The 55,184-nt window shown below is 46.2% G+C and overlaps 1 protein-coding gene and 1 long non-coding RNA gene across 3 annotated transcripts; one reads left to right on the top strand and one right to left on the bottom strand.

Moving 5' to 3' along the window:
• Positions 1–24,948: 24,948 nt before the first annotated feature.
• On the top strand, positions 24,949–36,074 carry LOC131908993 (uncharacterized). 2 transcript variants are annotated; one of them, XR_009378718.1, is made up of 4 exons: positions 24,949–25,049; positions 25,813–26,263; positions 26,503–26,634; positions 35,818–36,074. It is a non-coding gene; the product is annotated as an uncharacterized LOC131908993 (long non-coding RNA). The 2 variants fall into 2 exon arrangements; XR_009378719.1 differs by lacking the exon at positions 26,503–26,634.
• A 9,699-nt stretch (positions 36,075–45,773) lies between these two features.
• LOC131907670 (large ribosomal subunit protein P1-like) lies at positions 45,774–54,600 on the bottom strand. Its single transcript, XM_059258795.1, has 2 exons — positions 54,149–54,600; positions 45,774–45,851 (listed from the first exon to the last, which is right to left on the bottom strand). Exons 1-2 carry the CDS (start codon positions 54,521–54,523, stop codon positions 45,774–45,776), a joined length of 453 nt encoding a protein of 150 aa, XP_059114778.1. The 5' UTR covers positions 54,524–54,600.
• Between the last annotated feature and the right edge of the window lie 584 nt (positions 54,601–55,184).

Here is a 55,184-nt window from a genome sequence, read left to right as displayed (position 1 = left end):
TGGCAGACAACATTACTCAATCTTGGACTCTCAGAGAAACATTCCTCACAGCTTCCACAAAAACAACTTTGCTGTAGGATGTGGTTCTGTATGCTGTGAATATGTGTTGCTCTGATTTGGTTGATAAATAAAATGCTGATTGGCCAGTAGCCAGGCAGGAAGTATAGGCGGGGCAGGCAGATGAGGAGAATTCTGGGAAGAGGAAGGTTGAGTCAGGAATCACGGGCCAGACACAGAGGAAGCAAGATGACAAGGCAGAACTGAAAAAAAGGTACCAAGTCACGTAGCTAAACATAGATAAGAATTATGGGTTAATTTAAGTGTAAGAGCTAGTCAGTAATAAGCCTGAGCTAATGGCCATACAGTTTGTAAATAACATAAGCGTCTGTGTGCTTACTTGGGGGATGCAAGTGGGAGAGATTTGTCCCAACCACAGGAAAAGGACACAGGAAAACTTTCAGCTACACAACTTAAAGAAGGAAGGGTCACCAGGGTGATAGCACATACCTTTAGTCCCAGAATTTGGGAGGCAGAGGCAAGAGAATCTCTATGAGTTTAAGGCCAGGCTGGTCTGCATATCAAGTTCCAAGCCAGCTAAGGCTACATAGAGACCCTGTCCAAAAACTAAAACAAAAGGCAAAGAAGTTTAGTTTGGCTTAAATTTGGCTTACCATCTGTCCTAGTGGGGATGCTGTGAAGGCAGGAGCTTGAGGGGAGCTGATCACAAGTCTGCAAATCAGAGAGAGATGGGTGTCGGTGCTCAGCTGGGACACCCACATGCCATGGAATGAACATGGTCAGAGAACAATTTGCAGGAGTTTGTTCTCGCTTTCCACTATGTGGTTTCTGGACATCAATCTCAGATCTTCAAGCTTGTTGAGCCATCTTTCCAGGCCCAGGACCCCAGATCATAGAATGGTACTGCGTTTTCAGGGGAGGTGAATTTAGAAACTGCCTCATAAAAGTCCTCCTTGAATGTCTCCTTGAGGTTCCTAAATCTCCATGAAGTTAAAAATCAAGGTTAATCAGCACATTGGAATACATCATGAAGGTGTTCTCGTGCATGAGTATGTGGGCATGCATGTTTCCAGGTGTGTGTGTGGTGTGTGTGTGTGTGTGTGTGTGTGTGTGTGTGTGTGTGTGTGTAGGCTGGGATCAATCTCAGGTGTTGCTCATGGGGTGCCAACCACCTTGTGTTTTGTGTGTTTGGTTTTGGGTGGGTTTTTTAAATTTTGTTTTATTTTTTGTTTGTTCTGTTTTGTCTTCTTGTGATGGTTTTCTCGTTTTTGTTTTTGTTTGTTTGTTTTTGAGACAGAGATTTCTCTGTGTAGCCCTGGCTGTCCTGGAACTCACTCTGTAGTCTAGGCTGGCCATGAACTCAGAGATCTGCCTGCCTCTGCCTCCTGAGTGCTGGGATTAAAGATGTGCTCCACCACTGCCTGGCTTTGTTTCTTTTCTCTTTTGAGACAGGGTCCTCTCAGTTGTCAAGCGGGGCGGGCTGGCTTGCTGGCCATCCTTGGGGACCTCCTGTCTCCATTTGCCCAGCACTGGAACTACAAGCACCCCACAAACGCAGAGCTTTTCTGTTGTCTGAGGCAGGCTCTCACTATGTAACTTGGGCTGATGTTAATCCCTAAGACCACCACCACAATTTAAAGCCAAATTTGAAGCAAGCTTTAATTAAATACTGGCCAGGTGGATGGGCTCTGGCAAGGTCTATACCCAGGTTCCCAGGAAATGGCCCCAAGTCAAGTATGGCAAGGGCTGAAGAAGGAAAACCCATAATTCACCGCATTTCCCATCGGGGCAAGCGTACATCCTAACTTATTTCTTGCCTACGCACCTCCTGCCCACATGTGATCAAGCACATTCAGTGCAGATGGGTCAAACAAACTTGTTTAGAGGAGTGAAAGAAAACCTGTGGCTTGTTGTCTCCCATAAACAACAGCCTCCAGCATTTCAGGAACTGTCTGTCCTTGGGCAAGGGGCTTGCAGATCAGAGGCATTTTTGTTTCACAGATCTCTCAGGCATAGTAATTAAAACTTAAATGTAACCACACTTGGTCAAGAAAGCAGTTTTCTGAAGGCTCTCATGTCACAGGAAACAGATTTTTTTAAAGTGTTCTTTCCTTTTGCTAATTTACTTCATATTCCAGGGCTGCTGGTGTGTGAAGAAATGGATCAGAGCTCCTGTCCCTGCAGTACTTTCACATCTCAAGCTGTCACTTAACCTTGTGTCATTAGCTTCTTATTGTGTTAGGAATTATACATAAAAATCAAGCCAGGCACCATGGTACATCCCTGTAATCCCAGAACTTGAGGGGCAGAGGCAGAAGGGTCTCTGTGAGTTCAAGGCCAGCCTGATCTATGTAATGAGTTCCAGGCCAGTCAGGGCTACAATTGAGACCATCTCTCAAAACACAAACAACAAATCATCTTCACTGGTTCATGGCACAGCTCAGGGATGGTTGTAATATTATCTTTTGATTGTTCTCATTTTTATTTATGTTGCTTTAATTCTTTATCTTTATGAAATCAGAGCAAGGGAATAGATTTGAAAATATTCATGTCAATATTTCTGTCAGTTTTCTTAAGCTGTAAGAAACAGAGTCATGGTCAGATGGTGGTGGCACACGCCTTTAATCCCAGCACTCCAGGAAGGCAGAGGCAGGTGGATCTCTGAGTTCGAGGCCAGCCTGCCAACCTGGTATAGAGTGAATTCCAGGACAGCCAGGGCTACACAGAGAAACCCTGCCTTGAAAAAACAAATAAAAAACAAAGAAAGAGAGAAAGAAAAAGAGAAAGGAAGGAAGGAAGGAAGGAAGGAAGGAAGGAAGGAAGGAAGGAAGGAAGGAAGAGTTATGGAGTTAAGGGACCTGACCTCATCCAGTCTCCTTTGAGGACTATACCCTTTCCCCCTCTCTTCCACTAGAAGGCAGAGAGCTCCAGGCTAAGATGTGACAGCAGAGTCTAGAAAATGTCTACTGATGGCTGATAGAGAGAGGTAAAGGCCTTTCCTGAAGACAGCTCAGCACTGTGTCTCCTCTCTCTTCTCTCTCTCTCCTGGAGTGGTCTCCAAACTGTGACCAAAGAACTTCCAGACCCTCATTTGATTACATTCTGCAAGAAAGGGAAGGGAAAGGAGAGTGGGCAGACAATTTTGCCTAGGGCAAATGAGCTGAGTGTTAGCCCCTCTGGATACATGCTGCTCTTGGCTCATGGGGAGCTGACCTGGATGGATTTGCTTGCTTTCCATTCAGCTCAGCCCATCAATAAGAGACCAGAGAACAGAGGAAAGAATTCCAGTGTCCCATTTTCTGACTGGCCTTGCTTGAATGGTCTGGTTAATCCCACAGGGTGAGAATAAGACCACTACAATTTTTGAGCCAAATTTGAAGCAAGCTTTATTAAAATACTGGCCAGGATGATAAACACTGGCCAGGTCAATACCCAGGATTCCCAGAACATGGCATCAAATTACATTAGCTAGAGGCTTATAAGGGCAAAACCCACAAGGATGGTCTTCCCACCTTCGCCCAATCAGGGGCAAGTATACATCCTGTCTTACTTCCTGCCTACGTGTGATCAAGCACATTCTGTGCAGTTGGGGCAGCCAACCTTGTTTACAGAAGTGAATACACATGACTTGTTATCTCACATGAGCAACAGCCCCAGCATTCCAGGAAGTTATGTGTCCTTGGGCAAGTGGGGCTTACAGGCTAGAAGCATTTTTGTTTTCTAGATCTCTTAAGCACAGTGATTTAAACTTGAACATAACATTAGCCCCCACAGCCTGTGTCCCTCTTTTGAAGGCTCCTTCTCTGTTCTGATGGCTCACTCTGCATTTTCTGCATTCATACAGGTTTCTTTCTCCAGCCCAGAAGGAGAAGGAAGGAAGGACAGTGGCTGCCAGCAGGGGATTACGTAAAAACATTTTTATTACATTTATTTTCTTTTTGTAGGGGGTGATACAGTGTGTATGTGGAGGTCAAAGGACAAATTTGGGGAGTTAGATCTCTCCTACCACTCTGTGGGTCCCAGGAATCACACTTAGGACATCAAGTGTGGCAGCAGGTGCTTTTGTCCTCTAAGCTGTCTGGCCAAGCCAGCCCAGGCCTCTGCACCTTCCTTTATCCCTCTCCCCAGTCCCCGCTTGCAGGGATTTCTGGCTCCCAGCTACCCAGTGTCTGACAGTTTACAGGTTTAAGAACACAGCCACCACCCCCACCCCCACCCACATATAAGATTGCTCACTCTTCAGACAGCAACTGCAACTTTGGGGTTCCCTGGGCTGTCCTCACTTTTGACCAGCTGGTAACAAATCTGGGGATTTCCTCTTCTTCCTCACAGAGAACTCAGTGTAGCCTTGGATGTATGACAAGCAAGAAGATGCAAAACAGGACTGTCTAAAGAAGAGGCCAGGAGGATCCCAGACACAATGCTTCCTTTTACTGAAGGGACCTGTGGTTCCCCTACCACATGAGCCTGTGACAATAAGCGTGGTCCTGCCAACCGGGAAAGCTCATCTGTGCCACAGTGTCCTATGGTGATATATTGTGTACCCTAATACAATTTGTCTGAAGATCAGAGGACAGAACAAACCACTAGATTAAACACAGATGCCAGGCAGTGGTGGCACACACCTTTAATCCTAGCACTTGGGAGGCAGAGATCTGTCTGGATCTCTGTGAATTCAAAGCCACCCTGGACTAAATGAGATTGACTCAGTCTAGGAGAGAAACAGCAAGGCAGTGGTGGCCCACACCTTTAATCCCAGTACTTGGGAATCACACGTCTTTAATCCCAACACTTGAGATTTCATGCCTTTGCTTGGGAAGCACACATGTCTTTAATCCCAGCGCTAAGAAGGAAGTGATGGCTGGGCGGAGAAAGGAATATAATATAAGGCATGAGGAGACAGAAACTAGAGCCTTTTCAGGCTGAGGAGTCCTAGAGGTAAGACATGGCAGTGGCTTGTTCCTTTATCTCTCTGATCTTTCAGCACTTACCCCAATACCAGGCTCCAGGTTTTTTATTAAAGACCATTTAGAATTCGTGTCACAGTGCCCACATTTTATTCGGGGTTCATCACACAGCGCCACTGATGGACTGTCCATGCAGTTGAACTCAATCTTTAATCCCACATCTGTCCCCAGAGGTAGGGCATTTATCATATGGCTCAAAGTCCCAACTCTAATCCTCTGCTTAGACTTTCTGGCATGACTATTCCTCCTCCTGAGTCATTACCTAGCACACATGACCTAGAAGTCATGAGTCAGCTCCTTCTGCATAAACAATCCAATGTCGTTCAAGAAGCCTTTGCCTTAATAAAGACCCCATGGCCACTCAGAGAGTCCCAAGCTACTTGTGCTCAAAGGTCACGGTGTGATGTTGTTTGCCTGTAGCCTCAGGATTCAGGAGGTGGCGGGAGGAGCAGAGAGAGAGGGTTCCTCTTGTCAAGCCTGATGACCTGATTTTGACTGCCACAAGCCACATAGTAGAAGATGTAGAAGAAGAACCACGTAGCTTCCTGTCCTCTCTGACTTCCAAGGCATGGGAACATACACGCTAAGTAAATGTAATAAAAATACAGATAAATGAAACTTATGGGAGGAAAGAGGAAAGAACAAGGTGTGTGCCTTGTGTGCTTTCTGTAGTGATCCATGAGTCCTCCAGCACCCACATAAAAGCCAGGCATTGCAGCAGGTGACTGTGACCCCAGCACTGCGGAGCAGAGCTGGGCAGATCGCTGGGTCTCTCCAGATTCAGTGAAATCAATAAACAAGCAAACATCACAGATGCTATTGTTATCATTGTCCCCGTGTCACATGAGTGCCACCAATCTTTCCCTATTAGAATATAAGCCCTTTGAGGCAGAGATTGTACACAATTGTAGCCCTGTCCAAACTAAGGATGGAAGTCTTGGTGGCCCTTCACCCTCTCCACACATTCTGTGCCTTTAGGGCAGAGCAGGGAAATAGGTGCCTATGATCAGGGTGCCCCGACATTGGAAGACTCCCCTTGCGGGTACCGACCTGGCTCACAATGACTTCCTCCACACCCAGACTCAAGCTTTTTTCCCAGGACACAGTTGATGGAGGCACTGATCACAGACAGTCTAGTGTCAGCAGAGACCTATCTTCAAAGGCATGAAGGACGCCATCTATTAGTGGTTTCAAGTGAGTTCCAGCCTGAATTCAGACCTCACGATCACAGAAAGGGATCCAGGTTCGAATGCAGAATGACGTCTCCTCCGTCCTTCCTCAGTCTCCAATCCTTACTGCTTATTTCCAGTTCCTCACCCGGTAGATCACAACAGCCTCTCACTTCTGTCCCTGTTCCCTCTTTCAGCTCACGTCTATTCTTTCCTTTAAAAAATTATTTTTTATTTTCTTTTAGGTTATAATAGATTACATCATTTCCCCCCTTCTCTTTCTTCCCTCCAAGCCTCCCATATACTCCTCCCTGCTCTCTTTCAAGTTCATGGCCTCTCCTATCATTAGTTGTTGTTGTTGTTGTTGTTGTTGTTGTGTGTGTGTGTATATGTATTCCTAAATAAATACAACCTGCTCGATCTGTATAATGTCACGTGTTTGTATGTTTTCAGGGCTGACGGTTTGGTATCAGAAAACCAATCGGTGTGGTTGTCCCTGGGGAAGATTACACTTATAGCTCTTTCCCTTAGTCGCCCCCTATAGGTAGAAGATAAGTCTCTGCTGCTGAAGACACGCACTTCTAACACTGGGCCCAGAGTCCCCTGAGCTGGATCTGACCTGAAAACCTGCTCCCTGAGGACTAGCTTTCATGGTGCTAGAAGACTCCACGCAAGCTTCCAAAGGAGAGAGGCAACCAACAGTCCTACCCAGCTGTGACACCTGTAAACCACAACAATAACTAGTACACTAAAGGTTAGCACACATGCCTTGGCAGTCCTCAACAGCCCTCTAGTCAGACTTCAGACCCACTTAACAGGAGGGAAGCCATGCCGAGTACCGGAAACCTAGCCAACTGCCCAGGGCTAGTGAAGTCATGGATCTTTGAGAACCTACAACACCACTTTACTAAACCAGCGTAACTCTTAACTACACTCTAAATATCTGTCCTTGTGCCCACAGAGAAGTGTGGTCCTCATCGAAGAATCTTCTCTTCACAGCAGACTGAGACCACTACAGAAAACCACAACCAATTCAAATTCAGAGTTGTGGAGCCCAGTCCCAACTAGTACATCTACTTCTTAATTCATTACAGCTCATGATGGACAGGAATGATGGACAGAGAGCGGGTGGAGTAAGAAACATAGGCAACATTGAGTGACTGAATAAATACAGGCTGTGTGTATAGTAGGGACCTGGTATATCAGCACCAGACCTTCCTTTTTCTGTAGTATTATGTTACTCATGGTTTGCATATCATTACCATATTCATGCTTGGCTCTTGCAGAAATCCTGGAGACATGTGTGAAGTAGCACATATACCAAATAATACACCAGGGTAGATGATCACATTCAGACATGGCATTCCCAGCAGCACATGCCATGTGCCCTGCTTGAAGAGCTTCATTAAGACAGACAGGAGCAGAGAGCAGCCCAGTGCCCCCTCCGCCAGGTGGTCCTCCACAATCACTGACCAGACTCTAGGTCGCCCAGTGGATTGTCCTTGCCTGAGCCCCTTACCCCATCCTGAATGGTTTTTCTGGGTCCTTCCTGAACTCAGCTATGCCACCAAGCTCTGCCGAGACCTTATTATTTTCACAGCTGTAAGGGCAAACTCCCAGAGCAAAGGGAAGATTTGGTGAAGAGGTTATGTGCCTAATGCTCTTAGCTGCTTCCAGTCTGGCTCTCCAGAGGCAAAATCCCAGCCTCCACTGAGATGGCAACATTGGTCAGACGTGGCCAATCCTGGCTCCCACCAAAGGGACCTTCCTTGGCAAGCGGCTCCATGCCACTGCCAACTCTCTGTCCCCTTAGGTTAGGGAGCACCTTGGGCTGGCTTTGGGCTCTGTGCCAGGAAAGGTTCCTAAACCATCAGCTCCAGAAAGGGGATTCAGCCCCAGCAGCACTGTGGACAGATCTCTGAAATGCTCTTTATAACACTCCCCCTCCCCACCCTCAGGGCAGGGTTCTACCATCTGTGCTAATCACAAGGCACAGGATTTGTGAAAGGACTCAGGGAGCAGGGCTAGTCTTGGGATGTGTGCTGGAGGGGAGGGGAAAGAGACAGAGGAGGATGTAGGGATCTGAGACAAAGGGGAGAAGCAGTGAGTGAGTGTCTCTTGTGTCCTAGAGGCCTCATGACACCCTCTCCAAACCTTCCAAGAAAGCTGAGCGTGTCTCCGGTTCACACTACAAGCTCACTTCCACTCCTACAATCATCTCTGCCCACCTGACCTCTGACCTCAGTGTGACATCAGAGGTTCCCCTTCCAGGTCCCTCTCCAGCTTCCCCACCCTTCATGCCTGACCCCACTCTCCTACGCCTCTGGGTCTCTACCAAAAGCTCTAGACCAAACCACACCTCTAAGTCCTTGGCTGTGCAAGGAGTACCCCCAGAAGGCTAGAGGCACCTTCTGTGGCCCAGGGCTGAGAGAGCACCCTCAAGGACTCCCCCAGCACACCCACCCTCTCCGGGCCAAAGAGCTGGTATGCTGTTAATTTCCACATAAATAACTCATTATTTTATGCTCCAGACCAGAAAGCCCCACACGTGGAGTTAATTTCCATCCTGACAGAGGGCCAGTACCAGCCAGAATTGGGAGGCTTGCTCAATACCCCCTGGGCACTGCTGTTTCCATCACAGGGTTAATTAGTCCCCAAGAGCCCCTGGCCCGGGGAGGCTGCTCAGCCCGGGAGGCCGGAGAAGACTCAGATGACAAATCGGTTTCTGTCTATGATTGTGTGTCCACCAGACGAGGACTGTGCCCCCGCCCCAGTTTCCCCATCTGCAAAATGTGCAAGTGAACCCCTGTGATCTCCCAAGTATTTCCCAGGCTTGAGGTTCCCATGACATCCTGTGACTTCCCAGCAAGCAGCCTACTACAGACCAGGAGGACCTTCCAAGTCAGTTGTGACATTTATAGTCATCTGATCTGCAGCATTGCTTAGTAGCACTGGAAGGTAGTCCTTGACACCCGATGATCCTGATGAGCAACTATACATTCTAAGGCATCTTTTGACATTTACAAGAACTCATGATACCTTGTGACATTCTTTGACATTCCAAAGCATCTTATGACATTCCTCCACATTCACCTTCCCTTTGTGCCATTCTAGCCATGGTATTCCGTGGCATTCTGTAACATTCTACATTCCTACCATGTGGATTTGTTCTGCTTCCAAGGGGCCTCCATGACATACTGAAACAACTGTCTCTCTACCCCATGCACCCTGCATCTCACTCATCCAAGGCCCATGACTTCTGTGGGTAGACGGCCTTGAGCTTGGTTATGCAGGTTCAGTCTCTCCAGCAATAGTAATCTTCTGTTTTGCACCTGAAGAAACCCACCCTTTGCCCCTCATTGCCTCTAAAACAGTTCAATGAATGGTTCCTTCCTTTAGGATAAATGGGGACGGGGTGTCCTCCAGAGCAATAGTTTAAGCATACCAGATATTTTAAACTCTTTGGTCTAAGGGAATGGCAATCTTATGTGGTTTGACCAAGTATAAGACAAAGGAGCTGGGTCCAAAAGTCAGACAGCCCCAGGGACAAACAGATTGTGATCTGTTAGTTGTAAACCTGATACCTCCCTGGCTGCAGCCACAAACGCAGAGGGACTAAGATAAAGTCGGCAGAGGGTGCAGTGAGGCAGGTCACAAAGTTTCTCCAAGGCAGCGACTAGAACACGAGGAAGACTTCAAGGTTTTCCTCCCCTAGGGGAGCAGTGCAAAACAGCTCTGTGAAAAAGAGGAACTGGGTTTGGGGCTCAGGCCCACTACCTCCTCCCTGTGGCTCCTCGAGAACAGGATTCTCTTCTGTGGGCCTCAGCTCTTCCATCTATCAAATGGGTAGCAGATGGGTCACCTAGCTTTGCTATCCTGGGTTTCTCAGCTTAGGGCAACAGGTAATCTTGAAGTTTGAGTGTGCCATCATAGTGGGTAAAGCCCACTGGGGAATAGGTTAAAACTTCAGGTCCTGGGGACTAGTCAAACCTGACTAAATGCTGTGTTCTGAGTAGCCAAGTGAAACAGTGTAAGGATCTCTTCCATTGTGTTTCAGGAGAGCAGTACCAAGGTTCTCTACCCAGAGGTACAGATAGACAGGACCTACCTGTCTGCACCGTCTCTACTCCTCCCAACACCTACCCACCCCCACCCCCGTGGCCCTTGAATAGCAAGAAGGACCTGAGTCCTTGCAGAAACCTTAAGAGACTTCGCCCCCTAGTGACCAAGATCTGTCATTGCCGCTCAGGGCTCCCAGCCCTGGAAGGTGGCCAACTCTTCCTTGTTGACTTGCTGGTTGGCCTCTGCAGGGAAAACCCCAGAGACCAGAGTTTGGGAAGAAGGTGACTAATGATGAGGCAAGGTTTGAGGGCTGGAGGCTGTTAAGGATGCTTCATTAATCGCACATGAACAAATATTAAGCACCTACTGTGTGCCAGTGGGCTAGGCTTTGGGATCCAGTGTTAAACAAGACAGAGTCCTTTCTTACAAAGGAGGTCAAACAGTCCAAGGCTTGTTGGCTGGCTGAGGCCCTACTGTGTGCCATGGTTTTAACTCCTGATGCTCTTCACAACAACCATGAGAAGTGAAAATTATTTGCATTTTACAGGGAGGGAAACTGAGGCTCATGGTGGTTAAAAAGTGGGGCTTCAATTCTGACTTAGATCTAGATGATTTTAGAGTTGTGCATCTCATAAGCCTGTGGTAGTCACCTCCTTTGGAAAGGGGCAGTGAGGTACCTGGTGTGTTAAAGGTCAAGGTGCTGAGTCCCTGCCCTTCTCACAGCAGAGGGCCAGACGCTGTCTAGAGACAGGAGCTGAGATCCAGGATCACAGCATTACTCTCATTGTCGTGACCTTCCCTGGTCTAATGCTCCTACGCCGGGTTGTTCCAGGCTTGTCCTCCCCTAGCACGGCAGGGCCAGTTGCCTGGAGAGCCAGCCTTCCCTGGAGAATGCTGGGACCATTCCTGTGGGACCCCACCATCACTCCAGGTCTGGAAAGAGTTTGACACAACTCTAAGCATAGCTGCTGCTTGGTTGCTCTCCTCCTCCGTTACCTGCACAGCAGGAGCAGAGCCTTTTCTTCACATTTGCTATGCTTCCAGGCCAGGCCACACCACGGCTGGTGCCAGCTCTTAAATGGTGGCAGTGGCAGGCCATGTCCTGGAGGGCTGTGGGGACACAGTGGCAGTGAGCCTGAAGTCGGGACTCTGTGGGGAAGCATCATGTCACCTGGAAGGGCTGATGGGACATAGATGACTGCTAGTGACCCTGGAGGGGGGTTTCATGACTGAGCTGAGGACATTGTATACAGTGCTTCTGAGTGACCGTGTGTGTGTGAGTGTGTGTGTCAACAGGTGAGGTTGTGGGTGATTGACACGGAGTGCTACTTGGTGATTTGGAAGCTCACTGTGGGCATGTGACTTTGTATATGCTGGGCTGACACAGGATAACAGGGCTGGCTGTGCAGGGTGACATTCTCTATAACTTTGGCTATGCTGATAAGCTGGGAGGGGGCTAATTGCCCAAGTGGTCTTGGAAAATAAGAGGCCAGAAAACTTCACAACTCCCAGAGCCCACCAGGAGTACCCCTCCTTCCCCAGGTAGCTTGGGTCCCTCTTTCCTGATCTCCCTACCATACCTTCTAGTACTGCGTGCGCGCGCGCGTGTGTGTGTGTGTGTGTGTGTATGTGTGTGTGTGTGTGTGTGTGTGTGTGCGCGCGTGCGCGTGCGCGTGCGTGTGTGACTAGGGATGGACCCAGGGTTTTGCACACACTGCACTGGAGCTCTTCCCACTGGGCACCATTTCAACTCTCCAGTTTTAAAAGGGAGAACAAGTGGCTAGGGATGCAGCTCAGGCGGGGCCTTACCTAGCATGCATGAAGCCCTGGTTGGATCCCCAGCACCACATGGCATAGCGGCTCATGGCTGTAATCCCATCACTCTGGAGGGGGGAAGCAGGAGGATCAGAAGTTCAGTGTCAACGGGAGGCAGAAAGATTGTGAGAGCTGGAGGATAGAGACAAGTCCTGTGAAATGCTGTCTCCCAGACACGATGTGCCTGAAATAGTCACACAGCAGCTGTGGCTACTGCACACACAAAACAAACAAAAAACCCAGCCTGCAGGTAGGTTGGGGACTGGTTGGATTGAATATGTTCACAATACAATGTATAGATGTATGAGATTGCCAAAAATGAAAGAAAAATGAAGTTCAAGGTCATCCTTGGCTACAGATGAGTTCAAGGCCAAGTCCAGGATACATCTCAAAACATATAAAGTAACAATAATAAATAAGAGAACATGCACATATTATTTGTATCCTTTGGGAAAGAATTGAAGCAGTGCTGAAGCGACGCTCAGTGGTTAAAGTTGGCTGTTCTTGCAGAGGACCTGAGTTCAGTTCCCAGTGCACACATGGCAGCTCACAACCATCTAACTCCAGTTCCAGGGGAACTTACGCCCTCTTCTGGCGTCACAGGCACCAGGCAGACAAGTGTACACGTACGCACATTCAGGCAAACACTTACACATACAAATGAGTAAATCTAAATCAAGTTTTTAAAGACCTGAAACAAATGTGAGCAGTTATTTGTCCTAGTCTAAATGGTCCAACCATGTGTGACTCTTACACTCTTCCTTTGATAATCCTGATTTTTTTCTTTGCATTGCTGGGGATAAAAACCATAGCCATCAATCACATGCTGGACAGGCACTCTACCACTGAGTTCAATATCCAGCTGCCTTTCAAACTCTCAAAATTATTTCAGAAAGTAATACATGGCAGAATGTGTTATCTACCAAGCTAACGTTGTCTTGTCAGGTTCTGGGCTGGGGGCTTCCCACAGATTGGGCATTGGGTGTTCACTACCAGATAGACACTTTAGCCTCTTGCATTTTATAACTAGGACAATTGAGGCTCAGAATACTTTATTAACCTGTCTTCCAGTACCAGTTAGTGAGTGGTGGAAACAGGATTCGAATCCAGCTCTACCTACCTAAGGGATATTCTCAGAGATGTGCATAATACATGTCTTCTGTCTCTTCCACTTCTCCTAAATGTTTCTATTTTTTAAAAAAAAGATTGGTCAATAAAAATAATAGAGTAGATGGGCGGTGGTGGTGCACATCTTTAGTCTCAGCACTCAGGAGACAGAGGCAGGAGATCTCTGTGAGTTCAAGGCCAGTTTGGTCTACATAGTGAGTTCCTGAGGACAGCCAGGACTACACAGAGAAATCCTGTCTCAAAAAACAATAAATAAAATAATAGAGTATAAAAACCTCCCTAGAAGTAACTAGCATTTTTGGTTGATCCTGGACATTTCCAGACATTAAAAATAATTTAAATTATATTTGTGTGTTCATGCATATATGTGTGCATGTGTGTGCATGCACACATGTGTGTATTTATGTGTGCAAATGTGTGTGTGTGTGCGTGTGTGTGTGCTCTCAGAGGTCAGAGAACAGTTTGTAGGAGTTGGTTCTCTTTATGTACTCAGGCTTGGTGGCAAGCATCTTTACCCAATGAGCCATCTCAGTACCTGTGTACATAGTGTGTGTTTTACAGTATCACAGATGTTAACATATATCATGGCCTAGAAATGGGGATAGAGGTTGCTTGCTCATTCTGTCTTCCAGAGCCCACAGCCTCCAAGAAAACCAGACAGACAGAAGCTAGACTGCACCAAGACTTAGTCCTGGAATCACATGCTATCATTGCACCATATTCTACTGGCCATGGAGTCAGCTCTGACTCAATGTAGGAGTTGTCTGTAGAGCAGAGTATGAGGTTTTGGCTTACCAGAAGCTGACTAGTCAGCCGGCCACAGCAGCTTCCCACATGTGGAAACATACAGTGCCTATATCAGTCAATGGCAGCTCAGCAGTGCCTGCATTTCTTACTGGTTGGGGCCTGTTCCCACAAAGCACAGCTTCAGGGACGCCTACACTGGGGCCATGTTACTGCACAGGCACCCAGGCTTCAGGGAAGCCGGTGAGGGTGCCATGTGTGGAGGTCAGAGGACAACTTTTGGGAGTTGGTTCCCTCCTTCCACGGAGTGGGTCCCCGGGCTGGCGCTCAGTCATCAGGCTTGGTGGCAAGTGCAGCTTGACCCGCCTCACATCTCTTTCTGTGTCTATTTTGCTCACAATTGTGTCCCACTAGGAGATGACATTCCCCAGCCCACTACTTCAGAAATCATATTCAAAATTAAGAAAAAAACCCACATTAGTAATTTTCAAAATGCTAAGCCCATTTACACAAGAACTTTGCCGGCCGGCAGCACAGGTGGGAATATCCGGTACATAGTTTTTATTACATTTATTTCTCAGTGCTCTGGAAGCACACCCAGATCTACTACTGACAGTGTGGTGCAGCGCCCCCCTTTTAACTTTTTTTTTTGGTTTTTCGAGACAGGGTTTCTCTGTGTAGCTTTGCGCCTCTCCTGGAACTCACTTGGTAGCCCAGGCTGGCCTCGAACTCACAGAGATCTGCCTGGCTCTGCCTCCCGAGTGCTGGGATTAAAGGCGTGCGCCACCACTGCCCGGCAACTTTTTTTAATTGAATTTTTTCTATATATTTTGATTCTTCCCACCTCCCTCCCCAACCCTACTTTATTTTCATTTTTTTCTTCTCTGTTAAACACACACACACACTCCACAAACACACAAAAATAGAAATAAAAATAAACAAACAAAAGACTAATAAGACAAAAAAAAAGCCCAAGTAAAGCAAAATGAGACAAGAAGTCTACAAAATGCCAGTGAGTTCACTTTGGGGTGTTTCCTTGTTTAAGGGTGCTGCCGAACCCCACAGTCCAGATCTGCCACAGGCCACCAATCATCTCCTCTAAATGACATTCAACCTGCTTCTGAATACTTTTGTGCTGTCTCCAGTGCTAGTAATCTTATAAAACAGATTTTAGAAGTCAGGTTGCTGGAGTGTAGAATATAATTTACATCTTGACAGCAACTGTTAAAGCATACTCTCTGCGTGATACGATTCCCATTCCAACCAACAATTGCATGTGGACGGGTTCATACCCCACCTCCTCCCCATTGCTGAAGAGTATGTGTTTTGCTTATAAGAAATTTGTTCAACAAGTTATAGTTTTTCATATCTTTATTGTTACTAAAGGGATTAAGCTTTATTCATTTATTCTATTTGTAACATCCTTTTGAAATAGCTGTGTTGCACAAATCCTAATTGGTCTTAATAAAAACCTGGAGCCAGATATCAGGGTAAATGCTGAAAGATCAGAGAATCAGAGCAGCCAGCCACTAGAAAGACTTCTTACCTCCAGGAATCCTCAGACTGAAAGGGCCTGAGCTCCTCTCTCCACTCAGCCTTATCACTTCCTGTCTCAGCCTCCCAAGTACTGGGAGCAAAGGCATGAGATCCCAAGTGCTGGGATTAAAGGCGTGTGCCACCACTGCCGGGCCTCTGTGGCTAACTAGAGGCTGGCTTTGCCCTCTGATCTTCAGGCAGGCTTTATTTGTTAGAGCATACACAAAATACCACTACACAGCCTACCATATTTTCTAGCTCATATCACTATTCAGTGGCTGTTTGACACCCCCCATGGGTGCTGTTATTTTTTGTTTTTTATTTGTGGGAACTCTTTATATGTTACAGATATTAATTTCAATTTATAGCATAATACATAGATAAGTATTTCTAATGAGTTTGTTTGCCTTTTAGGTTTGACTCCTTTCACAGCATGGAGTCTAATTATTTTTATGTAGTTTGATTGTTGATCATTTCCTTGATATCTTCTGGGCTAGCTGTCTTTCTTATATAAGCCCTTCATGGAACAAAATCTCTTTCAGCAACACCGAGTCTCGCTTTTTGAATATTGCCTGATACTGCAAGTAACTTAAGGTCTATAGTCTTCATTGAACCCACACCCCACCCTCCTGGCATAGGGGAAGTGCAACCTCCCAGAAGGTGAAGACAGGCTGGAGCTTCCCCTCACTTCTCACAGCACACACTGATGTGTTTGGAACAAAACAAGCAGTTCCCCTTGGAGAGGGAACAGATTCTTCATAAGCCCAGGGGAACCTAGGAGGAGCAACTTGCTGACCAGGTCTACCTCGAACTGCAGACATGAATCACCCCACTGAAAATTCCTGCAAATGCACCAAAAAGTGCACAGATCCACACACCCGAATGGACACACGCCCAGGTGCCCATTTTCACAAGTGTTCCCATGTGCGCATGTAAAGATGCTCACACTAGGCATATGCACACATATTTGGGCACAAATACGTGCATGTGTGTATACAAAGGATGCATTCAGGTCCAGCAAAGAACTGCAGCGTTCCCTGTGCACAGACACTCCCCAACATGCGCATATGCACTGGCTCAGTCAGGCCCAGCAGGAAATGGGGCCAAGTGACCAAGGAGAGAGCAGGCTAAGGAAACCAGACGTCCTTGAGCAGTGGCTCAAGGCAGCCCTTTCGCAGAACGACTAGGAGGCGGACAGATGTGCTCCTCCTGGCGGGCCCCGGGCACCACAGAGATGCCTGCAGGCGTGCAGAATCAGGCTGATGTGGCCTGCCAAGTGCCCAGTGCGCTCCTACCCACGTACACACACATGAGCACATAGCACTGAGCTGCGTGCACACAGCCCCACCGTGCCAGCACCATACATACACGTTTCCAAGCAGGGCCTGAAGCCCTGTGCAGGGCAGCCTAGCCAAGCTCCTTCCTTCCCCTTCCCCTCTCTGTCCCCTCCCCCACAACCAGCCCAGAGCCTGCTCCTGAGCTGAGCTCTTTGTTACACTCGCCAAAGACCAAATCACAGCAGGACAATGGGGTTGCAGGGCCAGCACAAATCACCATCACCAGCTCTTCAGGGGCCCCAACTGCTTGAGTGACAGCTGAATCAGATCCGGATGGGGCGGGGCGCGGGGAGGGTGGGGGAGGCTCTCCTTCAGGCAAGCCCCAAGCTGCAGAGCTGGGAGGTCTCCTTTTGGCTTCCACTTCTACAGACCCCTCCCCCACTTCCCACCCACTTTCCTAAGGGGCACCGGGCCTTCAGGGCCTGGCAGCTGGGTCTCCCTCTCTCCAATTGCAGTCTAACTGCCTACCCACTGGTACAACCCAGCTTCTTTGCATTTTACCTTCCTAAGGCATCACTGTCAAGGTCCTGGCCTGGCCTCCTCTTTTCTGGTCTGCTCTCTCCCAGAGGCCAGCTCCTCCTACCTTGGAGGAGCCTTTCTACAATGTGAATAAAATCAGCTTTTCTCCTGCTTAAGAACCTTCAGCGGCTCCCCACATCCCCTTCAGACAGTCTGAGCTCTGCCTCTAGCACGAGGCACCATCTGACCACTGGCCCCATTCCCAGCCTCCCCTGGCTCAACCAGAACACCATTCTAACTCAGAGGCTCCCAGGTTCCTGTGGGCCTTTTCAATGCAGCTCTCTGCTGGGAACCTTTCCCCACTGCTTCTCTGGGACTCTGGAGACCCAGAGAAGTATGGGAGCCCAGCTGGGAGCCCAGCTCCCACATTTTATGACAGGGTACTCTTGAGAAGAGTGGGATAAGAGATACTACATAGAAGGATACAGGGGAGAGAAACAGAAACACAGGATAGCCTCAGGAGGGCCTGGATCATAGTCCACTGGCCCCTTCTGTCTGAGGCTATTTAAAGGAATGCCAAGGCGTGGAGCAAAAGACCTCCCCCTAGCACAGCCACATGCAGACCCTTTCCAATCACCTGGTAACCAACCACACATGTGGTGAAGCAATCCTCTAATCAAGCTCAGATCTCACTAGGAAACCTTCATGGGCCTCCATAACTCCCCCTTCTTGATATAATAAAGCCACCCCTCCCACCCCCACCCCCCCACCCCGGGCCCTTCAGATAAACTGTACCTGTCTTAGGTCATTCTTGATTAATTTTACATACTTACATTCAGGTATCAAGTTGAAAGTTGCTGGTCTTTGGCTACCAGCCTCTGGCAAGAGCAGGTACAGAGCCTAACTCAGCTCTGACCCAGGTCCCTACTAAGAGCCTGCAAACATCCACAGTGATCTCCATAGCTGCCATACCTCCCAGTAAAGGAGTAGAGGATGATAAAGATAGAATATCCTTCTTGGAATGGGTCTAAGGTGGCTACAGCAGTCTTAGCTGCACTAAGCCCTTTTCCTGGATCAAAAACTCTCTCCTAACAGATGCTCAATAAATTTTCAAGAGACTATTTTGATTCCCAGGAGAAAACAGTCATTTCAAATCACTTCAAAGTATCCACTCAAGTAAACAAAAACCCATATTAATTATAAAGAGACATTTACAAACTGACTCAATTGTGGGAGGCTTATCCCTTTGTGGGAGGCCTACCTGTTTTTCTAAACAAAACCAGGAGTGGAAACTTCTAGGAAGAAGACAGAAAAACTCCCCTATTTATGACATCTTCACTTAAGTTTTCCAGGGGCTACTGAGACCATAAAATTATATTTTAATCTATCATAAAAATATTCAAACATATCTGAATGTAAAAGAGTAATAGAAACTTCAAGATGCCTCTAATTTGATTGATTTGGTTTATTCTTTAAAAATTAATGTTACCTAATTTGTCCAGACTAGACAGATACTAATGGAGTAATAAAAACAATTCTAATATGAAATCACTATATACTTTTTACAAACTTACATTCAACATTTACACTTTTTACATTCAGTATTTACACTTCTTGCATTCAATATTTATACATTTACATGTTTAATTCAAAAGGACACTCTATAGAACTATTTCACAAACTTTAGCACATATCTAGAAGAGATTTCTTAACATCACTATACATATTTACAACTAACATGAATTATTTAAAATTATACTTATTTATACTTCTTACAAATTTACATTGACTACTTTATAAACCTTAGCAAACATCTAGAAGAGATCTCTTAACTAACTTACATTCAAAAGCAAACTCTATAGAAAACATCTAAAAAAGATTTCTTAACAGAACTATTATATTTTCTTTTGAGACAGAAAGTATGCAAATCATTTCAAAAGCTTGGAGTTTATAGTCAGCTTTGATATCATTCTGAAAGTTTTCTTGAGAGTTTGAAGTCAGAGCCTAATTCATCAGCAGCTCTAAGCTTAACTGAGGGTAAAATTCCCTCTTCTTAATTTTTTAAAGCTACTTTTTAAGATTACCATGAGCATTTTTAATGATGCCGATGTTTCTCTCTTGCATTTCAAGCACAACCCAAGTTTCTTATTTTTTTAATTTGCCCATAAGTTTTTTTTTTTTTTTCACACCCAAAGCAATTTCCCAGTGTGCGGTCCTCTTTCCCTAGTTTTCTAAAGGGTTTCAAAGTGACTTGTTGACAAACAGTATTAGCATTTTAATTGCTTCCTGACAGGCAAACTGTTTACCTGTTCCTAGTTCTCAAGAGGCAACCTAACAAAGCTTGTGGAAAAAAATAGCATTTTGAGCTGAAAAAACAGAGTTTGAGGGCAGTGTAGTACTGGCGTCTCTGTTACAGACTTCATTTCCCAAACTGCCTTTCTCTATATCATCACACTGTTATAAACTACATTACAGACTACCTTTCCCAAGCTGCCTTTCTCTATATTGTCATGCTGTTATAAACAAACTACATTTCCCATGCTGCCTCTCTCGGTCCTGGAGAAAACGTCCATTCACATGGTCTGTATTCAAGCTTTTGCTTTTACCACAGGAGGTTTTTGAGTCAAGATTTTCCTCTTTTACCATGGAGAATTTCTTTTCTCCCTGAGCTGGCATTGATAGGTGTATTTCCTTCACCTGACACTTTTCCCAGAGCGCATGCCCTCCTGTATGTGCTTACAGATTGGCACTTGTTTCCCAAGTTACCAGGTCAGTAAAAGAAAATGAAAGTACTTGAAATAAAAGCCTTTTCAGAGAGACTTCCCTCACCCCCGATAGATCTCCTGCTTGGCCCTTCTCTAAGATGCAGAGTCCCTTAGCTCAGGTTCTCTGCTAACTATTTTCTCTTCTAGGTGTAGGAGCTTGAGTCCCCTATCTAGGAACTTAGACGCTGCTTCCCTCTTTGCAGAGAGGATTTCAAAGCCTCCATTGCTGCCTTCACATCTGCAGCCCCTCCCTGGGTCCCACACTGCCTCTGCTGCAGCTCCACCCTGGGGAAGCTATCCCTGCTTAGCTTTCCACCTGCACTTTCTTGGGCATAGGCTCTGACCACAGGGGATTCAGGCTGCCATTTTTCTAATACTGGCTTGAAGGAGAGATAGGACTAGCAGAGAGAATTTGTCCTGTTCCAAAAGGTTGTTTGTTTTTCTAGAACAATTACAGGTGATTTCCCCATACTGATAGATGTTATTTCCAAGTGAATCTAGTTTTTGCCTTTACAGAAAGAGAAAAAAAAATCTGAGAAGGAAAGACCTGAAAAGCTTTCAATTTTTTAGAGAAAGATTACTAAGTTTTTCCCAAAATAGCTTTCAGGGTTTGTGGGGGTTTTTTTTGTTTGTTTGTTTTGTTTTGTTTTTTTGGTTTTTCGAGACAGGGTTTCTCTGTGTAGCTTTGTGCCTTTCCTGGAACTCACTTCGGAGACCAGGCTGGCCTCGAACTCACAGAGATCCACCTGCCTCTGCCTCCCCAGTGCTGGGATTAAAGGCATGTGCCACCACTGCCTGGCAGCTTTCAGTTTTTAAGAGAAAGATTACTAAGCTTTTCCCAAGACAGCTTTCAGTTTTTGAGAAAAAAATTACTAAATTTTCCCCAAGATTTCTGTTCCCTAAACTTGACTTTATGGCCAAGGAAACTAATTCTGATGGTACAATGTTATCATACAGTAACAATGTCAGCGGAGTGAAGAGTTTTATTTCACTTACATCCACCTCAGGGAAAATTCTTTCCTCTGCCACTCAAGACTTAAATCTAAGATGTTCACAGACCAAAAGCTTCCACAGGAATCTTTTTCTGCCCATTTTTCTCATCTTTGATAGATTTTTCTCTGATTCCTCCCCAGGAGTTTGTGTTGATGGTCCCATAGTTGGAAATCAAGGACATAGTTCCTCTGTCTTATTGCTTTTCTTACCCTAAGTTTTTTCTTACACTATATTCCTATATTCTACCTTATATTTTTTACTTTTTACCCTAAGTTTTTTCTACACTATATTCCTACATTCTACCTTATATTTTCCTTAATTTTTACAGATAGAAATTAAGAGAGAGAAAAAAGAAAGAAACCCAGATAGAGAGAAATATTCACTGCAGCCTCACTCACTTTTAACTTCCGCATTCAGCTGCTTAACTTTCATTCTCAAGAATAAAATATCATCGCCTTTATTTTTAATTCCTAATCAGGCATGCCCCCTTATACCCACAATGCCTCCTCCCTCTTTTTGCCAAGTCCCCTGTCCCTGTTCCTGGAGCCATTTGTGGAGCCCATCTGGGAGACCAGCTCCCACATTTTACAACAGGGTACTCTTTAGGAGAGTGAGATAAGAGATGTTACATAGAAGGATAGAGTGGAGAGAAACAGAGACACAGGATAGCCTTGAGAGGACCTGGATCATAATCCATTGGCCCCTTCTGTCTCTTCTAGAGGGCTATTTATAGGAATGCCAAGGGGGTGGAACAAAAGACTTCTCCCTAGCACAGCCAAGTACAGACCCTTTCCAATCACCTGATAACCACACAAGTGGTGAAAACAATCCTCTAATGCAGCCCTGCTGAGCAAAGCAAACTCAGATCTCAATAGAAAACCTTTGTGGGCCTCCACAGGCAAGATTGGGTGTCTTCCTGTCTTCCAACCATTGTGGGTCGTGTTCGTGTAAAATACAATAAGATGAGCTGCTAGAGAATAAAAAGTGAAGTTAATACAGTAAGCCTCACCCACCTGAGACCAGTATAGCCATTTTCTGTGGCATCAACCTCTCCCTCTCCACAGAAACCAGTGATCACACTCCTAGATGTTTAACCAGGAGAGATGGAAGCAGGGCTGATGAAACATCTGTGTGTACATTTGGTGTCTTCATAACTGTCCAAACTGTAAAGGACTTACATAGCCTTTATGGTGGGCAGGTATATGGTACTTTCTCCACACACACTGTCTTAATACGCCATGGCAACAACTACAGACTTGCACAATGTGGACAGGTCTCCAGTGCATTGTACCAAGTGAAACACAGCCAGGCAGAACCCCAGTTCCACCTCTGAAGACCCCTTCCTCTCCTTCCCACCCACTTCCCCTTAGGGCAATGGGCCCTTAGGACTTGAGGCCTTTCACTTAAGCCCCAAACCCAAAAATCTAAAGTTTAAGTGCTCCCAAGTCCGGGGAAATTTTAAGACCTGACTTCATGTAATGGGTCATAGACAAAAGACAGGCATGCCAAAAACATCCTGTAAAATTGATCCCATCCCCAAGGTTTCTCATTATATAAGTGCAAAATATTCCCACTCTGAAAAATTACAAAATACCTTTGGTCCTAAGTACTTCAGGTAAGAGGTACTCAGCTTGTATTGACATCAGGGGTGGGGGTGGGATGTAAACAGGTTGATGCAGACAAGAAGTTAGGTGGGGGTGATGAGTACCTGTCCCTCGATTTGCTGGGGGTTGCATGACACTCCAGCATCAAACACTAGCTCTCCACTCTCTTCCCCCGGGTTACTTCCATTCTACATTTCCTGTCTATGATGTGACCATTCTCCGTTTCTTACCTGAATGAAACCATATGATGTGACCCTTTCACGGGCGACTTCTTTCATTTAACACAATGTTTTCAAGGGTCATATATAAGACAAATGACTTCTCTCTTTTTTAAGACTAATTATTATTCTACAATGTGTATAGACCACACTGTATGTATCCATTTTCCTGTCCAGGGTCATCTGGATGGTTTCTACATCGTGGATACTGTAAATAATGCTGCTGTGAACACTGGTGACAAATACAGTCCCAATTCTTCAAAATTCAGTGAACAAAAACAAAAAATGACACCTGTCAATTTGCTAAGTAATTACTCTCAAGTTCATTGTCCATCTACCTAGAACGACACAGTAGATCCTGGTTCCGCCTTCCCTTAACCTACAGAGTGGATCTCCTCTCCTTTCCGGGCACTCTTTGCAAGCCTTGGGCAGTGTCACATCTGCTGGTGTGGCCTGTTCAGAACTCCCAAGCAGGAAGAGTTCTGGGTGAGGCCAGAGAGGAGGGGCAGCTCAGGACAAACCTCTCATGTCTGATGAACCAGACAGGATGGGGGCCTCTACCAACTGCCCACGGTGCTGCACTCTGCTGTAAGGTACCTGTGAAAACCATAGCCGTGTCCTCTGGAGTCTGGGCAGGAGTCAGGACTTGCCCCCTCTGCTGTCTTAGGCTCCTAAGAGCTCTGGCTCACACAGATTTCTATCCCTTTCCAAGGCAAAGTCACTCAGTCTAGAAAAACCAATTTCTGTCTGCACGTGCCAGCTGCTGAGCTGGATACACAGATGGGCCATGATGATCAAGCACAGTAATTTATGTTCACGTGTTCACATGTGTGTGCTACATGAAAGGCTCACTGTATGTGTTTCAGATTAATAAATAAGCAAATAAATAAATAAACAAACAAAAGCAAAGTTTTGAGTTAATTCTCATTTCAAATACCAGGAGTTTTAAAATGTCAGGAACTAAAGCCTCATTAACACTGACTTTCAAGGTATCACAGAAGTTTAAAAAGGTTTAAAAATACTAATACAGCCAGGAGGAGCACACACCTCTAATCCCAGTACTCAGGAAGCAGAGGCAGGTGGATCTCTGAGTTTGAGGCCAGCTTGATCTACAGAGTGAGTTCCAGGACAGCCAGGGCTACACAGAGAAACCGTCTTGAAAAAATAAAACAAAACCTAATATGGTTAGAAGCTGACAATTTGGCTCAGCAGGCACAGGAGCTTGCTGCTGAAACCTGGTGACATGAGTTCAGTTCCTAGAACTCATCAAAGTAGAAGGAGAGATCTGACTCCACAAAGTTGTCCTCTGACCTCCACATACACAAAAGGCACACACACACACACACACACACACACACACACACACACACACACACGATTAATTAAATGCTGATTTAAAGTCAAGGATGCACTATGTTTATACTTAAGCACACTCTGCCCCATCAACAGGTGCTTAGATATATACACAGACAGGTGCAACAAGAGTCAGTGCCAACATTTGTGAAACATTTCCCATGACTCCAGCCCTGTGATAAGTACTTACCCATACTGCTTTGGTCTTTACATAAGCCACACAAGATGGGCTTTTCAATTCCCAGCCTTACCTTTCAGACAAGGAAATCAAGGCTCACAGAGTGAACTGACCTGCCACAGGTCTCAGCTGGGCAGTGGCTGCACTGGGACTTAGACTTCCATAGGTGCAGTAAGCGTTAGACTCCAGTAATGCACATGAATCCATCATATGCTTACCAGTTAACACACACCTCACATGTACCAACACATAGAGGCACATGTCTGCAGGCACATGCATATTCACATAGAAGCTTATACATGGAGACACAGACATACGACACCTAAACACCGAAGCAGGTAACAGCAGGCTCACAGTGTCAGCTGGGTGCAGCTGGGCACACTGGACTTACTGACATGAATGTGGATGGAGTTAAATTCTATTCCCATTGGGTCTTGACACAAACTAGCTCAGTTGGCAGATAAGAGCTTGGGGGTTGAACAGTACCGTGCTAAGCCCTACCAGCTGGTGGCTCAGCTTCTCCAGGGACAGGCTGGTGCCTCCTACTCCCCACCCACCAAGTAAGCAGAGCCACCCTTGGGGCCAGCATCACAAAGGCCCACACCTGGGCCCCTCCCAGGAGAGGTTACACTCAGGAAACCTCCAGGTGGCTGCCACTGTGGCGCTCCCCAGCCTTCAAGTACCTCCTTAACCACAGGTGCGGGTAAGGGAGATGAATCACACCCCACTTCAGTTTCTATCTACCCCCTAGACACCTGTCCCTTGGCACACGTGGGGTACTGTCACCTACCTGAGTTGACAGTGCCTTGGCTAGGCTTCTTGGTGGAAGGCTGAGTGGCCCAAACCAGGCAGTTCAGGTGGCAGAGGGCAGCAGTGCAGAGCCCCAGGAGTGAAGAAAATACCATCTTTGATACTTTCAATTGAACAGAAGACTGCAGAATGACCAAAGTCCATGTTGAGAGGTGTTTTGTGCTATCCAAGATTAGGGTGATAACCCTGAGAATCCAGAGATCCTGAACCCACGTGGACAGATACATTCACCTAAGCATCCAGAAAGTGCCATTCATTTGAACCTACCCTGTGCTTCATGGCTGCAACTGGAGTGCCCTCTGCCCCAAGGGCACAAAGAGGATGCCTCACAGGCCCTCTGCTGAGCTCCCAGCTCAGGCCTTTGTTTGAATCCTTGGTCCTTTGCAAAGGCCTGAGCATGAGGCAGATTTCGACCTCATTTGCTTTCCATTGCTGTGATAAAACAGCACAGCGAAAGTAACTCCAGAGTGGGGGTCGGGTAAGTGCCACCGGCTTTCGAAGGATCATGGTCCACCATGAAGGGAAATCAGGGAAAGAGTTCAAGGCAGGAACCAAAAAGAAGCAGCTAAAGCGGGGCCTGTGGGGAAATGCTGCTTACTGGTTTGCTCCTCATGGCTTGCTCAGCCTGCTTTCTTTTTCTCTTTTTCTTTTTTCAGGGGAGCAGGAATTTAATCAAACAAGCCAAATCCCATGTCATCACCTGACTCCAGACTGCTTTCTTATACCCCAGGACCACCTACCTGCCCAGGAGTGGCTCTGCCCACAGTGAGCTGGACCCTCCCACATCAATCACCAACCAAGAAAACAGGCTTGCCCACAGGCCAATCTAATGGAGGCATTTCCTCAATTCAGATTCCCTCTTCCCAGATGATGCAAACTTGGGTCAGGTTGACAAAAAATGAGCCATTGCAGTTAAGAATGCCACTGAGGGTTTCTGCTGCCCTCAGCAGCTCAGCCTGGGATAAGTCCCCTGCCCAGAGCATTAACTAGGAAAGGGAAGGTAGAACTGCCTTAGAGGAGTTCCTGACGAAGGTGTGATGAAGACAGAGTGACAAAGTGTCTGGAAATGGTTGAGTGTCTGGATCTGAGTAAAGGCTTTAAAAACGGGTGAGTATGGCTGGATTGAACTCAGTTGGTGGAGGGCTTGTCTAGCTTGCACTAAGCCCGGGGTTCCCCCCCCAGCACTGCATAAACCAGGTGGGGGGTGAACATCTTTAATCCCAGCACTTGGGAGATGGAGGCAGGAGGGTAAGGAGTTCAAGGTTATCCTTGGGTACATAGTGAGCTCATGGCCAGTCTGTGCTACATGAGATCCTGTCTCAAAAAAAAAAAAAAGTGTTTTTTAGGAGTCTCCATATTTCCTGTGGGAATGAGTCTAGACTTCAAGGATTTTCTAAGCCAGGCCTGGGATTAACTCTTCAGACTCATCTTGCTTGCTGCAGGTGGTGCCCTTGGCTGTGGATCTCAGGGAGCAGATGGTATGAGACATCCTATGGGAAGCCCACTGGGGAGGAGCTGAGCCCATGGAAGCTCCTGGGGTAGTTCTGGATGGGGCCAGAGCCACTAGATGAGCTCTTTCTATCAATCACAAGCAGTCTGAAGATTGTGCTTCCTGAATCACAGTGCTGCTCGAGGCTGTAAGTATAATTTGGGGTGGACACTGCTCACAACACTAACAACTCTTGAACCAGTTCTCACTAGATGTGGCCGGTGCTTGTGACAGTCTTGTAGAGGTTCAGCATGGTTTTCACACCTGCTGAGAGAGGAGGGTGGGAAGTCCTTGTGGAGGAAGTGTGGGAGAAGGGCTAAATCACTACCCAGATTATTGTGGATTCACATTCCATCTCAATCTGTGGGGGACTCTAGACAAGATTGTCTCTGCCACCTGTCTTTGAATCTGTAAAATGGAAAGAATGATGCCTATAGCACTGGCCTGTTGGGTGTATTAGTGAGATGATACATTTGCAACACGGGACTGGTGCCAACATGCAGCAGACACATTTGATCTGAGTAGGAGTATGCCAGCTCTTAGTCCTAGTACTCGGGACAGCTCCCCAAACATGGCTGTTTGGCTGCTGTCCGTGGTGCTAATAAAGATTCCACTCATTTCAGTCGGGAGAGTGCTTGCCTAGGATGCATGAAATCTTGGATTCAATGAGTAGCACCATATAAACCAGATGCAGTGGTACATGCTTGTAACACAAGAGCTTTACATGAAACAGGAGAATCAAAAGGTCAAAGCCATCCTCGGCTACATAACAAATTGGAGGCCACCCAGACATGAAAGCTTGTCTTTAAAAAAATCCAATCACACCGGGCAGTGGTGGCACACGCCTTTAATCCCAGCCCTCAGGAGGCAGAGGCAGGCAGATCTCTGTGAGTTTGAGGCTAGTCTGGTCTATAGAGTGAGTTCCAGGACAGCCAGGGTTACACAGAGAAACCCTGTCTCAAGAAACAACAAACAAACAAAAACAAAACAAATTTTAAAAAATCTACTCTCTCATCCTCTAAGTTCAGAATCTAGGTGACTTGGTGGCATTCTCAGATTGATGCAGGTGAGCTCACAGCATTTAAAACATTTTCCCCTAAACATTTATCATCAGGCCTAAGGTATGTTTGAAGGATAAAGGTTCTGGTCCCCATGGTAGGTTGACATGCTGCTCTTTTTCTGCACCACCCACTTCCATCAAGTGCCATTTGTGTTGGTCCATGAGCTTCAACACGGCACACAGACTTACAATTAAGGAAAGAAAAGGACAAGTCACGATGGCATTTATTAACCACCAATCCATAAACCGTGCTCTCCCATCCCTTCAGTCTCAAGCCCAGAAACCCAAGTATCTTCAACAGCACCTCAAAAACTATTGTCTCCCACTTTTCCATTCTTACATTCTTTCCCGTTTCTGAGCATGTGTAAGAAGAATGACCAGGGTACCAAACCCTCAGTTCCTGCTCACACAGCTGGGCAGGGATGAAGTTAAAGCCACGGTGAGGCTCAGCATGGCTTCTAGCTCTGAGGGTTAGCAGCTTCTTTGAGCCTGATTTTTCTTTTCTTTTGTTTTTTTCCTTCCTTCCTTTTTTCCTTCCTTCTTTCCTTCTTTCCTTCCTCCCTCCCTCCTTCCCTTCATTCCTTCCTTTCTTTTTCCTTTTTTTGGTTTTGGTTTTTTTGAGACAAGGTTTCTCTGTGTAGCCCTGGCTGTCCTGGAACTCACTCTGTAGACCAGGCTGGCCTCAAACTCAGAAATCCACTTGCCTCTGCCTCCTGAGTGCCAGGATTAAAGGTGTGCACCACCCACCACACCTGGCATGAGCCTGAGTTTTCTTACCTAGGGCTGGAGCAAAGGTTCAGTGTCCAAGTTTGGTTCTCAGCACCCATGACAGGTCGCTCATAAACACCTGTAACTCTAGCTTCATGGGATCTGATGCTCTCTTCTGGCCTTCAAGGCACCTGCACTCACATAGCAAATGAGAGTGTGTACACGTGTGCATGGATACACACACAGATATACACATAAATAAACAATTTTAAATTTGAGTTTTCTTTCCCATAAAGGTTAACAATTCCCCCCTATACAGGATTATTGGGAGGACCCAAAGTGAAGTTGCTCCTGATATATGTGGCAACATCTCAAAAATGCTCCAAAAAGTGGCAACATTGTCATCATCATAGTCATCATCATCGTCATCACTATTTTGGACATTAATTCCTGTTAAATCAGCTCCATCTTCCTCAGTATTGGGGTTCTCCTGGAAGCCTGCCTTCCGTCCCATTCCTGTGGGCTTTTGTACTGTCCAAACCACCAGTCTCTTCCCCATTCTTTCTCTATTCAGTGTAACACGCATCCCGAACCCCATCCTTGTCCATTCCTGTTTGGTTCAATCCCACCTCTTCTGAATATTCAGTGAAGAAGGCAGTTAATCGAGATGCAGGCAGGTCTCATTGGAATCCCAAGTTGGTCCTCATAGTCATGGCCCTTTCTCCCAACTCTCTAACTTCATTTCTTCATCTATAAAATGGTGACAATAAATCACCTTTCCTGAGAGCAAAAGAGATGGCTCAGAGATCCTGGATGCACATGCTCAGCACCTATCATGTGCCAGTCAGAGTTCCTGTGGAATAATGCTCTTGTACACTGTAAAGATTTGTCACTCGAATTGGTTTAATGAAATGCTGATTGGCCGGTAGTCAGGCAGGAAGTGTAGTCGGGGTGACAAAACTAAGGATGACGGGAAGAAGAAGGACGGCGTCAGGAGTCGCCAGCCAGACACAGAGGTAGATGAATGTGCCAGGCTAATAAAGGTACTGCCACATGGCAGAGTGTAAACAAGGAATAAGGTTTCACTTAAAGTGTAAGAGCTAGTTAGTAATAAGCCAGAGCTATTGGCTGAGCATTTGTAATTAACATAAGCCTCAGTGTGGTAATTTGGAAAGTGGCTGCTGGGTGTTTGGGGGCTACTGGTGGGACAGAAACATCCATTTACATATGGCATTCCAACATGTGGTCGAAATTTTCACATAAAACATGACAAAGATTAAAAAAGGATTCTAGACACACAAGAACAAAGTCAAGTGCAGCTCCTTGGTAACCATCTTTTCTCCAGTGGGCTGTGTTTGGTGGCGGCAAGCAGAGACATGGCTCCTTTAAGAGATGCTTTCCTGACTCAGCATTAGCAAGAAAAACCAAGTGGCTCTTTTAAGAGGCCCTGCTGCCAAGTACTTACATGGAGTTTATGAGTCATGGGTGGCACACTACTTGGTGGCAGTGTGGATCCAAAAACTTCTCATAGCGAGAGTGGTAAACATGGTTCCCAGAGCTGGTGATCAGTGTACCTCCACCATAAGACTAGCCTCTCAAGGAACAAAGGAATGGGGCAGAGCCAGCTGCCAAAGCCATCACTTTGGTCCTAGCCACACTTGCTTAGCAGTTCAAAGGCTCATGTGGTCAGAAAAAGACAGAGATATGCAGTAAAGACAGATTCAGACAAAAACAAACAAACTTCTAAATGGTTTAGAGTGTGTTTAAAAATATGTGTAAGCTTGGGAGAAAAAAGAAAAAGGGTAGGAAAAGTCCTTAAATGGCTGGGCGTGGTGATGCACACCTTTGATCCCAGCACTTGGGAGGCAGAGGTAGGTGGATCTCTGTTCTGAGTTTGAGGCCAGCCTGCTCTACAAAGTGAGTTCCAAGACAACCAGGATTGTTACACAGAGAAACCCTGTCTTGAAAAACCAAAAATTTTTTAAAAAAAGTCCTTAAAAAAAGGAATAATTTAAAAAATTATAATAAGCCATGTAAAGATGGAAAATATACAGAGAGTCTGGATTCTATATTTTATTGTGTTGTCTTTGGATCTTTTTTGACTGCTAATGAGTGAATGATAACTGCTGAGAGAAATTTGACTGTAAAAGTTACTAAATTAAACTATATATTTTAAAAATATCTTGACTCCAAAGTTAAAGTCAAAAGATATGTCACTTTGGGGAGAGATTTTGCTTTTATTTCCACAGGAAATGAGAGGCTCTGGATTCATTCTGGGTTAAGAAAAATCAGGTTTGATCAAGGAAGACCCCCGGAAAAATCTCCAAGGGGAACAAATGGCCTAGATGATACAACATTTCAGAGTGCCTCTGTTGCAGTTTCCTCTGAGTTCTGCAACCAGAACTGCTTCAAGGCTCATGGCTGAGATGATCCAGCCTCACAGACTACTCCAGTCAGGACTTGACCATAATCCTAAAATTTCTCAGGTTTCCCCCAAAGATTACCAGCACCCCCAATCAACAAGAGGTAGTCTAGAGAACTGTAGAAGTAACCATCTTATTAAATAAGAAACACAGAGCCAATGCAAAGATGAAAGCCTAAGAGGTCAGAACTAAGAGCCTTACCCTTCACTCCTGCAGCTATCCTCTTCAGCCAAGAGAGACCTACTTCCTGTGTTTTGTCTTTATATAGACTTTCTGTTCTGCCTTCTCATTGGTTGTAAACCCAACCACATGACCTCCTCGTCACTGCCCGTCTGTACAGACCTCCAGGTCTTCTATGGTTGGTATTGAGATTAAAGGCGTGTGTCTCCATGCTGGCTGTATCCTTGAACACACAGAGATCCACGTAGCTCTGCCTCCCAAGAGCTGGGATTAAAGGCATGTGCCACCAACGCCTGGCTCTGCTATGGCTTGCTATTAGCTCTGACTAATAAATAATAAAGGCAACTTTATTTATTAACATACAAATAAAATCACATTTCAGTACAAATAAAATATCACCATAGAGAACTATACCCATATTTCCAAAAATAAATTATGAATGTTTGTCATCGACTAGGGGGGCGGGTTACAAGTTGTTATGGATAATGGTCAGGAAAAAAAGCTAAACAAAGGAGATTAGATTCAAGGATCTTGTTCTGAAAAGAAAAAGGGGATATACAGAAATGGCAGGATAAAAGGATAGATTATTTAATCTACTTTAATCCAAAAACAACTTTTAATCTTACATATTTTACATTGATATGGATTTTAGTTTATTGATACAAATTTAAAGTTAATTTTGTTATACCGCATGTATATTTCTACTGTTGTTTATACAGCTCAACTAAAAATGTAATATATAATTAAAAATAGAGGTTATAGTCATCTATAACAGTTAAACTTATATTCATGTTAGTTAGGTTTTCTAGGTATACAAAGATATATTTCAGATAGATAGATAATCTTCAAACATTTCAAAGACCTACAGAATATGTCATTTAATATGTTTAATAACCTAAGGCTTTTCATGACAGTGAGACACGTCTGCTCCTGGCAGCACCAATATAGTCCAGAAAAGATGATGGGCATGAAAGAAACTCCACACGAAGTTTGTTTTCTTTATGGCAAAAGCTAGCTATGTGGGCAAGGAACCTGCCCTTGCCTCAACGCTGACAGTTACTGTCCAAACTGGATCAGCAGGATGCAAGAAAGTGACTGCTGAATTTTGCCAAGACAAGGTTCTTCAAAATTCCCTGCTTCACAGGAAAATCTGTCAGATATGCTAGGCCTGTAGGCCAAAGATGGATGCCCCAACATTGCAGAGAAACTTTGAGTGACTGTCCAGGCAGCCTGATGTCCCTGTCATTAGGTAACATTTCATCCTTCTGGAGTCTTTGATGAAGTTGAAGATTAAATAGTCATAGTTATAATTTTTCTTGGTTTTTATAAAAGGGTAAATTAAATATAAAACTTTGGACTCACCAAGATAGGATGGATAATTAAATGTTTTCTCTGATTTTGTCAAATACAAATAGACTGGGTATTGTAACTGTAATTCTTACTTGATAACTGTTTTGTTGTATATAATCTTACTATGTTAAAGTTAAAACCTTCCTTTTTAATGAGACAAAAAGGGGGAAATGCTGTGGAATAATCCTCTTGTACACTGTAAAGATTTGTCACTCGAATTGGTTTAATGAAATGCTGATTGGCCGGTAGCCAGGCAGGAAGTGTAGGCGGGGTGATAAAACTAAGAAGGACAGAGTCAGGAGTCGCCAGCCAGACACAGAGGTAGATGAATGTGCCAGGCTAATAAAGGTACTGCCACATGGCAGAGTGTAAACAAGGAATAAGGTTTCACTTAAAGTGTAAGAGCTAGTTAGTAATAAGCCAGAGCTATTGGCTGAGCATTTGTAGTTAACATAAGCCTCAGTGGGGTAATTTGAGAAGGGGCTGTCAGGTATTTGGGGGCTGCTTGTGGGACAGAAACATTTGTTTACACAGATTGTCCTGTTTCTTCAGTTGCACTGATTCCTCTTTCTGAGTAGTGGGAGCATACAGCATTATATGCAGACCTACTGTCTCCTCTCTGAAAGTAGACTGCACTGGTGTGTGGGGAATCTGTCTGATGCACTCACATCTGTTGGGAAAACATCTATGCAATGTGTCCCAAGGCCTACTGTCTAGGATACACTTTTATCTCTTGAGTTGAGATCCTTGGTGGAATATTCAGATGCCGTTACTGTGGAGTGTGTGTGTGTGTGTGTGTGTGTGTGTGTGTGTGTGTGTGTGTAAGATTATGTGTATGCACAAGGTGGGACAAGGTGAGTCACATGATTATGGTTTTGTGAAAGTATATATGCAATAGTGTGATTAAGGACATGTATGAATGTGTGTGCAGGGTGGTCATGTATCTGTGTGCAGTTGCTGGACATGGTGGCAGCCCAGCAGCTAATAGCAGGCTTGGAGGGTCTCTAGCAGCTCACAAAGTTTCTGGTTGCTGACTCCTGCCACTCTGTGCAATGTCTCCCACCATGCTTTAGTGAGTCACAATCCTGCTTGCCCAGGGTTTCTCATCTGAATTAGGCAGAGTGTTGTGAGCAGGCAGCTTAGACATACCAATCGAACTGGGTGATGAACTCTTTAAGCAAAAGTTTCCCAATACATTTTATAAGTACTCGGCTGAGCCCACTTGTTCACAGTGAGTGCTTAATTACCAATGGTTTGTGTCTTTTCATTGATGCTGCCTCTTGAGGAACCACATTTTCACAATACAGGGTTAGTCATTAATTCCCATTAATTTGAAAGCAATAATACTTTTTTTTTTTTGCAATGTCCCATAATTCAGAATTATACTAATTCTCAAACACTCTCCCATTAATCCAAACCAGGAAAGTTCCATTATTTAACAGTAATATATACTGTGCTCAGGGGAAATAATTGCAAAGTCGCTATTTACAATTCAATAATAATAACATGACATCATAAAAATTCCTTTCTTGGAATAGAGTGGGATGGAACCTAGGACCCCCTGTATGCTATGCAAGTACTCTGCCACTGAGCCACACCCCCAAACTAAAGTGTTTTTTTTTTCCCAAAGCCCTATTGTTTCATATGATTTCGATAACAGGACAGGGATTCTGATTCCCATTGTTCAAAGGAATGGTCACAGAGGTAAAATGGCTACAGCAAAGCTCAGAGTAAGCTAGAAAAAGCAGACAGAATTAAATCCAAAGGACATAGTTGAGATTTGGCTCTATGTTAGAGACTTATCTTAATACAATACTTACATACTCATGCTGGGGTTGATCCCCAGTACAACTAATAAACCAAAGAAATGAACCTGGGCTGGAGAGATGGCTCAGCAGTTAAGAACACTGGCTGCTCTTCTGGAGGACCTGGATTCAAATCCCAGCACCCACATGGCAGCTCATAACTGTCTGTAACTCCAGTTTCAAGGGATCTGACACTTTCACACAGACATACATGCAGGTAAAACACATGAAATAAAAATAAATAAATTTTAAAAAAAAGAAAGAAATGAACCAAGGGGATGTCTATAGCCTTGGTTTCTCAAAAGCTAGAAGCAAGTGTCATCCTTGGCTGTGGAAGCAGGAAAGATGTCTTGGTTTGTCATCTTGCCATAGGATATTGTTTTAGAGACAGCAGGGGCCAGGCCAGGAGGAAGCCACTAGACAACCTATTTCTTTCCTGCTCCTCAGACACACCTGCCAGGCTTGGTGCTGGTCACATGGAGAGTTCAGGCTTTGTCTACGTTTATGACCTCATAGTCTAAGGAAGGGAAGTGAAATCATAACACGCTTGTCTTGATCAGCTTTTTCTTGGGATAGGAGGCAGTGCAAGGGTCTATAGGGGCCACGGAAATGGTGGTTGAGTACTTGGGGTAGGTGTCAGTGAAAGGAGTGTTCGTATAGAGTAGAGCCAGCTAGGCCATGTGTTATGGACTGGCATGTCCTCCTTAGCTTCTTATGTCAGAGCTCTACCTGTCAGCATTTGGGCCTCTGTACTGGCCTGCCCTTAGGGTCCTAACAGGATACATTCTCAGCTGCAGCCACTCAGAGCACCCCCTGTGCTCATTCACTGTGTTTCCTTATAAAAGACAGGCCTTGCCCACCTCCCATCTCTTCTCTTCCTTTGCTGTTGTCCCCTTCTCTGCCTCTTCACTTCCCTCCACTCAATAAACCTCCCACATGGGCCCTGTTGTGTGGTGTGACTCTTTCCCGCCATTTTTAAATTACAACACTACCCTCCTTACACTAGAATGTGACTGTATGGACATAGCACCTCTAAAAGGTAATTAGTTGAAATGAGATCATTTTTGGTAACGCCGATCACACCGATGTCCCTATAAGAAAAGATTTGAATATAAGCATACACAGAGGGAAAATCGTGGGAAGACAAAGGGAGCAATGGCTGCCTGTGAGCCAAAGAAGAGACCCAGGACAAGGGAACTGTCTTGCTGACAGCTTGATCTTGGAGGCTCACTCTTCAGGAGGACATATCTGTTGCTTAACCCATTTTTGTGATGGTGGTTGTGCTGATCAATTTACATCAACTTGACACAAGCTGGAGTCACCAGAGTGGAGGGAACCTCAATTAAGAAGGTGCCTCTGTAAGATCAGGCTGCAGGCATCCTATAGAGCATTTTCTTAATTAGTGATTGATGGGGGAGGGCCCAGGCCATGGTGGGTGGTGCCATCTCTGGGCTAGTGGTCCTGGGTGCTATAAGAAAGCAGGCTAAGCAAGCTATGAAGAGCAAGTCAGTGAGGAGCACCCCTCTATGGTCTCTGCATCAGCTCCTGCCTCCAGGTTCCTGCCCTGTCTGAGTTCCTGTCCTGACTTCCTTTGATGATGAGCTGTGATGTGGATGAGTAAGCTGAATAAACTCTTCCCTTTACAGGTGTCATCACAGCAATAGTAACCCTGACTAAGACAGTGGTCCTGGCAGACTGAGACAGACACAGGATAGAGCTTGACCTGCTAGGGAGTTGCAAGTCCCCAGCTGTCTGCGTGGGTACCCTTGGTCAGGGCAGAGTGGCAAGACCATGGCATTCAGTGTTGGAAGATGAGAACTGGACCTATCATGCTGAAGATTATATATTTTCTTCATATTTTATCATGAAAAAAAATTAAGCAAGAGAGAAACAGATTTCTGATTTGCAGGTAAGTCCTTTCAGCAAAATGTTATTGTAACAAGACCACAGATGAATTTTAGGAGTGGCTTCCTGTGGCCTCTGGTACAGAACAGCAGATAAACACAAGCAAGCTAGCAGATCTAGATTTGAGCTCTAGCACTTGGTCTGTTCATTCCCTCAGCTGACAAACACTCACGCTGCATCTACTGTGTGCTGCACACTGCCGGGCACTGGGGATGTGTCAGCGCCTCAAACAAGAAACTCAGCTTTCTGGAGCTGTTCATGTTGGAGGAACTGGGGGAGACCAGCCTAGTCAGTCAGGAGAATAAAAACAGTGTCAGCAGAAAAGGCAGGCAGGGACCATGACAGTGGTGGCTAAACAGGTTCTTCACAGCTTTCCAACTCCTTCCAGAGGGCAGAGGCCAAGCATCCAGAAGCCATGGTTCTCAGACAACCTTGATGAATTTGGCCAGGCTGTTCCTCAGAGTGGTGGGACAAAGGTCCGAATGGGGTAAGCTGGAGGGTAAGCAGGAGAGAGGGGACCACTACCACCCAGCCCTCCTGAGAATGAGACGCATAGCAGAGGGGTAATGGGAAGGTGTTTTACCTGAGCTCGGGACAGCATGTCTGAATGCTGACAGATGAAATGGAGGGGGAAAGGGTAGCTGAGGAAGGATTCATGATAACCATGAGGAGGGAGATTCTGGGGTCTTTCCAAGCTGACACCAGCCCGTGGAGGAACCAGACAAGTGCTCTGGGCAGGACAACAGGAAGCAGCTCATGCAGGCAGGTTTCAGTGGGGGAAAGGAGCTGACTAGAAACAGGGTGAACTTTCTGGACTAGTGTGAGCTCGTTAGCAAACCATTACCAGCTTAAAGCCCATTGCCACGGGGCATTTACACCCAGAGTGCTACAGATGTTATGGTGCACAAGGGCTGTCCTGAGAGCTGATTGTTGACAGCTGTGCTTAGTGGACAAGACGGGGAGGTCATCAGCTGAGCACAAGGAGGAAAGAGTGAATGGGGAAGACAGGTGTGCCTGAGTCATCTTGGGATCAGGAAGCTGTCCTCTTGCCCTGGGAACATCCCAAGTTGTCTGGCAGTTGAGAGCCCACATCCTAGAGAAGTTACAAGTCCTGGGCCACTTTGTGTCTGTTGTACATTTGGGTCTGACTTTGGGAGGTTAAAGGGAGAGTGAAATATGTCACAGCATTTCCCGGAGGTGAGGACAGTAGCCTAGTGAAGGAACTGTGTTCTGGGTCTTGGGTTGGCAGAAGGGAGAGCCTAGACCACTTGTTGCTTTTAACATTTTGGGGAACTTGGCTAAGCCTGTCCTGCCCCAGCATGGTGCAGCCATACTCCTCTGAACTAGGGTGAATGCCTCCAGGGACCCATTACCCCAACTTGGCTCATCTACGTGTTTATCAGCAACTGCATAATTTGAGAGGACTGTTAAGAAACAGTCCAATGTGTTGTGTGATTTTTTTTGTTTGTTTGTTTGTTTGTTTTTTTCGAGACAGGGTTTCTCTGTGTAGCTTTGCGCCTTTCCTGGATCTCGCTCTGTAGACCAGGCTGGCCTCGAACTCACAGAGATCCGCCTGCCTCTGCCTCCCGAGTGCTGGGATTAAAGGTGTGACTTTTGCATTCCCAGGTAAAGAAAAGTTACTGTAAGAAGGTGGTTAATTATTTCAAAAGACAAATTCCATGAAACAAACAAACAAACAAAAATAGACTCGTTGTCCAGAGAGAATGTGAGAAAATAGGGAGAACCATGCAGAGAACTCCCTCCTAAACAGAATGAAGCTGTATTTTCAAGTAGTAGGGGGTGTGAGGAGGGATTGGGTTCTATTTGAGCCCCTGTCACCTGAGCAGAGACAAGGGACAGAGAGAGCTAGAGCAGGGAGGCCAGGGCACCTGTAGTTCAGGAAGTGACTCCCATCTGAGTCCTGACTGACTTAGAAAGTAAGAGAGACTGAGCTCTGTATGGTGATTCAGACCTGCAATCCCAGCACTTGGAGGCTGAGGCAGGAGAATCATCCCTGGGTTTGTTGGAAAGGAGAAGGAAGAAGAGGAAGAGAGGGAGAAGAGGGAGGAGGAAAAGGCCATGGAAGACCAGCTATCGCCTTGGCCCTCCAAATTCAGGCTGGGCTACAGCTTTGTGTGAGGGCAAATGGGCCTGTGGAGTGAGCCCTGGGGTAACACACACACACCCTGACAAGTGCCTGGGAACCTCCACAGGCACAAAGGAGGGGGCAATTCCTGTTGCCTGTGGCTGTGGGCTGCTTGCTCAGGGGCTCCCGGAAGCACAGAGTCCAGGCCATCATTCTTTCTAAATTTGTCAACCAGAGATGTCACTGGAAAAGGACTGTGAGTGGAGGAGGGGAAGGTGGCAGGAGTCACTCCTTAGGGGAAGGTAGCTCACCTTCACCTGCATCCTAAGGAAGAGGGAAGCCAGGTTTCTAGAGATGGAGAGTTCAGAGCAGCGGGGACATCTGTGGTGTGGATTGTGTTTCTCTGGTCCATGCTCTGTGGTATGACTTGAGTCCTTGCTGTCTGAACTCCTCCTCCAGGAAGCCCCCCGGCTTGTTCCTCTACTCTGTTATCTCCTTGCAGTTGGCTACCCCACACTGTTCTACTAGCCCTCTGTGTCTATGTCTCTTCTCCAGCAGTGTCTCTGGGTATCTGCTGACTGAATCAATTGGATGGGTCATCAGTAGAGAAGCCCTGATTATCAGCATGTATTTTCTTTGCGGAGTGGATGTGTTCCTCACTGAATAGACTTGTTTGGCCCTCAAACAGGGATGAAATGACACCCCAGCTTCTCTTGTAACTTATGGGGTGGCCTCCAGTCTGTATTAACTACATTGTGATTGTGCCTATAGTAAGTGGCATGTGCCGATGCACTGAGACAGGAGTCACTGCTCAGGTGAACAGTGACAGGAGCCAGGAACCAATATTGGTTTTTCTGTGTCCCACACCAGAGGGGTCCGTGGGGCTGGTCAGGACTGGAGAAAACTTCAGCTACATACGATTAGCCTATGATTGGGTCACACAGTTCTCCTTCCATGTGATTCGTTGAACGAGGGTGAAAGGGTAGACATGTCAGGGCATGCATGATGCCCTGCAGCTTACATGTCTCCTGATGTGGACATAGCAAATTGGATTGGCAAGGACAGAGAACAGGAGTCAGTCATTTCCTTGCGGCTCCTGAGGACCAGCAGGTGTGAGGATGACCAAATCCTATCCAACCTGCCAGGTACCCGTGCACGCAGACCACTGTGGGGCTGCAAGAAGCACACAGAGCCCTGCCACACGGGAACAGGTTGGGGGAGCTGCTCTTAGGAGTGCTGCCTAGTGAGGCAGATCTGCAAGGGGGATGTCTCCTGTCTGAGGAAAGCTGGTGTGTCCTGGAGGTGCCTGAGACAGCTTGTAGGCAGGCACACATCACCACACTTGTGATTAGTGAGTGTCAAGCACGTATCATAAGGGTGTTCAAGGAAGTTTGTGGGGTGAATGTCTGAGACGGAATGGGCCCAGTTGTGTGCTTGTGTGTGGGTGGAGGAAGTACATTGGCAAGTGTTGTGTGAGTGTGTATGTCTGTGTGTGCACACGCATGCCTGTGTGTATGGACAAACTTTGTGAGTGTCTAATAGTGGCTGTGAGCAGGATGGTGAGCTGCTGAGAATTTTTTTTTTTTCCAAATCTGTGGGAATCTCTCCAAGGGTGAGTATGTGTAGAGGGGACATAACTGAGTGTGAGGATTGAAATAACTGTGACTGTTCAGTACTGTAAGGCTTTGGAAAGTCTTTAGCCCTCCTGTGCCTTAGAGCGGAGTTAATCTGTGCCACTTGGTTAGGCTGCCCTGAGGAATGAGGTTGTGCATATCCAGTGCTTAGGAGAGGATACCTCCCGTGCTAGGGGTCATTGTCTTCTGCTGGTTTTCCTACTCAGGTGAGTTTGCAGCTAGGAGCAGTCATGGTTCTATGCTTCTGCGTAAGTGGATGGTCACAGGTCTCAGGGGGTGATCCCTGGCTACCCTAAGCAGGGAAGGAGAAAAACTGCCACCCAAGGCTGGGCCCAAGCCAGCTCCCCTGCCAAGGGCACATAGCCTCTTCCTGCTGCCCATTAGGAGGCTGAGGGCCAGGGTTCCAGGAACCACACTGCCCTTCTGCTCCTGTCTCCTACCTACACAAAGGACTGACAGGAGAGGAGGGTGCTGAAGTCAGACCAGCCAAGGGACCAATCCCTCCCACTCCACAACCTGACAGCTGTGGCCCAATTAAAATCAACGGTTCACAGGTGTTCAAGTAATGACTCACGCACTGGCGCTCCACTCCCTTTAGGGCTCTTTTTAAAAAATTTAGAGCTCTTTAAATTTTATTCACCCACAACATCAAACCCAAGGAGGAAGTAATAAAAGAGGAGGGGGCAGCACAGCGCACGCATGTGTGGTACATGCTTGCTCACTCACAGGCACACATGAAACAACCTTGGCCACATCAACACATGCTCTCGTGGGTATCTCCAAACACAAACACGTACCCCAGACACATGCGTGAAACCAAACATTTAAACACGCATCTCTAGACACTGCTCACACAGCCTGGCTGACACACACCTTCCTCACACAGGCCCAACCCCAGTGGTTAACAACTGACCATAAGCTCAGTGTCCTAAAACAATCCCACAGCTTTCATGGGTCCCAAGCCCCCGTGGGAGAACTTGGGAAGCTGAGTCAGGGTGCCCACAAGGCTTCATTTCCATCCAGAGGCTCTACTTGGGAAAATCCACACCAAGCTCCCTCTGGTCCTTGGCCAAATGCAGGGATTTGAAGTTATGGGGACTGGTGACCCCGACACTGTAGGCTGGGGCTGAGAACCACCATAACCTCTTGCCCAGCAGGGCCACTTCTTGGAGCCAGGAGGGGAAATTTCCTTAGGTTTCGCTAGCAAGATAGGGCTGTTCATATGTGCCTACCTGTATCTTCATACATGGATGTATACCTGTGCCTATGTGTGGATATGTGTACACATGTGTACCTCAGTTAGCCTATGTATTTGTGTATTCACTCACATATCTATGCAGTAGACATATGTGTTGTGTGTATGTATGCAAATAGATGTATAGTATATTCATATATGTCATCTTTATACACAGATGTGTATGTCTTTGTGTGTGAATATGTGCTCCTGTGTTAATGTGTGCAGATATGTGTGCCTACATGTGCATATGTATATAAATATGTATTACATGTGTGTCTACACATGCATGTATATATATTTTATATATCCATGGATATATGCATGTGGATATTAAGTGTGTATGCCTATGTGTACCTTATGTATGTGCATGTGCATATGCATGTGCATGTGCACACATGTGTGCCTGTTTAATTTGTACAAAGCTATTGAATTGTCCACTTCAAATTTGTGCATGTTGCCATGTGTTTGCCTTACTCTAGTAACGAGCTTTGAGATACAAAGAGAATGCCTAATGCCTGGCTTGCTGCAGACACACAGCGGCCATGCTGTAAAACTGCCCATGAACTCACAGGACGAGCGCAGAATGATCTGTCCTCTGGTAGCTTCATCCTGTCACTAAGCAGTGGGGATCTGGATTGTGTCTCTTTCCCAGACACACCCAAAGCCTCTTTCGTTCATTCTAAACATCTTTCACCAGTTTGGCTTCACCCTAGCCTTTGAGTCTCCAAAGCCATGCTCCCACCTTCTCCTGCTCTCCATAGTCCTTCCTAATGATGCTACTCCTTCCACTGTGGCTGAACTTGGCAGTAGCCTGGGTGTGTGTACTGATGTCCCCCTGCTCTCCCCTTCGCCCTTGGCCCCTCACACCTGTACTGTCAGGATCTGCTTACAGAGAGCCTGCTAGCCCTTCCATGCTGCAGCTTATAATAAGCCTCAGCTTTCTGCAGATTCTTTGACATCCACTCTCCACAGGTCCAGGTGCTGTGGGGTGGTGGGGACCGTGGTGTAGATGTGCAGGAAACTATCGGCACTAGGCCCCCTGGGATACAACCTGGTAATGATGCTGAAACTGCCTGCTGAGTCCTGGCCAACCAGGCAGGACTCACTTCTAGATTAAAAATACAAAGGCTGCCTGTGTCCTACCCTGTGGAAGAAGCGATGCCTGGTCCCTGGCTCTGGGGCTGAGGCCAATGGCAATGAGAGGAAAGGGAGATCTGTGGTTGTGGAAGGACAACACAGTAGACATTTTAGGCTTCACAGGCAAAATGATCCACCAAAGAATAGGTCTTGTGTTCAAACAAAACCCTATGCCCAAGACAGGTGCAGCTCAGTAAACCCTGATAAGGAAGGTGGCTCAGCTCACCAGATCTTGATGTGACAACAGGACCACTTGGTCAGATCACACAGTCAGGTCTCCTCCCCTCTTCAGCCACCTGGGGAAGGGAGACAGTGGACACATGTGGGCCTTCTGTAGGGTCCCTGCTCGTCTGCTCACAATAACTCCCAGGTGATGAACAGGGCTTGTCTAGACTGTCCCCGTCCCGTCATCTCTGCTGCCTGCCTCCTCCTTCCTGTCTGACACTGCAGTGGCTTCTCCTGTCCTCCTCCATTCTCTGCATCACCATGAGAACCACCTTTCCTAAATCCCACCACATACCAACTTATGCTTCCAGAACCTTCAATGACTCTGCGGGGCCTGGATATGAAGCACACACTCCTTGACACTTACTATTTGTTACCTACATCTCTAATGTCTAGGACTTGTGTTCTCCTTCTGGAAAATGTTTCCAGCTTCCAGCACACAGACAACATGATGTGCATACACTCAAGCATTCCATTCACAGGATTACATCATAAACATCAGTCAACACGGCCCCACCAATGAACCACTGTTGATCAGTCATGAGATGATTAGGTACTGAAGCTGGGCCAGTTAGAGGCTGTGCTATTTAACTTTTGCTAACTTGACACAAATTAAAGTCATCTGGGAAGAGGAAACCTTACTTGAGGAATTGCACCCATCAGAAGGACTGTGGGCATGTCTGTGGGGCATTTTATTGATTAATGATTGATATAGGAGGGCCCAGCCCACTGTGGGCAGTGCCAAAGTTGGCCATTGGTCCTGAGTTGGATAAGTAAGCAAGCTGAGCAAGCCACAGAGAGCCAGCCAGTCCTAGTCATGCTAAACACATGACCAAAAGCAGGTTGGAAAGAGTTTATTTCATCTTATAGGTTACAGTCCATCATGAAGGGAAGCCAGGGCAGGAGGTCAGCAGGAACCTGAAGGCAGGAACTAGAGCAGAGACCATGGAGGAGTGCTGCTTACTGGCTTGCTGTGTGGGAGGCCTTGTGAGTCAGGCTGATCATGCTGACCCAGGAGAAGAAAAGGCCAGGTGACAGACTGGTGCAGCAGACCAGAAGCCCAGAGGCAAGTGTAGGGCATGAGACACAGAACATCCACTGGGCTAGTTTGGGAGGTGTGGATCATTTTTCAGGGGGCTCATGTTAGTAGCAGCCAGGGGTGAAGTTCCTAGTATCTAATGTTGGATCATGGGAGAATGACAGTCAGTGGCTTTGTCCTTAGTATATAACATTAACCCTTTAATAACTGGAGGGTAGAGAGGCATAGATATCCCAGATATCCCAAGCTGGTCTGGCATTAGAGGTAGTAGTGGGTGAGGTAAGCTACTATTTGCCAACTTAACAGAAATGTCTTAATAGTTCATGATGTCACCTGAACTAAGCCCTGGTGGCCTGCAGGACCTGTGTGGCCAGAACCTGCCTGTACTAGTCTCCTTGGGCTGACATAACAAAATGCCATAGGCTGGGGGGTTCAGCCTTTGGAACTTTATATCCTTGGTTCTGGAGGCTGAGATATCCCTAGTCAAGTATGAGTCACTAAGTCTCTGGGGAGGGCTCTCTTCCTGGAATGTAGACAAACACCTTCTGGCTATTGTTATATGCTCACATCATGATCGACAGGGAAGGAGAGGATGTGAGTCCTCCTCCTTTTTACCCCCATGACTTATTTTTTCCCAAAGGCCCATTCTCCATATAGGGTCAAACAGGGCATAAGGGCTTCAATGCATGGACTGGGGATGCCATAAACTCAGCCTACCTCCAACAGTCACTCAACAAACACTTTATTGCCAGCTTTGTGCCAGGCACTGGGGCATCAGTGATGTCGAGGGCAAAACCAGTTTCTGACTCCTTCATGCAGCCTTGATGGCTTGACCACCATTCTCCTGGCATGCCACTACCTCTAGGTTGTCCTTTTTTGTCTTCTCTGACAAGTTGAAGCCATGTCACCCCTTAAACTCCCTCTGGCAAAAACACTCCTAGACCTCCATCTGTGGGCACACCTTCCTGTGCCCCAGTTGTCTTGTTCCGGTCTATCAGAACCTACCCAGACCCACTGATCTGAGTGTCTTTCCCCCTTTTCCCTAACCACACACAGGCTGAGAGCTTGTGAAGGCCTGGGATGGGTGCAGGGTTACCCAGGCAGCAGCTGGCCAGAGTGCCACACACAGCAGGGATCGTCCGGTCTTACAGTGCAGTTTGCTGACAGTGGGTTGGAGAGTAGAGGGATAAGTAAAATGAGTGACGGTCCCACAGGGCAAGCTTTGTCTCCCGCCCCCTGAACGCTTCCCTACCTCCCCATCCACTTCCGGACTCAGCCCTACTCACGCTCTGTCTTCACCTGGAGTCTCCAGTCTCTCTGATGTCTGCTCTGCTGCTCCGGCCTTTGCACTTGCTGTTCCCTCTGCCTGCGTCACCCTCTCCAGCTCCCCTCCCCTTTCCTTTGGCTAAACCTTAGCCTGTTCCAGGAAGGCTGTGTCCCAAATCCCCAAAGCCTGGTCATTGGCCACCCCTCCCCTTCTGGGAGCTTCCATAAGTCCCTGAACTTCTTGCATAGTGTGTATCACTGTCGCCATCTGTTTAATTGTCTGTGCCTCTCATAGGAGCCACACGGGCAGCAGCTGCCGCCAACTGGTGTGACATGGTGCCCCCAGGAACTCTCCCAGTGCCCAGATGCTGGACTCCAGTGTGGTCCACACACCAGCAACAGCATCACCCAAGGGCTTGTTAGATATGCGGTGCTTAGCAACACTGCTCTCCCACCTACTCTGTGTGATATTCTTTAACAAACCCTGGGGAATGCTCTGCACATAAAAGTCTGAGAGCCGCTTATCTAGGTCAGTGGTTCTCAGACTCGATTTCACATTGAAGTCACCTGGGAGATTTCAAAATCTCCCAATGCTGGGGTCCTCAAAATCTCGCAACGCCTGGAGTGCTTGATCTGATTGCTTGTCTTGTTGAAAGCACCCCATCCCCAAACTAACATGCAGCAGGCATTTAAAACAAAATAAAACAAAACAAAACAAAGCAAAAACCATCTAGAGTTAGTAAATGTCCTTTGAATGAGTGAGGCAGCCTTGTTGAGTATTTTGCATAATCCCCAGTGTGAATGAGGACTGTCCCCGTTGCTCGGATGGGGCAGCATGAGGCTTGAGATTGTGAACCACCTTCCTGGACGCCGGCACAGTCCTCAGACATCAAGTTGGGCTCTACCCTGCCCCCCTCCTTCAACAGAGAGAAGCCCTTGCAGACACAAGGGAAAACAAGTCCCTTGGGGCCCTAGGAGGCAAAAACACACATAAATAAAACTTGAACCCCAGTGCCCGCTGCGAAGATTAGGCATATATTTATAAAAATCCTCTGAGCCGCGGTTCCTCGGTTTCACGTTTCATTTACGGCGAACGCAAATAGCTTGGGCAGGAGTCTCTGGAATGCAAACAGCTTCAGGTTCCGGAGCATCTGTGCCACAGGCAGCGCAGGAGGCACCGGGATAATTTTAGCAGAATGTGTTATAAACAAGATCTGCAGAACGGCGCGGCGCGCTGAGTTTTGAAAACTTAGGATTCTAAATGTATAAATTGTTTGGAACATTTAACATCTAGTCATTAAGCAGTCACCCTTTTGCCCTCCACTTTCAGTGAGACGCTTGCAGCACGACAGACTCCAGCTGACACTCCCTCACCAAGTATGAAAGAGGCGGTGATATACACATACACACACTCACCTCACATGCTCACAGGCATCCACGCGCATGCACAAACACACACACAAACACACATGAGCACACCAGAACACACCGTGCTCACAGGCACTCTTGCACACACACACATACACACACACATATGCTCACAGGTATCTATGAGCATACATACATATTCTCACACATTTGAAGAAGCCCATGTGCATACACGCCATGCTCATAGGCACCCCCACATGCACTCACACACTCATACTGATACACACACACACACACACACACACACACACACACATTGACACATACTGAGGCAAACACCCCCTCACTGCTGTGCTGTAAAGTATATTTCTCAGGAACTGAGATTTTTTTTTTTCTTATTCGACTGGATTTTTTAAACCAGTCTTATACCTCAGATTCCACATACCTGCCTAGGATGGAGGAAAAGAAGTTGGGTGGAATGGTGGGCAAGCCTGGAGACACGCCACAAGCTAGCCGTGTAAAAACACTGTCCCCTTTTACAGGAGAGAAAACTGAGGCTGAGAGAAGGAACCTGCCCCAATCAGAGGGCTCTCAGAGCAGAGGGAAGATTTCCAAAGACGGGGATTAGTTACGCGGTAGCACCTGGCAGCCCGGGGATCATGATGTCCTCACACAGCTCCCATTGCGATACTGGTGACCCTCTTCCTGTCAAATACCCTCTTTGCTTCTTTTTCCTTAAGACAGAGTCTGAATCTGCAGCCTAGTTTTCCTGAAACTCACCAAGTAACTCAGACTGAATTTGAACTCATGACAATTCTCTTGCCTCAGCATCCTGAGTCTTGGATCACAGGCTCCAGCCATCACCCCAGCTAAATAATCCCTTTTGAAAAGGGTGTGTGCGTGTGCATGTGTATGTGTGTGTTTAAAGCTTAATCATTACTTTTTAATCCTCCATGGGAGTTGGTAGCATGGCTCAGCAGGTAAGGTGCTTGCTGAGGATCTGAGTTCAGATCTCTAGGGGTCCACTGACCCCTAGACCTTCACATGTTTGCTTGACTTCACAGGCTTGTTCATTAGTATAGTTGCTCTGAACTGTGATTTTGAACCATGATTTTCTTACATATTTTTGCTTTCCTAAACTTTTAAATTGCCTTTGTTTTCTATCTTTCACACTTTATTTCCTTCTTCTCTTTTAATTTTTATTTATTTATCTGTGTGTGTGTGTGTGTGTGTGTGTGTGTGTGTGTGTGTGCATTCATGCATGTTGCAGTACAGGCATGAAGGCCAGAGGACAACTTGCAGGAGTCTGTTCTTTCCTTGTACCATGTGGGTCCTGGAGATCAGACTCGGTCATCACTTGAACCATCTTGACTGCACACTTTATTATATTTTCAAAATTTTTAAATGTCTTGTTCCTTTCATAATCAGTCAAACCACCCGCTCCTCAGGACTCCCAACCCCTTCTCTCTGGAATAGACTGTTCACTAACCTGGGTTCTCACTGTCATCCTGGGACTTCTGGTCACTAGTCTTGGGTTGGATCTGGCATTCCAGGGTCCCAATTTTACTCTTTCTTTGTTGACTTATTTTGCTGGCATAAATCTTAATATATCATCCTAAGGGGGAGGGCAGGGAGCATGTGTTAACTACCCCTATATCATTGTGAGTAAAACACCTGGCAGATAGACCTAGGGCTGGTAATTTCAGAGTGTTGGTTCATCTCGGTGGGGCAGGCATGGCAAAGCCATACCAGTCATGGTGCTGGAACATCAGAACAGCAGAGGCTCTTTATACTAGGAGAGAGAAGACAGAGGAGGCTGGGTATAAGCTTCAAGAAGTAGGCCCACCCTAATTACCTACTTCAGCTGAGTAGACCCTACCTGCTAAAGGCTCCACAGCGTCCCCAAACAGCATTACCACTGGGACCAAGCTTGTGAGGGACATTGCAGAATCCAACCATCACAGGACACATGGAAAGTGAGGTCTGTGAACTGTTGAATCTTTAATATTATCAGCCAGGTGTGGTGACACATGCCTTTAATCCCAGCACTCAGGAGGCAGAGGCAAGTGAGTTTGAGGCCAGCCTGGTCTACAAAGTCAGCTGCAGGACAGCCAGGGCTACACAGAGAAACCCTGTCTGGAAACAAAACAAAAACAAAATACTCTTTTCTTTGCATCTGAATGGTGGTGAAGGCAAGAGAATCCAAACTGAGAATCACTTTCCTTCTGGATGTTAAATTTCTTTTGGAAGCTGGTGTTCCTGGTAGTAAGGCTGGTGCTACCCTGATGTCACTTCTGCCTTGGCCTACTGAACTTTCTCTCTGGAAGGATCTGCTCTCTACCTGGGTATTTCATGCCGTGTCTAAGTGTGTGTGTGCTGGGTACTTGGTGGTTCCTCTTGGTGTAAGCACCCTGTGAGACTTCTCTGCTGCTATTTTTATTAGTTTATTTCTGGCTGCCCCCCCCCCAAACACACACACAGTTCTCAATCATCAGTAACATTTCTAGTTCATTTTCATCTAGCTCTGATTTCTAGAAGGTATGTTCCAGGCTTTGTGGCAAATATTTTTTACAATGCTAGGTTTTTTCCTCCTGTGTGTGTGTGTGTGTGTGTGTGTGTGTGTGTGTGTGTGTTACAGCATGAATATGTGTTGGGCACACAAGTGTGTGCATGTGGAGGGTTGAGATTAATGTTGGGACTCTTCCTTGATCTCTCCTCCACTTTATTTTATTTTATTTTTTATTTTTTGGTTTTTTTTTTGAGACAGGATTTCTCTGTGTAGTTTTGGTGCCTGTCCTAGATCTCACTCTGTAGACCAGGATGGCCTCGAACTCAGAGAGATCTGCCTGCCTTTGCCTCCCAAGTGCTGAGATTAAAGGTGTGCACCACCACAGCCTGGCTCCATTTTATTTCTGGAGTTGGGGGTCTTTCATTCAAACACAGATCTTGCCAATATAGCTAGTTACACAATCAGCTTACGGGGGGGGGGGGTCCCTTGTCTCCACTCTTCAAGGTTGGAATTACAGGCAGGCTACCACACCTATCCAGCATTCATGTAGATGCTGGAGATCCGAATTCTGGTCTTCTTGCTTGGACAGTAAGTACTTAGTCAACGAGCCGTCTCTGCAGCCTCCCACACTAATTTTAATCTTTCAGTCTTACCTCTGCTCTTCTAATTACTGATTTCTGGTGGAAAGCTGTCTTTAGTCTTTGCTGCCTCTGCACTGGCTTCGCTTCCACCAGGTCGGGTTTTCCCCTTAGCTTCATCTTTATTTCTTGTCTCCAGTCCTTGTCAGATGCTGCTGCTCTAGAAGCATCTTCTAGTGTTAATGAAGATGCTTGGCCTGGTGTTGGAAGTGACCACGTGACTTGGAAGTCTGTTTTCACAGCTGTGTTGAAGATCTTCCAAATGCCAGGAGGAGGAGACCTTCAGTACAGTTTACCACAAGGCCTGGCAGGAGCCTCAGCTTCCCCTGATGACTCTTTTGCTCTGTTAAGAGACAGGTATTTTTCTGTGGCCTGGGGACAGTGCCACAGCCTGTTTTCTGCATTAGATAAGGGACAGGGCTGGAGGAACGAGTGGCCGTGATCACATACAGGCCTACAGGTGACACTCTGCCTTCAACCTCTCCAGCCCTTCATCCCAGCTGCTGGTTCCAGGGCAGAATCCCTCAGGGGCCTACACTCCACCTTCCCCGCCACTCTGCAGGAGTGTGCTTCACACTGGGCCTGCTCTGCCTGCTAGCCTACCCAGCCTACTCTCACCCATTTAGCACTTTCTGAAGTCATCATGACAAGAGAAAGATAAATCTCTATTTCCTATGTTTGCTGTTGTCGCTGTGGATTCATTCCTTTTTTTTTTTAATTAACATCTTTGCTTTAATTTTGGTAATGTGTTGAGATCCATAGGGACAAGAGTTGAGCCTGTGTGTTCATCTAAACTGGGAGTACTGAATGCCTGGGTTCTAACAGGAGTGATTGATGGGGGCTATATTCTGTAGATTCTAAATGACAATAACTTTACGTGATTAGTCATTTTGCATACGGTAATTTAATGTCATATAGTTTGCATCAAACAACTGTCCACTAAATAGTGAAACCTTAGCAACTTGTGTGCGTGTATGTGTATATGTTCATGCTGTGTGCGTGCATTTGCATACAGGTGTGCATGAACACATGTGCACACAGAGGCTGGAAATGGGCAGCAATTGCTCTCCAAATTATTTTTTGAGTTAGGCTCTTTCACTGAACCTCTGGAGCTCTCTGATTTGGCTAAGTGTCTTAGTTAGGGTTTCTATTGCTGTGAAGAGACACCATGACCACACATCTCTTATAAAGGAAAACATTTAATTTTGGTGGCAAATTCCATAATCTTCTGTTTTTGACTTTAAAGACAGAACCATGTGGCTGAAGCATCCAAGTTCTGCTGTTTGCTGGGACTGAAATATGGCCTCCTTGTTCAATTACATCTTCACCAGCTTGTTTTTGATGGTTTCTTTCACTGCCTAAGCTTGGCTGTCTTGGAATTTGCTCTGTAGACCAGGCTGGCCTCAAACTCAGAGATCCATCTACCTCTGCCTTCCAAGTGCTGGGATTAAAGGCGTATACCACCACACCCAGCTCTAAGCTTTTCTTTAATTTCTTTTCACAAGTTGGAAATTTAGCTGGGTGGAATCTTGCCCTGAGATCACCACTCCCTTTGTTCCATTTCTTATTCTGTTTATCTCCTGGAACACAGAATTTAGCTCTGTTCCACTTCCTGTGCTCCTCTTCTCCTCAAATTGTGCATTTTGTATTTTCATTTGCTTAGCTTGCTCCTTTTCATTATAATTCTGTAAAAGAGTGACCAGTAATGACCACATAACAGAGTCAATACTAGGCTGTTTTGAGATTTCCTCAACCAGCAAAATTAATCCAAATCTCTTCACTTTAGTCTCAGGCAGACTTTTCGGACAAGGACAAAAAGCAGTCACATTCTTCATCAAAACATCACAAGAATGATCTCTAGGCCACATACTAACATTCTTCTCCTCTGAAGCCTCTTGAGCCAGCCCCCACAGTTCAAATCACTCTCAGCACCATTATCTTGTATGTTCCTAGTATGGCCTAGTGAACTCCGCTTAAAGCATTCCACTGCTTTCCTAACCCAAAGCATCAAAGTCCAAATTCCTCCAAACAAAAAGATGGTTAGGCCTATTACAATACCCCAGCCCCGGTACCAACTTCTGTCTTAGTTAGTGTTTCTATTTCTGTGAAGAGACACCATGACCACAGCAACTCTTACAAAGGAAAAACATTTAGTTGGGGGTGGCTTACATTTTCAGAGGTTTAGTTCATTCACTTTCATCATTGTGGGACATGGCAACATGCAGGCAGACATGGTGCTGGAGAAGGAGCTGAGAGTCCTACATCTTGATCCTCAGGCAACAGGAAGTAAACTGGGACACTGGGCATGGCTTGAGCATATATGAGACCTCAAAGCCTGCTTCCACAGTGACACACTTCCTCCACCAAGGTCATACCTACTTCAACAAGGCCACACCTCCTAATAGTGCCACTCCTTATGAAATTATGGGGGCTGCTTACATTTGAACTACTACACTAAGCTAGCTGGCCAGTGAGCCCATGGGACCCTCCTTTCCCCACATCCTCAGTCCTGGGACTGCAGATGGGCACATGCAAACTTGGCTCTTTCACGTGGGTGCTGGGATTCAAACTCAGGTCCTGTTGTTTGCATGGCAAGTACTTTATCAAGGAAACTATTTCCCAGCTCCAACAGTTTTTAAGTACATTTAAGGAAAGTCCTGACTGCAATATTTATTGGAAAGTATGTTTCAAAAGTTTTATTTGCTTACTGTAGCCATTTCTTCTTGTGAGGCAGTGAGGTGGACACCATAGCCCCTTCTTTGCAGAAGAAGGACCTGAATGAAGCTCAGGGAGGTTGCATTTCTTGCTCAAGGTCACATAGTCAGGACATGGTATCTCCCAAGGAGATTTCAAGCACTGAGTAGGGCTGAGGTCATGGTGAAATCCAGCTCCAGCCTCAGGAGACACAGTGCTACTTCTCAGAAGATGAAATGCCAATGGGTTTACAAGGACCTCTTTGCCATCACAGAAATGCAAGTTCAAATGACAGTGAGATAGTGTCCCAGTTAGAACCTCATTATTAAAAAATGCTGCCTGGGTGTGATGGTGCATGCCTTTAATATCAACACTCAGGAGGCATGGATGAGTAGATCTCTATGAGTTTGTAGTTTGAGTCTACATAGCAAGTTCCAAACTAGCCAGCACTAGCCAGAGGTACGTAATGGGACCCTGTCTCAAAAGAAAAAAATAATTCTTGTAGGGGTGTAAGGGGAGGGGAGGGTGCACACTGATGAGGGTGGACATTAGTACAGACCCTGAAGCGACTCTAGCCAGCTTGAGTATGGCAAACACGGCTCTGGCAGACCTTTTTCTTCTCCCCAGTTCCCTCTGCCTTGCTAAAAACCTTTAGGTTACATTCCTAAAGCTAACCACCAAGGTCTATTCCCTTATTTGGCCACTTCCTCCTCCTGAGACTAACAAGGTCCAGCTATCAAAGTATTTTAGTCCAGCAATCAGAAGTCCCCCCGTGGCTCACCTAATTAACATGCCCAATGAAAACTGAACACCTCATCCTAAAATGGGGTTTCCCCTTTACCTTTACAAACTGCCATTTTCCTAAGGACCACACCTGTCTCCTCTCTATCCAGAGGCTGTCCTCTGTCCCTCCGGGACAAATACCTCTTTCCCCTCTCCCTTGTTCCCTTCCCCTTCTCACTCATCCTCTGTCTCCTGTCTTTGTCTCTTATTCCCTGCCCTCTGTCCCTCTGGGGCAAATCTCCTTTATGCTGAGAACTTGGTCTTGGGGTGTCTTGAGCCGACTTCCAAGGTTCCCTACAGACACTATGGACAATACTACAGAAGTGTCTCAAAACCTAAAATAGAACACCCATGGTCCAGCCATCCAGCTTCTAATTATTGGTGCCAGCAGATCGAAGAGACGCTGGCACACTTGTGTTCACTCTTGCTTTGTTCACAATGGCCAAGATCTAGAGTCAGTCTGGATACCATCAATGGATGGATAAATAAAGAAAATGTGTATATACAGTGAAATATCATTAGCTACAATAAAAACAAACGATAGTTCTGCCATTTGTAGCAAATGTGTAGAACTGGAGGATGCTATGTCACATTAAATAAGACAAATGCAGCATGTTCTCTCTCATATGTGAAAGCAGAAAACAGTCTGACTGTGAAGTGGTGAGTATTGGTGCTGGCAAGGTGGAGAGAGGTAGAGAGAGGTTAGATAATAGATCATCAAGTTCCAGTGCCCTATAGCACAGTGGGGCAATTAAAGTTCGTGGTGACCTGTTATCTGTTTTATACAGAAGTAGGAGCGAGGAATTCTGAGGCTTCACACACGAAGTCATGCTGGAGACAGACTGGAGACCCTGATTTGATGGTAATGAGCCTATGTTGAATTATCACACCTTTCCTCGTAACATGAATATTTAAAATAGTAATTACTAATAGCAATTAAAATATAAACTTTAAGGAAATGAAATGGAAAAAAAGTATTTGTAAGTCATATATCTGATAAAGGGTATGTTTCCAAAATGTATTTTTAAAAATGCTTCACTCAAAAATAGGAAGCCAAATATTCAATTAAAGATTGAGTAAACAATTTGAACAGACATATTTTCATGGAAGTCTTACAAGCTGGGTGTGGTAGAACACACCTGTCATCCCAACACTGGAGACACTGAAGACTGAGGACCAAGAATTTAAGACCAGACTAAGCTACATAGCAAGTTTCTGGCCACAGAGTGATGCAGCAAGTCCTTGGTCTTTGGTCTTTAGTTTTTGGGTTTTCTTTTTTTTTTTTTTTTACAGGTTCACCTTTTGTTCAGTTTTTTTTTTAATATTTTTTAAGATTTATTTATTTATTATGTATACAGAAGAGGGCGCCAGATCTCATTACAGATGGTTGTGAGCCACCATGTGGGTGCTGGGAATTGGCTTAACCTCTGAGCCATCTCTCCAGCCTCAGGTTCACCTTTTTTATTGGACATGTTAACAAAAGAGGTTTGTCAAAAAGCCCAAAGCCCATGTCGTCATCAGACTCCTCAGATTCTTCCTTCTTTGCTTCCACTTTCTTCTCTTCAGCTGGGGAAGCAGCAGTTGAGGGGGCAGGACGGCCCGCTGGCGCGGCTCCAGCGGCCGGAGCAGGCCCACCAGCCCCTACGTTGCAGATGAGGCTCCCAATGTTGACATTGACCAGGGCCTTTGCAAACAAGCCAGGCCAGAAAGGTTCAACACTGACACCAGCTGCTTTAATGAGGGCATCGATCTTGTCCTCCGTGACAGTCACCTCGTCGTCATGCAAGATGAGGGCGGAGTAGATGCAGGCGAGCTCGGAGACGGAGACCATGTTGCGGACTGCCGGTACGGTGCTAGTCACTGGATGAAGTGAGGGCCTCACCCCAACGCGGCCCTAGCTTCCTTGGAAGAACCAAGCACCTTGGCGGCAGCTGAGGAAAGGCGGGATTTTTGTTTTTCCTTAAAAGGAAAAAAACAAAACAAAACAAAACAAAAACAAAACAAAACAAAACAAAAAAACGCCAGGTGGTAGTAGCACAGGCTTTTTGTTTTTGTTTTTGTTTTTTGTTTTTCGAGACAGGGTTTCTCTGTGTAGCTCTGCGCCTTTCCTGGAACTCACTCTGTGGCTCAGGCTGGCCTCGAACTCACAGAGATCTGCCTCCCGAGTGCTGGGATTAAAGGCGTGCGCCACCACCGCCTCACACTCAGGAGGCAAAAGCAGGCAGATCTACATGAGTTCCGGGCCAGCCTGGTCTACAGAGCTAGTTCCAGGACAGCCAGGGATACACAGAGAAACCCTGTCTCGAAAAAACCAAAACCAAAAAAATCAAACAAGCAATGACAAAACAAAACAATGCAACAATGAGGCTTGGACATGCAAACCTGTAAAGCTACTACTTAGAAGGTGGAGGCCTGAGGATCAGGAGTTCAAGGTCATCCTCATCCACACAGTCAGTTTTAGGTTAGCCTGGGAAATGTGAAACCTTTGTCAA

Source organism: Peromyscus eremicus, chromosome 4 (assembly GCF_949786415.1).
Source record: "Peromyscus eremicus chromosome 4, PerEre_H2_v1, whole genome shotgun sequence".
In the NCBI taxonomy this organism is placed as follows: domain Eukaryota; kingdom Metazoa; phylum Chordata; class Mammalia; order Rodentia; family Cricetidae; genus Peromyscus; species Peromyscus eremicus.
This window is presented reverse-complemented; position numbering and strand designations above follow the sequence as displayed.

Coding starts and splice junctions, on each gene's coding strand:
- LOC131907670 (XM_059258795.1), bottom strand. CDS start 54,523: ATGGTCTCCGTCTCCGAGCTCGCCTGCATCTACTCCGCCCTCATCTTG. Junction 45,852..54,148: donor TAACATGTCCAATAAAAAAG/GTGAACCTGAGG, acceptor CCTGTGGCACAG/ATGCTCCGGAACCTGAAGCT.